The sequence below is a fragment of the Danio aesculapii genome, chromosome 10 (assembly GCF_903798145.1).
Source record: "Danio aesculapii chromosome 10, fDanAes4.1, whole genome shotgun sequence".
In the NCBI taxonomy this organism is placed as follows: domain Eukaryota; kingdom Metazoa; phylum Chordata; class Actinopteri; order Cypriniformes; family Danionidae; genus Danio; species Danio aesculapii.
In genome coordinates, this window is record NC_079444.1 from 933,993 (window position 1) to 1,006,081 (window position 72,089).

Here is a 72,089-nt window from a genome sequence, read left to right on the forward strand (position 1 = left end):
ATGTGGTATAGGGGAATTGGGTAGGCTAAATTGTCTGTGGTGTGTGGATTGTTCCCCAGAGATGGGTTGTGGCTAGAAGGGCATCAGCTGCATAAAACAAAAATTCCGGATAAGTTGGTGGTTCATTCCATTGTGGCGACTCCAGATTAATAAATGAACTAAGCCGACAAGAAAATGAATGAATGAAAAGTTATATATATTCTTTATTTTTAATTTTTTGACTAGAATAATAACAAATAACATGTTTCAATTTAAAGATTTGTTTTGTTGATTTTGATTTATTAAAAAATGATATAAATCTGACCAAAACTTTTGTGAGATTTTACATGTAAAAACATGTGGGTCAAAGTTTCCTCACTTTCCTGACAAAAAGAACAGCAATATCAATACATTTTGACACAAATGCATTGACCGGGTATATTTTATGTAGAATTTTAAAACTAATTTCCTTTCCTTTGTTTGGGATTACATATTTATATTGGAGAATTATACAGTTTTCCGGCAGATGTCAATGTGCGTCACCGCACTACGGGAATCTCGCAGTACTCCAGCGAAGAAGCTCCGTGTCATCGCGAGATTTGCGTCTTTGGCTACTATTTGAAAGATGGCTGCTGAGGCGCGTTCTGTGACTGAGAGAGACACTGCGGACGGGTGAGAGTCAACATAAATAAACATTCAATAAACAACAAGTCTAATTTTAATATTACAGTCATAAGAAGGGCTGCTTTGCACAGCCGTACTGTCAGTATGGCTTTTTTAACGCGTAAACACCACAGCGCTATCATGTCAGACGTTAAAATGAACGGATGCTGCTATCACCATTGTTTATTCTCATTTACACTCTCTTTTTTATTCATCAAAATAATATTTGCTTTATGAATGTGATGTTTATATTATTAACATACTGAAACTGCATTAGCGGTATTTAAGTATTAAGATGGTTTAACGTTACCTTAAAAGTCCTTGCCAAAACTAAGGATTAACGTTAACGTTATTCTGGATATCAGTTTCATTTTGCTTTTAAAATAAGGTGTAATATAATTTTTAATAATAATACAAATATTAATATCTGTGTGTAACTATACTTTTTTCAAGCTTTCTTTTGGGATAGTGTACACTTCCTGACAAAAGTGTTGTGGTCGATCCCAGTTGTAAGAGCAACATATAATAACTTGACATCTAGTTGATCATTTGGAAAAGTGTCAGAAGGTCGATATTTATGATTAATCATCTGTTGAACTGCATCCCAATCATCACAAATACTGCAGAAGACCTACTGGAAGCCGCATGGACCCAAGATTCTATATCAGTCAAGTTTGGTGAAGGAAAAATCATGGTTTGGGGTTACATTCAGTATGGGGGCGTGCGAGAGATCTGCAGAGTGGATGATCAACATCAACAGCCTGAGGTATCAAGACATTTGTGCTGCCCATTACATTACAAACCACAGGAGAGGGGGAATTCTCCAGCAGGATAGCGCTCCTTCTCATACTTCAGCCTCCACATCAAAGCTCCTGAAAGCAAAGAAGATCAAGGTGCTCCAGGATTGGCCAGCCCAGTCACCAGACATGAACATTATTGAGCACGTCTGGGGTAAGATGAAGGGGGAGGCGTTGAAGATGAACACAAAGAGTCTTGATGAACTCTGGAAGTCCTGCAAGAAGGCTTTCTTTGCCATTCCAGATGACTTTATTAATCAGTGATTTGAGTCATTGCAGAGATGTATGGATGCAGTCCTCCAAGCTCATGATGGAGTCAGACACAATATTCATTCTGTTTCCACTGCAGCATGAGCACATATTCTATACTGGACATTATTGAAGGTTCAGTGAGCAGACTTTAGTCTAAGCAGAGTCAGACCTTACTGTCCTAATGAAATCATTAAAAATCAAGGCATGATCATATTTTATTGTGGTAAAGTAAGCGTAATCTAGAGGCCTTTCATATAAGCCACTTCTGATACCAAATGATCAACTAGAAGTCAAGTTATTATTTGCTGATCCTAAAACTTGGATAGGCGATAAGACTTTGGTCAGGTAGTGTAGGTAGGTTGCTGTCACGTTTCGGAAATTGGGTGTAAAGTTGTTTTTGTTTTCGCACATTTAGACTTTTCACCTTTTTAAAATAATTTCAGAAAAGGGTAATTTACAAATAATAAAGAGTGAAGTCATATTAGCACAGCTAATGATTATCAAAAAACAACATTGTTGACAGTCAATATAGATCTAATATAGTCAAATAGCGCTAATGATGTTGTGAAGCCATATATGCTATTTAAGACCGAACATTAATTCAGACATAATATTATAATAAGTAGCGTGGTAAACAATATAAGCACATTCAATAGAGATTAGCATGTTTATCAGCTTTTTTTAAGTAGCAGTTACAAATATAATGTATGTTATGTTCATAACAGTATGTCATGATAATTAACCTGTATTGGCCTTTTAAATTCAGGCAGAGGCAGTATGTGCGAATATTAAACCAACTCTACCTCATTTTGTCTCAGAGCTGTAAAATTATTGATGAAAATTGATGATATAGCTCCGGTTTTCCCCACAGTCCAAAGACACGCTCTATAGGTGAATTAAATAAACTTAGTTGGCCGTAGAGTATGAGTGTGTGTGTGTGAATGAAGCATATGCTGGAATAGTTGGCGGTTCATTTCACTGTTGTTGCGACCCTCTATTTCAGGAGTCGCAACAACAGACTAAGCTAAAGGAATGAATTGATGATATATTTATAATTAACTTAATATTTATTTGGTCAGGGGTGTTGAAATGTAAATGTGAGCACATAATGAGCTGGTGTTTAGGATGGATTTATAATGAATTTTCGGTCAGTTTCTGGGTCTCATTTTTTGTGTGGTTTGCAGAGATGCCTCTTTTGGAGATCTGACCACAAACATGGAGACCGAGTCGTCCAGTGGAAAAGAGACTATGGTACTGTACGATATTTGACACATGAGGAGTTGAACTTTCTACAATTTGCACAATGTTTCCAAAATTCTTCAGCATGCATTGTTATTTTTCTATTAAATTAATTATTTAATACTAACACTTGTGATCTGTATTGCACAGCCCTAATTTCTAGATAGTATTTGTTTTTTATTGTCAATTTTAGTAGTTTTAATACTCAAGTTTAAACTCATTTCAGTTTATTTCCAGTGCAGTATTTTCAATCATTTTGTTTCAAATTACGGTGTTATTTCAATTAGCATAACTGTTTTAATAGTTTATTAGTTCAGATTAATCACATTGCTAATAAATTCTAAATTCCAGCTGCAGAACCGCAGAACCACACACGTTTCAGGCACACACAATCCAGCACACACGATTTAGGCAAACCATATATGGTAACTTAACTCCTTAGCATTATTGCCACCTATTGAATTTCACAAATATGATTTCCCATTTCAGTCATTATTATATCGTAAAGATCATTTTAACATCTCTGGAGTTTCTGAACCCAAATTATGTAAATAAAAATAATTGGTTAAAGACACTTATGACTTTATTCACGTGTCCACATACACAAAGAAAACCGTCAGACCGTCTTAATTGTAGGATTAAGTGTAATAAACTAATTTTAGGATCTTAATATTATCATACTTGGTTAAAATAAGTTTGTTGTAAAATATAAAAAGCAAACAATAATGTGTCACATTAAAATGAATTACTATAGTTAATCATTTAAACAATATATAATATAGTTATAAACTGATTATCTTAACTGATTATCTGATTATAACTACTATCTTTTACTAAACTGTCACAGCTGTTATATATATATTTACTTATTATTATTTTTTGATTGATTATTAATAGTTAATTTGTTTCTATTGCTAAAGTTTGGTTTAAAAACAATATATTGCTTACTATAAATTAGGCCTACTATAGTATTTAATGTGGGAAATCATTAATTAAAAAGTTATTAGAAAATTAAGCCAATACACACTATTACATCGCTTGAGTGAAATATTAATATAGTGTTATACATTTATTACATGTAAAATGTATTATTGCCTATATTAACTTGCTATTTCCTTCACTATGAATGAATCCAATATATAAAATAAAAATGTCCAATTTAGATCTTTCAGCAAGGCCAGCAAACGAGTATCTGCTATATTGACTCTGTCAGATAATAATGACTGATCATCCGTGATGACTGATAGAAATCTGTTCAGTCTATTATATTGAATGGCGATTGGAACAACGTTCCCCATTTGCCCGTCTCGATCGTAATATTTATGAAATAAAGTAAAGTAAACACTATTGTTTATTGTGTACAATATCTATTAACCACATATATCAAAATATATCGATGACGATGTGCAAGAAGACGTTAATAACATTAACATCCGTCGTAACCATGTATGGCTTGCCTAGATTGTGTGTGCCAGATTGTTTGTGCCTAAAACGTGTGTGGTTCTGCGGGCCTGCAGCTGGATATTATTGCATGGATGAGTATTAATTTTGTATGTAGTTAGCTTGTACTGTTCTCTACTTTTGCTGTGTAAATCTTTGCGTACTATCACTTATGCTATTGTCTGAAGAAGAATTGCTTGTTGCGTTCTTTAATTGTATGCTATTATGATGTAATAATCAGTTGTACATTTTAAAAGACACCCTTTTATATCATTAAATTTCCTGCATCACCTTTAACTTCTGTTTAATAACGCTTAGTCTGTTTGGGTCTTCAGGACACGGCTGGGGACAGTTCTGAAGCAGCGGACGCTCAGACGGGCTCTGGAGACGATGAAAACGGCCGTCAGCTGGGTGAAGTGGAGCTGCAGTGTGCGCTGTGCATGAAGTGGTTCACCGCAGACACCTTCAGCATCGACACGGCGTACGATTCTCTCTCTTAACCCCTTATATACGGTGCCTTCACAGATGGCGAGAGCGGCAAAGTAGCCGGAGGTCATTTTCAAAAACAGCCAGCAGGCAGGAGCGGCGCATCTTTGCCAGTGTGGCTGTCGACGAGAGTTGAAATCATGTCAACTCCATGTAATGAGCTATGATGCAATTTAACATCAACCAATCAGAATATAGATGTCCACCGCTTGAGAGGATTCCAGAGAACACAGCCCTGTGCACTTTAGTTTCGACCACAGTTGTTCCCAAGTAGGCTTGGGCGGTATCCAAATTTTGATACTGTCAAACCTCTTCCCAATTTAACCTTGGTATCCGGTATTACCGTGCATAATAAAAAAAATTAAGATGTAAGGCTCGGACAGCGTCACCAAACTGTTGGCTTGTGCCTAAACCATTCAGAAAATGAATACCGGATATGCGACCTTAGGTTCGTGGTGACCTGTTTGTCTTGTTCGTATTAGAGATCTGAGCGCGACGCTCTCTCTCTCATTCATACACACGCACACACACATACACACACACACACACCCATATAGACAGCACTAAGCCAGCGACGCACAGCATCACGCTCTCTCTCTCATTCATACACATGCACACACACACACACATAGAGAGCACCAAGCCAGTGACACACAGCATCACGCTCTTTCTCTCATTCATACACATGCACACACACACACACACACATAGAGAGCACCAAACAAGCGACACAGCATCACGCTCCCTCTCATTCACACACATACATAAACAACATCCACGCGGATGCGCGCGTGCTCGCTCGGGAGAGCTATTGTTAGAACGCCCGCTCCCGTTCAAATTACACCAGAGTTACCGACCGCTTCCGGGCTTTATTCGGAAATTTATTCCCGCACTGCAAGAAATCTGGTCTGTTCCGGCGGTGCAGCAGTGGGAATGCAGGCCTCTAGTTCGTATTTACCACGTCTCCCTTCTCGTTCGGTCGAAACTAGAAATGCTGCCAAACTGCAGAGGTTGTGTGACCAGGCCACTTGGTGACAACTCGCCATCTTACCTCACCTCTCTCTCTCTCTCTCTCTCCTCCACAGTGTCCCTGTCATGACAATCATGCATACGCATTTTTAGGCACTAAATGAATAATATTTAATACTTGTCTCCCATATAAGTGCATTGTATTTTATGACGGGATATGGTTTTGAAATTGACACCGTTGCTATTTTTAGATCCCGCGGTATACCATATTACCGCCCAAACCTAACGCAAAACCACATTCAGCACACATCACAAGGTCTTGGCTATGGAGGAAGAGGATACAGGTACTTGACTGGTCTGCCTGCAGTCCTGACCTGTCTCCAATTGAGAATGTGCAGTGCATTTTGAAGTGCGACAATGAAGACCATGCACTGTTGAACACATGAAGACTTGTTTGCAGGAAAAATGGGCCAAAATGACATCTGAAACACTTCATCACTTGGTGTCTTCAGTCTCTAAATGTCTTAAAGGGCACCTATGGTAAAAAATCTACTTTTCAATCTGTTTGGACAGCCATATGTGCATGTATGGTGTATAGAGCGTCATATTGGGGTGATATAAACACACCCAGTGCTTTTTTTTCAATTTAACAACATAAAAAACGGTGGACCAATTGGAGCGGTTTTCAGACCGACCGCAACTTTACGTAGGAGAGCGGTCCCCCCCGCCCACCAATATTGACTGACAGGCGCGTCATCATATCCTCAGTTTGTTGATTCACGTCCGCCATTTTCAGCGTGAGTGGAAGCGATATCTCTAAAGGAACACGCTAGCTCTATTTTTAGATGCAAGGCTCATTGGGCTCAACACAAGATCAATATTCTCCACATTATCGCTCTAATCGGAATTATTGGTTGTATCTTTAGGTAGGTTTGCAAACAGGTTTACTTCTCATTGAGTCTACCTTATACTTCAGCCGTTTGCATTTCTCGCGATCCCAGAAGCTCCCTGTGATCTTAACTAGCATGCGTTTTACAATGCTAAACATCGGTTTCTATCAGGGTACACTCAAGTCGACGGCTGGGCGCCGCGGACCGCTGCAGAAACCTATGTTTAGAATTCAAAAATGTGTGGCGTGACGATTCAGGACACTTCATGTCTCTGCCGCGCCACAGAGAGTGTCTGGTGTGCCGTGTCGCGGCTTCGAGCGGCGCATCCGGTGCCTCAGTCAAAGTTAATTCAGTGTGCGTGGTTATTAGTTTCTGTGTACAAGCTCGGCACTTGAAACTAGCACACAGTTGGCTGTAAAACTGTACAAAGACACAAATGATTTTGTACTCTCTGCTTGGTCTGTGTCCGAGTCGTACATGTACGACTGAATGCTGAACCTCTCACTCCTTCTTTGTCTGCCTGTCAGACTCTGTTGCAAACGCAGAGCGGGTGAGCTCATGGCCCCGCCCCCTTGTTACGTTGGCGGGAAGCCGAAACTAATCTACATGTGAAGCAACACACCCATAAATCAGCGAACTGTGGACACGCCCCCAACATGACACTTTTTAACACATTATAATAAACAAATCTGAATTGTGTTTTAAACTGAACCTGAACTGACACACTCAGAACAACCATAATATTAATATTAAATCATAAAAAAGAGGTCAACTATGGGCCCTTTAATGTGCCGTGAATAGTAATGGCAACATTACAATGTGGGAAATGCTTTACTAACCCAACTTTTTTTGAAATGTGTTACAAGAGCAAAACTGGAATATCAGATCTTGATATTGACATGGTGAGCATGTGCGGTTCATCCACAAGCAGATAGAATAAAGTGGAATAATACTTTTTTAATTGTATTTTTTAAAACTTGTTCATTCTTACGCGTTGGTTGACATGGCAAAAATCTCGAATCCCTTCTGTAAATACCATTTTTTGGTGTGAAATTGGTGTTAAATGCCCGAAATATGGTTGTGTTGACTGACTTTTCTTTCACTGGACTTTGCTTGGATGTATGGGTGTCCCACGTGCACATACACTTACTCTGCTTTCTCCTTCCTGCAGAACTTGCCTGCCATTCATGACCAATTATGTGTTTCACTGCAACGTGTGTCACCACAGTGGAAACACTTACTTTCTGAGGAAACAAGCCAGTGAGTGCATCTGTTTACTAAAACTATTATTTACTGGTTCAACACTGCTTTCAGAAAGGACACAGACACATGGACAAGACCCTTTTTTGTCATCTTTATTGTGGATTGGCTTTATTTCCCCAGATCTGAAGGAAATGTGTCTCACTGCTTTGGCAAATCTGACATGGAGGTCCAGGACTCAAGAGGAGCATCCTAAAACTATGTTTTCTAAAGATAAGGTACACTTTCAGCGGAGATTGTTTGCAGAGGCATGTGTTATTGTGCTTTTTCAAATAGCAACCCAACGTGTGCTCTACTGTTATCAGACGATTTTTATCTGAAGAGACTTATTAAAAGGATTTCTTTTTAAATGGTAGAATAAGTAAATCTTTTTTAGAAACTTTAGATTTGGATCTTATTTTATGTATTATTTGTTGTTTATTATTATAGAAAAGAGATATTGAGAAAATGTTTGTACTGGGCGATTTGGCCTAAAATCAAAACCTCGATTAATTGAACATTTCATCTTGATTACTATCAATGAACGATTATTTTAGTGATTTATTTATTTTTGCCTTCATAGTTCACTGATGCACAGTAAATACGCTCGCATATTACAAGTGAGAGATTTCTGAGTGAAGCGTGCATTACTTGATTTTAAAATAATTGAAGGAGACACACACTGTCTACTATCTCTGATTATTCATTGAACATCAATGTTGAACAACTCAAATTAAAACACACATTGCCTGAAACCAACAGTCACTTTTGACTTATAACAAAGGGAAAATAAATAACTCACACTTTTGGAAACAAAATAAATTCTTTTCAATGTTTTCATGTTAAAAGTAGAAAATAAGCAGCGTCTCTCCTACACAAAATAACATGTCAAATGCAATTATATAATATAAAATATGTATATTCTGTAACTAATATTTTAAACTGTGCATTTCTTGCATCTTCTGTAAACAAATATTTTAATGTAAATAATTTTAATGTAATGGAAAATATGCCGTCACAACGCATCTCTGGTGCAGCTTCCAATCGTCGTCGGTGTAGTGCAAACGTGCGACGTGTAGATACTTTTTAAGGGGTGCTCGTACCAAGGCTGCGCCAGACCATACCCGAATGTTCAATGCAGAAGTTTAAATCAGCCTGAACAGAGCCGGGTCGCTTAACGTGACTCCACACGCAGGAGGGAAAGTAATTGAAAAAACCTAAACATTTAATCGATTATTGGTTCTAAATGCCGATTTCGATTACTTTTTGGATGAATCTCCCAGCCTTAGTTTGTACAGTTTTATCTGTTTTTACCATGACAAAGCCAGAGAAGCTGACGTGCACCACAACCAGTTTTTCTTACTTGTTTTTTTGTTTTGTTTTTGTCCAAATATATACATATTCTGAAATCGAGAAACATTTTCTAGAGAAACAAGAAGTATTGTCTTTTTTTTTAAGAAATACGAAGTCAAAATTGAGTCAGTTTTTCCTTAAAACAAGCTACATAATTAAAAGGGGGTAAGCAAAATTGTCTTATTTTTGCTTTGAAGCAAGATTAGTTTTCTTCGTTGGCAGATTATTTTTGAAAGCGACAATATTTTTGACTGTCTAGAAAAGGCTTCTTGAGCTTGGTTTTGGCTAGAAACAAGACAAAAACCCTAAGTAAGAAATACATCTTTGCAGTGTGGCAATACACTCCAAACCCTCTCTTATATTATTCTCTCATTTAAAAAAAAAGAAAAAGGAAGTATAAATTAATTCATTAGAAACAGGAGAGAGGACTCTAGGCATTTTCAAGATCCGATTCTGGCAGTCATAATCTGATTTTAAAGTGATTCCTAACTCACGTTTTTCTTATTTCTTCTGCTCTACAGGGATGCATTGGAAAAGAATAAATTGAATGAAATACAACCTGAAATCTCAAACTGAGTTTTAATACGTTTTAAGACTAGATTTGATCAAGTGATTTTTACCAATGTTTGTACTGCACAAATCCCCTTACAGTGAAACACATTCTACTGGACTGTCCTGCTTTTAATGATTCCAGGAGGCTTTTTTATTAATGAACTCTCTTAAAGACAGAAAAGTGCCGCCAGGACATTTTTATCATGTATTAATGCTAAAAATCTGATTTAATTGATGTAGTCATCTGTTTGTTGTTTTTAATTCTATATTTATTATTGAAAAGTTGAAAGTTGCCATGAAAATAGCCTTGTTTGCTGACATGGCATTAAATAAAAAATACATTACATCATATTCTGCTCTACATTTACATCTTTACATTTACATCTTACATTTTAACCAGAATTAAAATGAGCATTTTATGCCTTATTATCCAAATGAAGAGAATTCTGCAGCATGCGTGTGTTCTAGCAGCACTTTTTTTCTGTTATGAGCTCGTGGCTGCACAATCCTAAATCATTACCATTTAATTTGAATACAGAATTGATTATGAACTTTTGAGAATTGATCCAAAACTGTTAAGATACTCCCAATACCTACCAAACAAGTCAAAATGATTCGTCCCCCTGTGAATAGTTTTCTTCAAATATTTCCCAAATTATATTTAACAGACTCAGGAATTTTTCACAGTATTATTTCCTATAATATTTTAGCTTCTGGGGAAAGTCTTAATCGTTTTATTTTTAGCTAGAATAAAAGCAGTTTTTAATTTTATAAACCATTTTAATTCAATATTTTTAGCTCCCTTAAGCTATTTTTTCTTCGATTGTCTACAGAGCAAACCATCATTATACAATTACGTGCCTAATTACCCTAGTTAACCCAGTTAAGCCTTTAAATGTCACTTTAAGCTGAACACTAGTATCTTTAAAAATATCTAGTCTAATATTATTTACTGTCATCATGACAAAGATAAAAGAAACCAGTTATTAGAGATGAGTTATTAAAACTATTATGGTTAGAAACGTGTTATGTAAAAAATCTTCGTTCTGTTAAACAGAAATTGAGGGGGAAATTTACTGGGAGGCTAATAATTCTGACCGCAACTGTACATACAAACTTTGTTGTCTATTATGTCTATTATTGAGGGCATTGTGCATATATAAAGATTAAGGAGTATTGATGTGAATTTGCAGGATCATATGTGCTGTGAGACGCAATACAAATATTCAGAAAATAAAATATAACTGAACTAAATCATATTCTTTGGTTTGTTGTAAAGGACATCATACCTTTCATTGACAAATACTGGGAGTGTATGACGACCCGCCAGAGGCCCGGCAAACTGACTTGGCCAAATAACATCGTCAAGACCATGGTGAGCTATTTGAGTCTTTTATGATGTTATTTTTGGTCAATAATTTGGTTAATAATGTTTATTATGAATGCTGTCTTCTGTTGTTTGACCTCAGAGCAAAGAGCGCGATGTTTTCCTGGTGAAAGAACATCCTGATCCTGGCAGCAAAGACCCTGAAGAGGACTATCCTAAGTTTGGTTTGCTTGATCAGGTTTGACCTTTAACCCTATTCAACCGGATTTAAATGTTTCATATACTTTGGAGACACCGTTGTTTTTATTGAAAAAAGATACTGTATATTTGCGTGATGTTCAGTTCATACTGCGTTTTCTCATGATTGTGTTGATTTTAAAACTATTTAAGTATTTTAATATCTATTAAATACACTGTCTTATGAAATATTAAAAATATACTTTTATATATTTATTGTTTTGTATTCTGCTTTCATATTGAGTTAGGATGAGTTGAATAGCATATAATTAAACAAAAATTAATTTAAAAAAATGTTAGGAAATTTAATTAAAGCTGAAATGAAACTAAATCTCATGTAAAAAAAATTGAAGAATGAAAACAATTGATTGATTAAATGATTACAAAGTTCCTTAGCAAATATTTGGGAGAACTATCTAATGAAAGTAACAAAATAAATACTTAACTTAAAAGCCAACAATATAACAAATAAAAGTAAGCTACTAATAATAAACAGAACAATTTTATTCAGGAGGTATTTCCGTGTGGGCCTAGTCCGGGCATGGGCAAACTCGATCCTCGAGGGCCGGTGTCCCTGCAGAGTTTTGCTCCAACACTAATCAAACACACCTGAACACCCTAATTAGTGTCTTCAAGATCACTAGAAAGCTACAAGCAGGTGTGTTTGATTAGGGTTGGTGCAAAACTATGCAGGGACACCGGCCCTCCAGGATCGAGTTTGCCCACCCCTGGCCTAGTCATAAGTAGGGCCAGACAGAATCTGTGGATATTTTTTACTATTTCTGCGCAGAATTTGTACAAATAAATCTGCAGATTTATGTGGAATGATTTTGGGATGATTGTGACTAAAAACTTAATATATGAAATTAAAAAAATATATCTTTTTAACTTGTTTACAATGCAAATCCAATTAGAACTACTTATTTGGTAATCGAAGCAAGTCGCTCATATAACATATTGATAAACAAGTCATAACATACGACTTTACACACTGTATTGTAACTAAATCAAAATAATATTTTCACATTAGTCAATAATATTACTGAAATTAATTAAAAAACTGAACAAATATAAATTTACACAAGTAAATAAACAGAATCAATGATGGGCTAAAAATGCGTGTGCAGATTCCTTGTGAGCCTAGTCATAAGGCGTTAAATGGCACAAGTGAAAAGCATCTTGTTGTGTACTAGCCTTTATTGTTTACAATATTCTGTGTTTGGTTTTACCTAGGATCTGGGCAACATCGGACCGTCGTATGACAACCAGAAGCAGATGACCACAGTCACAGGTGCTGGAGGATTGAACGGTAAGACTGACGACTCCCCCATTGAAATGCTTCCAGTTGCATATTTGATTGTCATTGTAAAGACAGTTCCTGTAAAGCTCTGCGTTGTATTCCAGGTGGATCAACCTTTTCAGGTGACTATATATAGTGTTTTACATGTGGCTTTTGAAATGGGAGGCTGGTGTTTGGTGCTCCTTTAACTTTCCCTCGCTTTGCATTGATCTTGTGCGCTCTTGGTTGATTTGCTTGCTCCTCTTGGTCACTTTCCCTCAATCTGCAGCCAGATGTTGGCACTAATGTTCGTTTCTGTGTGCTTGCACCCTGTCTTTTCCCTTTTAGACTCTATATAACCGTCATGGCTTTTGGCATTGAATGTACTGAGGTTTTTACGTGCTTTATTGTTGTGTCCTTCGAAAGCCATGGTCATTCGGTTGAACTCAATCCCCAATCAACACTTTAATCTCTGCAAGCGTTTGAGCTTTAAAGGTGCTGTATGTACGTTTTTGACTCTTCTAAAGCATAAAAATACCATGATATGCTTGCAGATATTTAAGAAACATGCCAAGTAGACATGCTTGTTTATCTGAAAAACAATGCTGAAGTCAGATATTCTGCTTTGAAGATGTGTGTTTTGCGTCAGGATGTCTGTCTTTGGTTTGGCCTCTGTAACCCACCCACTGCCATCTTATCCAATTATATTTCAGCACCCTAAGTTGCCTTGGTGGAAAACTGTGCATTTAATTTCAGTCATGTGAACATTACATTTTTAAAAATAATATTAATATGTAATAATATATAATAATTTTATAGTGACTGTAGCTTATTTTACTGTTTATTTATGTGTCTTATAGCAAATCCAATGATGCTGAAAGTAACTATTCACTCAGGCCAATCAGTATCCCATAGGGCATTGTTTCCCAACCCTGTTCCTGGAGGCACACCAACAGTACATATTTTGGATGTCTCCATTATCTGACCCATTCATTTCAGGTGTTGGAGTCTCTTCTGATGTTATGATAAGATGATTCAGGTGTGTTTGATTAGGGAGATGTTGATAATGTGGACTGTTGGTGTGCCTTCAGGAACAGGGTTGGGAAACACTGCCATAGGCTTTCCAGTCACTTTTTTCTTAACAGTGTGTGTGTGTGTCTGCAGCAAAAAAATGCAAACTCCGGGGACAGTAGCAGCCTTCAAAATGAGATACAGATTCAGAGTTATAAAATCTACCTGTCTGGGTTTTTAATTGGCAAATAATATAAATATTACATAAATAAACATTAGCTGAGCAGTTTAACGTGTAAAACTGGGTTCACGCAACTATGTAGTATTTCACCTCAAGCTAATTTTGCGCTCATGTTGAATAATTAGATTAAATTAAATGATTGAGTTTAATTGTACTCGTTTGCGGCAACTGCTTTTGCAGAAATGTATTTATGTAACATAGAAATGTACAGCGGGGAAAATAAGTATTGAACACGCTACCATTTTTCTCAGAAAACATTTCTAAAGGTGCTGTTGACTTGATCACCGGATGTTAACAACCACCAAATAAATCCATGCATGCAAAGAAAACAAATCTAATTAGTTTACACATGAAGTTCTGTGTAATAAAATGAAATTACGCAGGGAAAAAGTATTGAACACATGAAGATAGGGAGGTGTAGAATATCAGTGAAATCTCTCAGTATTCTTCAGCAACCCTCTGCCCTTTGACATTGTTAATGAATATCAGCTGCTTCAGTTCAACATCTACATTAACAGGAGGATGAAGATGAAACCAGGGTGGACATTTCAGCAAGACAATGATCCAAAACACAGCCAAGGAAACTCTCAAATGCTTTCAGAGAAAGAAAATCAAGCTGTAGAATGGCCCAGCCAATCACCTGATCTGAATCCAATAGAGAATACAAAATAAAGCTCAGATTTGATAGATGAGACCCACAAAACCATCAAAATTTTGACACTCTGTTGAAGTCTGTAAGAAACTCACACCTGAGCAATGCATGAGGCTTCATTCTCCATATGAGAGGCGTCTTTAAGCTGCCATCACCAAAAAAGCCCTTTATATTAAGTATTAAATACATTCATTATTGCAGGGTTGCAATTGGCTTGCTTCTGTTGGTGTCGTCAATCTGGCAAACTACGTTTGTGTCAGTCGTCATTTGAAGGTTCAGGTGTAGAAAAATAAAATCTGACATTTGGAATTTGGACTGCAATTCAATCCTACATACTGCACCTTTAAGTGCGCTTTGGATGATCATGCTGAGGTTGATCGTGCATCTACATTTTTGTAGTGAGGCTGTGTTTTATGTCTCAGGTGGGCTTCCTTCAGCTGCTACAGGAAAAGGCAGAGGAGCCAAACGCAAACAGCAGCAGCAACAGGATGGTGCCGCCGCTGGAGCAGCCAAGAGAACACGCAGGTACGACAGCAAACGCTCTAAGATTAAAAGCATTTGTAACATAAATGTTTTAAGTGTCTCTTAATCAGTTTAATGCATCCTAGCTGAAAAAGGTCATTATTTTTTAAACCCTTGTGTGTCAATATATAAACAGTGACTGTTTTATAATGCAATCGCCATGTTTCCAACCAAAGATTTGAATTGGATTTATGTGCACTAACCACTACACCATTGGCGCCGACCAAAAAGTGTTTATAAACTCTTCAGGACAAATGTGGAAAAAGTGCTCAAATGTTACGTATTTAACACTCTGGTAGTCTTCCTTCATTTTGGATTTTTTTTTTAATCACAAAATCATCGAAATGGCCTAATATTCTAGGACTTTTTGGCATTGGGCCATGATTCGAGCATGCTAAGTGGTTGTAAAAAAATAGTCACACCTTTGGTCTTAGTGGTCAAAAATGACCACCATAGGAAATTATTGGGAAATCAATTGCGCGTCACTGTTGCATTTGTCCGTTTCTGAAAGGATGTCAGAAGCACTGCAGTAATCACGTGCACGTTATTATCATCAGCTCAAATTCGTTATTTTAAATACATAGATGTGCGGCGAGCACACGCAAATCTCTAGAGGAAGTGAAACCACTTGCGCTTTAGATGACCGCATAAACAACAACAGGACATGCGCAGGTTTTTTTTCTTGGCTTTGTGGCTGTTCATCAAGACAATGCCAAGGTTTGTTTGAGTTTGGGTTGACCATGGGTTGGTATTATACGTGTATATTATTAGGGTGTAATGTCAAGGCTATGTATTTAAAAATGGTGCTTCCTTTTGTTTTCATTCTCCTGCTTGTTGCATGCACAAGTGCAGTTTCTCTGTGAACCAATAGCACTCAGCTGTGCGTCTAGCTCCAACTTTTGGTATCCTTTTGTTGTGCTAGGTACCCTTTGGAAAGGGTACCCAAAAAGTGGTACAGTACGGTACAGTTCGCTTTTTGGTTGTCGCTGTCGCCACTGGCTTGCATGGTTCAGGATCTGTAGAGCTGTGCATCGTTGGATTTGCTCTTCAATATTTGGACTCTCAGTAGTGATTATTAAACCACACTGAACTGAGCTCAACTGAACTGAACTTAAACACTACAAACTGAACTACACTGTTCCTATTTACTGTGACCTTTTATGTGAAGCTGCTTTGACACAATCTACATTGTATAAGCGCTATACAAATAAAGGGGAATTGAATTGAATTGGTACATTTTGACAGTGGAAACGGACATAAAAGCGTACCGAACCGAACCACTCAGTAGAAAACGAGCCTAAACAGACAAATCTCCGTAAAGATGCACAAATGCCCACCCTCCCAGCACTTTTGAATAGTTGTACATGTTACAAACGTCAGCATCTAGATGTGTTTTCCTCTGTTCCAGTGACCCGCTGTTCTCAGCTCAGCGTCTGCCGCCTCACGGTTATCCTCTTGAACATCCCTTCAACAAAGATGGCTATCGCTACATCCTAGCAGAGCCGGATCCTCATGCTCCCGACCCTGAAAAACTGGAGCTGGACTGCTGGGCCGGGAAGCCCATTCCTGGAGACCTGTACAGGGCATGTCTATATGAGCGAGTCCTGCTGGCCCTGCATGACAGAGGTACACTGGAAATCCACAACATTACAATATTTAGAAAATACAATAAATGAATTACTACCTATGATTACACTGTTACCTTATACTATTACTACTTTTATACTATTTTTGTCTTATACTGTAACTAGTACTGGGGCTGCACCATATTGGAATAAATTAGACTTTGAGTTTTTCAGCAATGTACCTTATGAAATGAAATACACTGCACCACAATAATTCACTATTTCAGAATGGCTGGGGTGGTTTTACAGGACATTAATTATTCAAGTGCACTTTAAACTAGATTTTTAGAGGGGAAAACTAAAAAAGTGCTTAATATTTGTCGGACATTAAGGGCCCTATCATACACCTGGCGCAATTAGGCACAAGACGTGTTTCCACGATGTGTTGCTATTTTTAGACCAACGCAACCCTAATTTTCCCATTTTCCACCATGTCGTTTGAATAGTACATTTATTTGCGCCATTTTGTGGACTCGTGGGTGTTTCGGTCTGGAAAAAAAGAGGTGTGTGAAGGCGCATTGTTGGCGCAGTGCTATTTTGTGGAACTAAAATGACTAAAGTCCAGCACAGAGTGTGTCCGCTGTGCGCCTCGCTCGCACATTGCTTAAAACACGCAGGATGTACAGAAATACACGGATATCTTTGCAGGTGAACAAGAATTAAAGGATTAAAATATTACAAAAATTTATATTTTCTACATCAATATAAAAACCACTGCCTCCATGCCTTCACCTCGGGGGCTTTTTTCAGTTTGTACTCATCATTTTGCTATTGTGTAATGTTATTATTATCATTAGTATTATTATATGCATATTTATATCTGTTTTATTAAAAACAAGCTTAGATTTGTCCACCTGTCGGACCATATGGCGTGTAGGACGTCTTTGGATATAACTCAGTGTTTTGACCACACTTCTTTATTATTGTTCATTTATTCAATTGCTGGTAATTAGAACTGAATTTAGAAATAGTTTTGAAACAATCTTTGCGCTTAACAAACGAAATTAAATATGTAGGCAAATTCATGTCTTCAGTGGAGAGCGTACAACACCGGTTCCTAATCCACGAAAGAAAGTGAAAATAAAGGGCAAATTGAGGAGTCTCATTATCCTCTTACTGCAGATGCTGTTTAACTGTTTTGAAGTGTTCAGTTTTTCCACTTACAAAGTCTGCCATGTAAATAGCAAATGCGCCACGGAGCGACGAAACTGACTCTTAAAGGGAATGGGAGATGAGACTCTGATTAGTTTATTCTCAAAACACACCCATAACTCATTAAGAGAATAAGCTCAACCCTGTTAGACCATGAGCCGCAGGGCGTATTTTCCCAGCACTTAAAATAGCAGTGGATTCGGACATGCTCTTAATGCTTTTTTGCTTTTGACTTTGCGCCTAGACTGTTAAAATAGAGCCCTAATAGTTTAAAATCTAATGTAAAACGGCACTTGGCAACCTTCACTATAAAAATGTAATTTATTTAATCTCGGTAAAGCTACAAATGCTATTGTTTCCTGTACCTGAATGCTTTAAACTCACTGGATATGTTAAATAGAAAATCAACAAACAAATGCAATTGATAAACTTTAAATCGTTACAATTTATTTACCGTTAATCTACAAGCTAGTCAACAATAATCCATGCTTGACATTGCAGTTCCTGCGAAGTGTCTATTGCAGACGCACACATTGTGATGTTGATGCTGAAACTATATGTTGTGCAGCCCTAACTAGCGCTATTTTACACTATCTGTTTATAAAATACAATAAATTACTATCTTATGCTATGATTATACTATTACTTACTACTTTTATTCTATTTCTGTCATCTACTGTAACTAATACTAACTTATTGGTGATTCTGTAGCACCGCAGCTGAAGATTTCTGATGACCGGCTGACGGTGACTGGAGAGAAAGGCTACTCGATGGTGCGAGCGTCTCACGGGGTCAGAAAGGGCTCGTGGTTTTTTGAGGTGACCGTGGATGAGATGCCTCAGGACACTGCGGCTCGACTGGGCTGGTCACAGCCTTTAGGTTTGTCCCGTAACAGCGCAGTTATAGATGAGCATTTTTCCACTGCATGAACTTGTACCAGTTCCGTTCGGGAGGTCTTGCTTTAGGGGATGTTTTTAACTGGGTACAGTAGGGCTGGGTTATTTGTCAAAAATATGCATGGAAAATCGGCTTTAGTAATATCTCACAATATCTTCTCCGCACCCACATCTGTCACACATGCATTTATGTTTGTGTTGAATGTGAAAACGCAAGCAGGCATGATCTCTAAGAAGAAAAAAAAAAACACTGAGATCCTCTGAATGAACCAAAAACACCCAGGTGGGACAGACCAACTGACAGATGCTGAGCTGCTTGACTTTTAGGAGGATGCCCAGCGCAAACTCAGTGCAACTTTACACTCCAACACCATCATTAAGATGTGTTAAATAACTACTAAAATTGTGCACTAGCAAGTGTCCTAAATATTACACACAGGGTTTCTGCGCGGTCTTAAAATGTCTTAAATCTCAAAATCTAAATTTTAGGTCTTAAAAAGTCTTAAATTTACTGAAAAATTAATTAAATCTTTTTAAACGGGTCTTAATTTTCCTATGTTCAAGTATTGCTACCCAATCTGGCCAAAACCCATACAATCACCAACAATCCATCTCAATAAAACTTTAAACTTTTTATTTAAAGGCCAAATTTTTAACTCCATCATAATGATTTAATTATTTTCCTGACATTAACCTTTGTTTAAAAGTTCTCCATATTTACTGCTGAGGACACCGGTCTGGACAGATTATTGTCCAAGGATTTGATTTATTATAGTGTAGCGCCCTTTCCCTTTGGCAATGGAATGGCCCTGAATTCTTATAAATTAATCGCTCTAATTTGTAATTTAATCCCAAAAAGAAACCCATGACCTTATACAAATTAATATAAATAATAAACTACCAATCTGGTATAAAATTACTTTTCTGAATTTACTTATATACAGTTAAACAAACAAAGATATACAAACAAAAGAAATAAAGGTTTCAAAATAAAGCTTTTTGTTCTCCTTTTTTTAAACTCAAATAATCAGCAAAATCTACAGTTCATTTAGAAAAACCCCAAAAATAGTCCACATTGTATAAAATGAATGGAAAAAAACTAAACCCTGTTGCAGGCCTGTTTCGGTGCTGGCGTTCATAGTGGCATTAAAACACTGTTATTTATTTGCCCTTAGGGCAAAGGGGCAACTGTTTACTCTTACCAGAGCCCAGGGAACACGTCAGAACCGGAACTACAGTTCAGTAGGGAATAGAGGGGAGTCAGCAGTGTTATACCGTGTCCAACGCTGCCAGAGGAGTCACTGAGGTATCCTGGATTCTCAGGGCGCTATCTGGAATGTCCGGGTTCGTCGATGTAAAGGACGATAATTATCCGCGGAGATCTCCCCCTTCGCGGCTAACACTGTATTTAGTAAACACACTGTCCCAAACAGTCTGATGATATCCAAAAGAAGAAATTGCTATCCTCACAATCATAGACATATAAATCTCCCTTCAGTTCTCTTTCCGACAACTATTGGAGCAAATTGTCTCTCTTATACAAACTTTTACCCCCAAAATCCCCCTTTACCCCCTTTATATACCTTCCGGGATATTAATTTCCGGTCACCTTACAGCCACTTCCATCACGGCACAACAGGTAAAACTTCTTAATTAAAAATAAATACATAAATTCAGAAACACAACAGCCATTATACAATAAACAAATTATGAAAGAAATAAAAATATAATAAATAAATGAATTGACAGCTGTGCTTTAATTGTTTTTAAACTTTTAAAACATTTGGTCATTTGTTATATCAAAGAAAGTTTATCTTGGGGGAAAAATGTATGGATACAAGTAGAGCTTGCTTGTTTTTACACAATATTTAAGATATTTAGCCAAGAAATAAATCTAAAATATTATAATTTATTATTAATGTATTATTGTATTATTAAATGTATTAAATTATAATTTTATATTATATAATTATATAATTTTTTTGATTGGTCAATTAAAAATCTTTTTCATCTGGGCCATTTGAAAAATTCCTTAGCCTTTAATGCTTTATGAGTCTAAAGTTTCATAATGGTCTTAAAGTCTTATATTTAACTCTGTGAAACCTGCAGAAACCCTGTATATAGCCCATATACAGGGGTTGGACAATGAAACTAAAACTCCTGGTTTTAGAGCACACTAATTCATTAGAATGGTATAGGGCGTCTTCCTTTAGCAGCTAATACAGCATCAATTCATCTTGGAAATGACCTATACAAGTCCTGCACAGTGGCCAGAGGGATTTTAAAGCCATTTTTCTTACACAATAGGGGCCAGGTCACTACGTAATGCTGGTTAAGGAAAACATTTCCTGATCCCTCTACCAAAACACCCCAAAGTGGCTCAATAATATTTAGATCAGGTGACTGTGCAGGCCATAGGAGATGTGGAACTTCACTTTCATGTTAATCACACCACTCTGTCACCAGTTTTGCTGTGTGTATTGGTGCATTATCATCCTGCCTTTAGGATACAATGTTTGAACCATTGGCTGCACAGGGTCTTCCAGAATGGTTCGGTAGTTCAATCTAGCGTCCATCTAGCACAAGTATTGGGACTAGGGAGTACAATGATATTGCAGCCCGAACCATCACTCATCCACCCCTCATGCTTCACTCTGGGCATCAACAGTTAGGGTGGTACGCTGCTTTGGGGCTTCTCCACACTGTAACTCTCCCCGATGTGGGAAAGACTGTGAAGGTGGACTCATCAGAGAACAATACATGCTTCACATTCACGAACTGTAACACACACCGCCATACAAAGTCGAGTCGTGTGATGCAGTGGAAATGCGCCAGAAATTCCAGAATGTACCACAAAAAAAGAACAATATTGTGCTATGCTGCTTTGTATGTTTTTACAATGTGGATAGTGTGTCTTCTCTCAGGAAATCTGCAAGCTCCTCTGGGTTATGATAAGTTCAGCTACTCATGGCGCAGTAAGAAAGGCACACGCTTCCATCAGTCCATGGGCAAGCATTACTCTGATGGCTACGGTCAGGGAGACATCTTGGGCTTCTTCATTGAGCTTCCAGACGAGACCGAAATCGCCAAGGCCCTGCCAGATACATACAAGGACAAAGTATTGCTTTTGATTAAAACTGTTTGCATTTATGTCTTAAAAATGATGTAATGTTCAGGCTTCCTACTCCTTATGGACTTTCTGCAATATAACTTTAAAAGGTCTATTCCAGACGTTGAAAGTCAGGGAATTTTATTTATCTTTTGACCAAGTCGTGGAATATCAGGGATTTTTGTTTGTTGCTTAATTTTAGTTTCCATTTATCAATATATGTACACTATTTTTGTAACCTTTTTTTCGTGTTTCACACTTATTGTTATGATTATAGCTATTTTCAGCTTTATTTTAGTCCTTCGATGCTCATCATAGTAGCTTAAGTTGGGGATAAAGCACATTCAGGTGGTTGTTATCACAGAATAAAGCCAGACAGGATTATCGGCAGCCTAAGTGACTGAAGAAATGTATTGTTAGAAAACAACCATCCTGGATTTACTTTATCCTGCTTATTATACTGCTACTCACCACAAAATATAAAAATTAGACACAAGACATTGATGTAATAGTTTAATATTTCTTTAATTAATTGCAAAGCTGTTTGAAATGAAAGCAGCTGATAGAGTGTGCACTAACCTGCGAATTATTCAGACACAAGATGGCACCAAACGGTCAAAAATGCAAAGCTGGCAGAACCTAAACTAGCAGAATAAAGCATAGACTAGCCTACGGTATGTGTTATTGATTCACAAGACTGTGCTAAACATTCAAAACATATGAATGTTGATGTAAACATATGGATGTGAACGTATTTACTGACTGTCAAGATGATTCTCAGTTTCCGGATGAGCCTGTGTTATTTGCCGGTGGTTATCTGGGAATAACATACCATGGAATATTGCGACTAACCAATCAGAATAGAATGTTTCAGACAGCCGTGCAATAATTAAGCCTAACATGCCTGGACAATATAAATTATAGATGATATAAATGACTGCTTCAAAAACTGGATATTAAAAATAGTATTGCAGAAACAATTTAATATTTGTAAAACTACAATGGAGTTTTCAAATGTGGAAGAGAGAGCAAGTTGCAGCCACACAAACAGCAAGTCTGAGGTAAATTATCCATTGTTGTTCTCCTAGAGGTTATTAAAGTCAAGCAAAATTGTATTCAAGCTGAAACCATTTGAATATTATTTGTTTTATCATTATTTTAATGTTATATTATTAATACAGAAGCACAACAGTGGCCTGTTTTTTACATTCAGTAGATGTCATGGAAGCTTTTTAGTCAGTGAAGTTGATATTTGGTAAAAGTGGGAACCCTGCATTTTTCTATTTATTTAATGTCTGTGGTTTTGTTCATTCTGTCGTTTAATTTATGTGGTGGTGTTGTTTATTTTTCTCCAAGGCACTGATCAAATTCAAAAGCTACTTGTACTTTGAAGAGAAAGATTACGTGGACAAAGCTGAGAAGAACTTAAAGCCCACCAGTGTCAGCAGAGTGAGTCACTCCAGTCATCTTTTATATTTCTGTGTATGTGAGTACATGTGTGTGTGTGTGTGTGTATATATGTGTGTGTGTATATATATATATATATATATATATATATATATATATATATATATATATATATATATATATATATATATATATATATATATATATATATATATATATATATATATTAGAGGTGTGAACCTACACTGGTCTCGCGGTTCGGTTACGGTTATCATGCCATCGATTCGGTTCAATTTGATATCTCGGTGCATTGACGATGCTTTCCATACACAGTTTTATATTTTCTTCACAGCAGCAATTCTTGTATTAAATGTATACATATATTTAAATACTATTTGTAATACAGTTTTGTCATCTAATACAAACAGATATGTGAACTGTATCTTTAAACAACGCGAGCATTTATAGCTAATAATATAAACAAATAAAATTATCCCGCACGCTTTCTGATCCTTCTCTACCAAGTTCTCTAACACCCCTTTGATTGATCACGCGCTCAACTAAAAGGGCTGTGATAGGCTCTTGCGTGCTGCGCACAGATGAGTGACACTGATAAACGGCAGCGGCGATCACAGCTGGTCCATGATAGACACGGTGGAGAAAACTCTGCAGGCACGCGCTTGTGTCTGTATCCAGAAGTATCACTGTAAAACAGCCGAGAGGAGAGGAAAAGACACGCCAGCAGGTCAAATGGGCCACAGTGAGAGAGAGTGAGAGAATGAAAGTAAACTCAAATCACATGTGTGAAAGTGTTTAGGCTTTCCTGTATAATATAATGTTGACGGAAGAAGTTGTGGTAGGTTATTAAGAATGTGGTGGGTTTCTAAGGTTATTAAAGGTGTTTTCTGTCACTTGTTTAGCCTGCATTAATGCATTCATTGTAAGCTGCACGATTAATCATTTAAAGATCGAGATCTCAACACCCACGCAACATAAATTATAAATTATGGTGATTTGCATACGTTTATTAATCCGTCAAATCGCTGCATTTAAATCTGAAAACGCAAAAATCATGAAAGGGATTCAGTAATTAGTCATTTGAGTTAGTTATGAAGTTACAGTCAAATAACACAGAAGTACTGGAGTTAGTAATAAAACCACAGCAAAAGAAGTAGTAACAGTGATTATTTTTTCACTGCACTGAATATTGTACTATTTATTTTTATTTAGCTGATTATTTATTAATTTTATTTGTAATTAAATGACAGCTACTAAGTTATGTTTGTTAAAACCAAAAGTGTCTTGCAGTGTTTTTTCGGAAAGCTGATCCGAAAAATGCTCTGATCTGTGACTATAAAACACCATTATGTGATCCGAACCATGAGAATTATGATCCATTGCACCACTGATTATAACCCAGGGCCTTTCACTGCATGATATTCATACTATAACGATGTCAATGTTTTTGATTTTAGATGATATTTTTCAAAAACGGCGTGAATCAAGGTGTGGCCTATGAGGATCTGTTTGAGGGCATGTACTACCCCGCCATATCCCTCTACAAGAGCTGCACGGTACGTCTACATTGTACCCTAAATAAAATGTTCATGTTTTCTTTTTCCTCTGCGTTTTAATTGTAATTATCTGTAATTTAAAAATTTCCCCCCCAAATGTAATTGTATTCCTGTAATGCAATGCTGACTTTTTAGCAATAATACTACAGCCTTCAGTCTCATTCTGATTTGTCTATTATATAATCAATGAAAATATATTATGTTGCTTTAGAAAGTTCACAAGAACAGCATTAATTTTAATGCATTCTTGCTGAATAGAAGTATACATTTCTTTAATAAAAATTGAAGATGAACACAAAGACTCTTGATGAACTCTGGGAGTCCTGCAAGAAGGCTTTCTTCGCCATTCCAGATGACTTTATTAATCAGTGATTTGAGTCATTGCAGAGATGTATGGATGCAGTCCTCCAAGCTCATGATGGAGTCAGACACAATATTCATTCTGTTTCCACTGCAGCATGAGCACATATTCTATACTGGACATTATTGAAGGTTCAGTGACAAGACTTTAGTCTAAGCAAAGTCAGACCTTACTGTCCTAATGAAATCATTAATAATCAAGCCATGATCATATTTTATTGTGGTAAAGTAAGTGTAATCTAGAGGCCTTTACCTTTCATATAAGCCACTTCTGATACCAAATGATCAGCTAGAAGTCAAGTTATTATTCGTTGTTCCTAAAGTTTGGATAGCTGACGATGTTTGTCAGGTAGTGTATAGTTAGCAGTGTATTTTCAAGCTTCTGTAACTGCGTCTGTGGGCGATTTTTATTTATATTCATTTCATGTGTAAAATAATTATAATTATGGAAACACTTTAGTTTAAGTAACAATTCACAGCATTTACTACTGTCTTATTACCTGCATACTATTAAGATATTAACTGTTTATTAACACTTATTAAAGTGTGGTCTTATTTTACATCCCTAGCCAATACCTAATCCCAACTACTGCATTAATAACTATTAATAAGCAGCTAATTAGCAGTTTAATAAGCTAAAATCTTAGTTAATGGTGTGTTAATTGTACATTTAAAATAAAGGGACCATCATTAGTTACCGCTCATGTACACTAGATGGTGATGTAGTTGAAGGAGTCTGAAACCAGAGGATTTATTTTCTGCTTTTTTATTTATCCAGGTCTCTGTCAATTTTGGTCCCCACTTCAAATACCCACCTAAAGACATCAAGTTTCAGCCAGTAAGTATGAAATCCAAGATGTTTTTGACTCTTAGATGCTTTTCCTCTTTTATGGAGCTTAAAATATGCCAAAACCGTCTAAATTTAAATTAATGTATGTTATTGACTACTGTAAGTTAATAAAACTGAGTATTATATGCCATTAAAAATTGTTTTGTGGGGCGGAATGGTGGCTCAGTGGCTAGCACTGTTGCCTCACTGCAAGAAGGTCACTGGTTCAAGTCACGGCTGGGTCAGTTGGCATTTCTGTGTGGAGTTTGCATGTTCTCCCTGTGTTGGCGTGGGTTTCCTTGGGTGCTCCGGTTTCCCCCACAGTCCCCCAAAAGCCGTGGTGTATGAGTGTGAATGCGAGAGTATGCATGTTTTCCAGTTTTGGATCTGGCTGGAAGGGCATCCGCTGCATAAAAAATAAGCTGCATTAGTTGGCGGTTCATTCCGCTGTGGTAATCCCTGATAAATAAGGGACTAAGCTGAAGGAAAATGAATTAATTCAAATAAACACATAAGTGAAATGAGTTTTGGCATATTTTAAGCTCTGTACTCCTTATACTTAGTATATTCCTCTTGGTATTTGACATTTTTATTGTTTTCGCTAGCGTTCTGAGATATTTATATGGTTTATATTAGTGTATTAGGTTTTTTTTTTGTCAAAAGCTCATCGAAATACCACATCAGTGGTTAATTTTTATACTGAAACATGACATGTTTTCCTCTGACAGACTCTACACCACACCTTATTATTAATGGCTTTGTCTTGGCATTTTAATTCTGGAGAAAAGACACTGAAACTGTGTGTGAGGTGTATTACACCATACAGTAGGTTTCTAGGGAAGTGTGTGATTTAGACTTGGATCAGTGTGGGAAGGGCAGCTCTTTTGTTGTAATGTTTTTTTGAATGTGTGTAATTGAATAAATGTTGCATTAATTCCTTCTAATGAAGTCAAATCTGAGTTTACAAGAAAATGAATGTGTAAATATTACATGTAAAGCTTTGGTAGCAGCGAACAGACTTAATTCCACATTTATTCAATCTTCTTGTTTATTTTAAAAAATAATGGACCAGCAAAAATGCATCAAAATGAATAAACAAATTTTTATTAAATGAAATTAATTCTAAAAGCCAGAATCTTCTGACACATAAATGTATAAAGTGGTCAAAAATTGACTGGAATTCCTCTTTTTTTTATTTTGGCATACTTCTGTCTCTTTTACCACACCTTTTATGAAGTTTACAACCAACAAATTAAAAAGTAATATTTCAACTAAATAAAAGTACACTTTTACAAATGAGCGAAACTGGAATATTGCATTAAAAACTGGCAAATAAAGCAGCATTTTCATCCAATGAATCAAATTGAACAAAATCCAGAGGCAGAATGAGTAAAGCTGTCCAGAGGCAGAATGAATAAAGCAGTCCAGAGCCAGAATGAGTAAAGCAGTCCAGAGGCAGAATGAGTAAAGCAGTAAGAGCCAGAATGAGTAAAGCAGTCCAGAGGCAGAATAAGTAAAGCAGTCCAGAGGCACAATGAGTAAAGCAGTCCAGAGGCAGAATGAGTAAAGCAGTCCAGAGGCAGAATGAGTAAAGCAGTCCAGAGGCAGAATGAGTAAAGCAGTCCAGGGTCAGAATGAGTAAAGCAGTCCAGAGGCAGAATGAGTAAAGCAGTCCAGAGGGCACAATGAGTAAAGCAGTCCAGAGGCAGAATGAGTAAAGCAGTCCAGAGGCAGAATGAGTAAAGCAGTCCAGAGGCACAATGAGTAAAGCAGTCCAGAGGCAGAATGAGTAAAGCAGTCCAGGGTCAGAATGAGTAAAGCAGTCCAGAGGCAGAATGAGTAAAGCAGTCCAGAGGCAGAATGAGTAAAGCAGTCTAGAGGCAGAATGAGTAAAGCAGTCCAGAGGCAGAATGAGTAAAGCAGTCCAGAGGCAGAATGAGTAAAGCAGTCCAGAGGCAGAATGAATAAAGCAGTCCAGAGGCAGAATGAGTAAAGCAGTCCAGAGGCAGAATGAGTAAAGCAGTCTAGAGGCAGAATGAGTAAAGCAGTCCAGGGTCAGAATGAGTAAAGCAGTCCAGAGGCAGAATGAGTAAAGCAGTGCTCTACTAATGCTCTACATTAAATCTAAATCCCAAATATCAGAAATGACAACTGATTATTAAGATTTAATCAATGTCAGTTTTAATGTTATTGATTAATGCCCTTACTTGACAGATTTCATTAATTAATTTTCCTTCTGCTTTGTCCCTGGTTTATCAGGGGTTACCACAGAGGAATGAACCGCCACTTACTTGACAGATTTATATATTTTTAATTTTAGGGGTTTTATGATTAGTAAAATAATTTCTAATTGCTTCTTTAGTGATTTCAGCTAATTACAGTCTTGTCCCAATAGCTGGATTTAGAGGTTTTTGCAAAAAAAGCACAAGTGGATTTAGCTGGTTTTGACTCAAAAGAAAATCTACCTTGTTAAAAACCAAAGAATTGTCTAAAGTGACATTTTTGAAAAAAACATATTTTATTTACGAGCTAATAACCTTCTCATTAACTATAAAAGGAAACTTCTGAACCCAATCAGAGGAGCCTGATAGAAAATGCTCCTTTACAAAAAAAGAGGTCTGATGGATTTAGAGGGTTTTGCATCTGAACTCTTCAAATAATGTCTATTCTATTCAGATCACTTGAATATATTTCAGGCTACCAAAATCTGAAGTGTGCTTGCCCAAAAGGCTATCTGGGATTAACCAGGGATTTGTGCGAGCCCTGAGTACACCAGACCATTGATTATTGGTTGAATAACATCGTCATGTTGCTATATTGATGCTATATTGAGCATCATAATTGCCATGTTGCTGATTCATATTTACTTTGTGTTTGTGTGTCTTCAGATGAGTGATATGGGCTGGGGTGCAGTCATCGAACACACACTGGCTGATATGCTCTACCATGTGGAGACTGAAGTGGACGGCCGACGGAGCCCACAATATGAAGGTTAAACACAAGCATCCGAGAACACTGACTGTCTGATAAACACTCGTCAAATACAGACGCTTCCCTGCACCATTCTCAAACACACACACACACACACACCAGTTCGGCTATTATTTTTATTAACAGTGCTCCTCTCTCCATGTACTGCTCTGTTTTTCTATCAAAAAAGCCTCGTATTTCACTTTTCTTTTAATAAAACCTCAAACTGCACCCGACGGTGACGTTTGATCGTTCAATCCAGTAAAAAAGTAAATAAATGTACAATTACTTGAGCTGTAGAGTATGTTTCCATTCGGTTAATAGTTTCCTCATACTGCAGATTTACCTTTGTATCCGTCATACTATTTTATTTCCTTCATGCATTATCCTGACCGGCAGATTTCCTCTTAGCTGGTGTAAAGTGTGCGTGTGATGTGGGAGTTTTCAGCTCTCAGACGTCACGCTTATTATCTGTTGTCTACTTGATTATGGGTTTGTAGTTATTCGGATAGATGTAAAATATGATCTTTTGTTTTTGTAAACCATGTTTTCTACACAAACTTGTTTTAATAAAGTGAATCTAAATGATTTATTAGTTTATGTACGTGTTGTACAGACTGTATGCATGTGGGTTTAAGACCTGAATGTGGTTTAGTATCAAAATAAGAAGTGTCGTCTTTCATTTTATTCTTTCAAACCAAACGATCGAGTGATTATATTTTTACCGTGATTTACAGAAGATGCACTGTAAAAAATGCAGTTATATGTTGTCCCATCAGAAATCGGTTAACTTCTAATGTATTTACAAATTCAAGTGGGTTGAACATAAAACAATTAAGTAATAATAAAAACACAAAACAGTTGTGTCGTTTGAACTCATTTTAAATAAGTAGCCGCAAGAGTGTACACTTTAAAAAGTGATTAGTTCATTAAAACGAGTAAGCCAATTGCCTTAAAAGAAACAAGTTGACTTTACAAAAATAATGTGAGTAAACCCATTTTAACTTGGAACTGTTAAGCTGCCTTAATTTGTATTAATATGCAAATTGGATTCACTTTTTAAAAAAAATAAACGTAAACGAATCATTCTTTCCAATACACATTTATTATATTTGTTTCTTCCAGCTTTTCTGTATCTTGCAAAATGACAGTACTAAAATTTGCTCTTCCAAACTCCAGTGTGTTTTCTTAATTCAATACAGGCTATAATTGTAGATTTTATGGACTTAATGAAGCACCAAATATGTAATCTTGTAATAATTACAGTAATTTCTTGAAAACAGACGTGCTAAAATAGTCTGACACTGTAAAAAAGAATAAGTTGACTTTAAAAAATGAGTATAATAATCATAATTTAAAAAATTAAATCTGTTTAAGAGTTTCAAGTTACAATGGGTTTACTCACATTATTTTTGTAAAGTCAGCTTGTTGCTTTTAAGGCAATTGGTTTACTCGCTTTAAATAACTAATCACGTTTTGCTGTGTGGACACCAAAAAACAATAGTTTGTATTGCAATAAAGCAATAAATCTCATCAGGCAGACAAAAATAATGTGAGGATGTTACAAGGTAACACTTTACAAAAAGGTTGTGTTAGCCTATAACCTTAAGCATGTTTAAATAACTGGGTTTCAAGACGAGACTTAAAATGAAGAAAACAATGCTCAAAATACAAAAATATACACTCACAAATCTTTGGTTACTTGTTTATTTATTTAAAATAAGCTGAAACAACACTTCATTAGATTTATTTTTTATTTTTGCGAAATGTGTTGTTTTGTTCAATCCATTTAAATTCTTTAGGTTAATTAATGGATTTGTGTTGGAACAACATGAAGGAAGTGTGTGGAACCTGCATTTTTTTTGTTTCTACAGTGTACAAAATGTTCTTGTTGCCTTCAAATTTTTAGTTGAATCAAATTAACATTTCTAGTCATTTCAGTTAAGCTAACTTAAACATTAAGTTACTTTGTATAACTTAAATTAAGTTGAAACTCAATTTTCTTATTAAAACAAGTTAAAGTAACAAAACAAATGTATCATGACTTTTTTATTTATTATCATTTTACAGTTCACTGCTCAAATTAATGTTGTTGATTAGATTATGCTCTCTACCAACGGCAGTTTATGTAAGCGTTTTAGGGGAAGTACAAAATAAAGAATTACAATAATCTAGATGTGACATAAACGAGCAATGTAATGTACAAGAATAGCAGCGCAAGGCTATTTTAGTAAAGCAAAACTAAAAGTAGGGCTAAAACTAGTGTTGGAAATATGTTTCAAAATGATAAAATTCACAATAAATGAAAAACTAAAACCAAATCAAACTAGCAACTGATATAATCTGAAATATAATAATTAGTAAAATGAAGAATCACTATCAGAATGAATAAGCACTCATTCTGTGGGGGAATATCTGTCCTGCGGCGGTTTCAAGGAATGCCTGTAGCATTTTTATAGACAAACACATCAGTGTTGATATGGAAAAATGCCTACATTTCTTTAATGTAGTGTTTTTAAGGTTTGAAAGTGCATAGGTTTTGGATAAAGTGTTTGAAACTGCTTGAAAATGTCATTTGTTTTGCTTTTATAATAATTGATCATGCTAAAGAGCTAATAATTAACTACAGAGTATCTAGAAAGTGTTCGCAGCACTTAACTTTTTCCACATTGTTTTATGTTACAGCCTTATTCTAAAATGGATTAAATTCATTTATTTCCTCAACATTCTACACACAATCCCCCATAATGACAATGGGAAAAAGAGTTTTTGAAATTTTTGAAAATTTATTAACAATAAAACCCTGTAAAATCACATGTACATCAGTATTGACAGCCTTTGGCGTGAAGCTCTAAATTGAGCTCAGGTTCATTCTGTTTCCACTGATCATTCTTGAGATGTTTCAGCAGTTGGAGTTCACCTGTGGTCAATTCAGTTGATTGGACATGATTTGAAAAGGCGTACTGTCTATATAAGGTCCCAGGGTTGACAGTGCATGTCAAAGCACAAACCAAGCGTGAAGACAAAGGAATTGTCTGTAGACCTCCGAGACAGGGTTGTCTTGAGGGACAAGGCTGGGGAAGGTTACAGAAACATTTCTGCTGCTCTGAAAGTTCCAATGAGCACAGCGGCCTCCATCATCCGTAAGTGGAAGATGTTTAACCACCAGGACTCTTCCTAAAGCTGGCTGGCCATCTAAGCTGAGTAATTGGGGGAGAAGGGTCTTAGTCAGGGAGGTCACTCTGTCTGATCTCCATCATTCTTCTGTGGAGAGAGGAGAACCTTAGGACAACTATCTGTGCAGCAATCCACCAATCAGGTCTGTATGGTTAAGTGGCCAGACGGAAGTCACTCCTTGCCTGGAATTTGCCAAAAGGCATCTGAAGGACTCTCAGACCATAAGAAACAACATTGTCTGATGAGACTAAACTTGAATTCTTTGGAGTGACCAGGCACCGCTCATCACCAGGCTAATACCATCCCTACAGTGAAGCATGGTGGTGGCAGCATCATGCTGTGGGGATGTTTTTCAGCAGCAGGAACTGGAAGACTAGTCAGGATAGAGGGAAAGATGAACGCAGCGATGCACAGAGACATCCTGAATGAAAATCTGGTTCAGAGTGCTCCTGACCTAGGTTCATCTTCCAGCAGGACAATGACCCAAAGCACACCACAAAAATATCAACAGAGTGGCTTCACAACAACTCGGTGAATGTCCTTGAGTGGCCCAGCCAGAGCCCAGACCTAAATCCTATAGAACATCTCTGGAGAGATCTGAAAATGGCTGTGTATGGCGCTTCCCATCCAACCTGATAGAGCTTAAGAGGAATGGGCAAAAACTCCCAAAGACAGGTGTGCCAAGCTTGTGCCATGATTTCAGAGCTTTTAGCCTTCATATTACCGTAGTAATGTGTTAAATAGCTTATCCATCAACATGATTTCTGCAGAGTCATCAAAATATGCCATTGCTTGTTGTGAATACACTCCCACAGCTTTCAAAAATTACACACTGAAAAATCAAACCATTTAACAGAGTATATAGGGCAAAGACAGAATTATGGTAAAGAAGGTGTGAAAGGTTGAGTGTCGTCTGCATAACGCTGAAAATGTTTGCTGAATTTTCTAGATATCATAAACTAGAAAGGGGCCAAAACAGAGCCTTGGGGAACACCTGCGGTAACATTTGATGTCCCTCAAGATTCTGTCTTGGCCCCTCTTCTGTTCATCATTCATTTATTGCCTTTGAGACAAAACTTTTTCGTTCTTATGCAGACAAAACGTACCTAAGTTAATACACTTGCTAAGTCGTGAAGTGCTGAAATGTTTCCGGGTCCAAGACGCTACTCATTTGAATTGGGAAAAGATTTGTTAATGACCGTTCTTAGTCACATCACATATTAAAGTGAATTAAAATCAGGGTGTACACAACAGTCTCTGGGCTTGCTGCATCACAGACACCAATATTTCAACAGTTTATACAAAATCCATCACTTTCTGGCCAGCTGTTATTAGACATGTAATAATGTCACTAATAATTTAGGAGTGTGAGTTAAAAGTCAATATAGTCGATGGTTTACTAAATTTAGTTACACGCTGACTGCATTCACCATCATTCTGAGGGAAACCAGCCTGTCAGCTTCCCAAAGTCAATCGCTGGTCATTTTGACTGATGTAAATCTATCTGTTGTGCTGAATCACTGTATTTTCACAAAGTCTTTAAATATTAATATCATCACTCATGTGGATCTGTTACCCATTGTTAGAATTGAATATTTATTAATGCAGCTACTGTACAAGACACACTGGGTTTTCTTTTATTTACAAATTGAGCATACAAAACATCTTACATCAGCTTTGGTCATATGTCATAATAATAATAATAAAAGACAGTAGGGTTTGTGAGTAAGGTATTGAAGGGCTCCAATAGCATTTAAACAGTAACATAAGCCGTCATGTCTAACAACAAAGGTGAGAAATGGATAGAATATGAGTTAAAAAACGGACAGGATTTGTGTAGTGCAGTCCTCTCTCACAGCTTTTCATAACACGGGCTGGATTTGCGAAAAATGGGTTCTGCTGGCTCGTCCTTGGGCTGTAACAATAAAGAAAAGAGAGATTTCAGTTATTATTCATATAGTGCATTCCGGAGCATGAGAACATGCAAACTCCACACAGAAACGCCAACTGACCCAGCCGAGGCTCGAACCAGTGACCTTCTTGCTGTGAGGTGACAGCACTACCTACTGCGCCACTGCGTCGCTATATATATATATATATATATATATATATATATATATATATATATATATTTATTTTATTTAATCTTGTTTTTATTAAAACAAATGTAAATATGCATTTAATAATGAACACTGCTAATAATAATAACATTATACAAATGCAGATTATCATGAATAAACTGTAAAAGCCCCCAAAGATGAGGCATGGAGGCAGTGGTGTTTATATTTATGTAGAAAATAATAATGTTTGTAATATTTTAATCCTTTAATTGTATATTTGTAAAGATATTTGTGTATTGCTGTACATCCTGTGTGTATTAAGCAATGTGTAAGCATTTGGACCTGCGTAGGCGCATGACTAACGTGCTTTGCGCTGGACTTTAGGTCTATTTCAGTTCGTCAAAATAGCAACGCATCAACATGCGCCTTAACACACCTCCTTTATAGATCAGAACACGCATGAGTCCTCAAAGTGATACAAATGGATTTACTATTTAAGCAACGTGGTGCAAAACATGAAAATTACAGTTGCGCTGGTCTGAAAATAGCATCAAATCACGCCAAACACGCCTTGCATCTTATTGCGCTGGGTGTATGAGAGGGCTCTAAATGTCACTTTATCCTGAAAAATAAATCAGTTATTAGAAAAATGGTTCTGTTGAACAGAAATTGAAGGGAAAATATAGAAGAGGGCTAATAATTCTGACATCAACTGTATATGACATTAATATAGACTAACTGTCTTTGAAGTGATTAAATATCCAAATATTAGACTTTCATAAGGTGTCCTGGGTTTTACAGATCCAGTGAGTAGTATAAGGAAGGAAAGTAGCTTGTTTCCTTGTAAGTTAATTAAAGAAGAATATAAACTATGGGATGTCTAGGAATGCGTTTCTGCCTCGTGACACTGAAAGCACTTAATCAAGGGTTAGTAATGAAGTTCCTCGTTGAATTCAGTGCATAGCAATGTAAACCGTCACAGTACAGCACTCAGATGTGCTGAAAACCCTGAGGCTGAACGGAAAAGATGATCCTGTATGCTGAATAACCAGCTTTGGGTTTATAAGATTAATAAAACTAGTTCATTGAGTAGTCTATCATGTGAATCCTCAAACTCTTTAGCATGACTTTTTATTTTGAAAAGAACTATTCGCCCTCCTGTGAATTTCTTTTTTAAATATTTCCCAAATGATGTTTCACAGATTCAGGAAATTTTCACAGTATTTCCTATAATATTTTTTCTTCTAGAGAAAGTCTTATTTGTTTTATTTCGGCTAGAATAAAAGCAGTTTTAAATTTTTTAAACACCATTTTAAGGTCAAAATTATTAGCCCCCTTAATTAATATTTTATAAGATAGTCTACAGAACAAACCATCGTTATACAATAACTTGCCTAATTCCCCTAACCTGCCTAGTAACCTAATTAACCTAGTTAAGCCTTTAAATGTCACTTTAAGCTGTATAGAAGTGTCTTGAAGAATATCTAGTCTAATATTATTTACTGTCATCATGACAAAGAGAAAATAAATCAGTTATTAGAGATGAGTTATTAAAACTATTATGATTAGAAACGTGTTGAAGTCTTCTCTGCGAAAACAGAAATTTGGGGGGGGGGGGATATACAGTAGGACTAATAATGCTGTCTTCAACTGTATATCACAAAAACATCAAGTTTTGCAACAGCTAAGATTCATTTGAATGAGATAATTAAATAATCAAAGTACTAATTAAAGCGTTGTTCATCTGACTGAATCCAGAATGTTCTGTTTACTGTACATTTGAAGTCTAAATTGTGAAATTATTCTTTATTTATTTCTTTATTTCCCCCAGTTTATTCTCCATTTTCCCAGATCTTCTACTGCAGCTTTTAAGCTTTCGAATGATCCCAGAACCACACTGTAAAAAACATGACTAAACACGTCCAGACAACAAATATTATTACTTTAACTTGTTTTAACAAGATAATCAGGTTTCAACTCAATTTTTTTAAGTTCTACAAAGATTAACTTAACAATTTTAGTCAGTTTGACTGATGTAAGTCATTATTTTCCTTCGGTTTAGTCTCTATTTCAGAGGTCACCACATTGGAATGAACCGCCAACTATTCTGACATGTTTTACACAGTGGATGCCCTTCCAGCTGCAACCCAGTACTGGGAAAAATCCATACACACTCATTCACACACTCATACACTAGGTGGATTGGATGAACTAAATTGGCCTTAAAGCGTATGTCTTTGGGGGAAACCGGAGCACCCGGAGGAAACCAACACCTACACGGGGAGAACATGCAAACTCCACACAGAAATGCCAACTGACCCAGCCAGGACTCGAACCAGCGACCTTCTTGCTGTGAGGCGACAGTGCTAACCACTGAGCCGCATGTAAAGTTCATTTTTAACATAAAAAATGAAGGTGGCAAGAATTTCTTTTTACAGTGGATATTCACTCTGTCGATACCATGTGTTTTTGTTTACTTCACTACACAGCACAGTTTGTGTAGGCAAATATAACAGGAAGTACTGTGAAAAATGTGCTCATGGGGAATATTTGAAATATATTTTTTCTTTAACTGTAGCTGAGCAATTCCAGCGTTCAAAGTCACTTAAATCCCCTTTCTTCACCATTCTGATGCTTGGTTTGACCTGCAGCAGATCCTCTTGACTGAATGCATTGAGCTGCTGCCATGTGATTGGCTGATTAGAAATTTGCGCTAACAAGCAGTTGGACAGGTGTACCTAATAAAGTGGCCGGTGAGTGTGTGTTAACGTTATATTGAAACAACTGTTTCTATTTTCCAAAACAGCTAAGCGCAGAGTTATGAGATCAGAAAAATATCAATCTGTTTACTTATTTTATGTTTTAAATAATGGAATTAAACATGCGTTATGGACGTGACCAAAAACGTCTGCAAGTTTACAGTCTACAAGATACTTTGTAGAAATTCAGTGAATTAAACTGCACACCCCAAAAGAACCGATGCTAATCAAACAGATGAGAGTTGGCTCACTATAGAACACAAATGATTTATTTTAGTGTGTGATGATGTCATCTAAAATGTCTGCTTACGCGTCTGAAGATTTTGCCCAGTAGCCGGCTTCGACTGAGGGGCTGCGACTGAATTTTCAGGCTGCTGGACTGTGTCTCGGAGTAAGTGGGCTGGATCGGTGCACTGCGGTCCAGATCCGGTGACCTACTCCCGCCCTGCCCGAACACATTCAGGTCCTTGAAACACTCGGTCTCGATCATCTGGATGAATTGTGTGTACATGAAGATCATTACAGATGTGAAGAAACTTACTGCACTGATAAAACTCGTAGTCTTGTTTCTAGTCCAGATGTCAAAAAATTATTAAATCAAGAAGCACTTTCTAGACAAGCGAAACATACAGTGTTGTTTTCAGAAATATGTCAAAATTACACGTTTTTCCTTAAAACTACCAAAATAATTTGACAAAACAGGACAACTCCAAAGCATATGCAGCAAATCTCCTTGAACCTTTGCCGTTTTGAAGACATATTATTATTAAACAGATTTTTTTTGCGAGTATAATATGTCTGATGCAATATATTCAACTGGATTTGTCTATGTTTAGTGTGAAACTCACTTAATTTTGACATAATATTTCTGAAAACAAGACAGTATGTTCTGGTTGTCTACATCAATGTTTCCCAACCTTGTTCCTGAAAGCACACCAACAGTACACATTTTCAACCTAATCAAACACACCTGAGTCAACTCATCAGAGCATTAGAAGAGACTCCAACACCTGACGTTAATGGATCAGATTAGGGAGACATCAAAAATATGTACACTACTGACAAAAGTCTTGTCATGGATTCCAGTTTAAAGAGCAGCAAGTAATAACTCGACTTCTAGTTGATCATTTGGAAAAGTGGCAGAAAGTCGATTTTTCCCATGAATCATCTGTTGATCTGCATCCCAATTATCACAAATACTGCAGAAGACCTACTGGAACCTGCATGGACTCAAGATTCTCACAGAAATCAGTCAAGTTTGGTGAAGGAGAAATCATGGTTTGGGGTTACATTCAGTACGGGGGCGTGCGAGAGATCTGCAGAGTGGATGATCAACATCAACAGCCTGAGGTATCAAGACATTTGTGCTGCCCATTACATTACAAACCACAGGAGAGGGACAATTCTCCAGCAGGATAGCGCTCCTTCTCATACTTCAGCCTCCACATCAAAGCTCCTGAAAGCAAAGAAGGTCAAGGTGCTACAGGATTGGCCAGCCCAGTCACCAGACATGAACATTATTGAGCATGTCTGGGGTAAAATGGAGGAGGAGGCGTTGAAGATGACTCCAAAGCATCTTGATGAACTCTGGGAGTCCTGCAAGAAGGCTTTCTTCACCATTCCAGATGACTTTATTAATCAGTGATTTGAGTCATGTCAGAGATGTATGGATGCAGTCCTCCAAGCTCATGATGGAGTCAGACACAATATTCATTCTGTTTCCACTGCAGCATGAGCACATATTCTATACTGGACATTATTGAAGGTTCAGTGAGCAGACTTTAGTCTAAGCAGAGTCAGACCTTACTGTCCTAATCAAATCATTAAAAATCAAGACATGATCATATTTTATTGTGGTAAAATAAGTGTAATCTAGAGGCCTTTGCCTTTCATATAAGCCACTTCTGACACCAAATGATCAACTAGAAGTCAAGTTATTATATGTTGTTCCTAAAACTTGGATAGGCGACAAGACTTTAGTCAGGTAGTGTACTGTTGGTGTGCCTCCAGGAACAATGTTGGGAAACACTAGTCTAGATAATGCTTCTTGATTTAAGACTTTATTAGATTGTTAGTGTATCCTTCCTCTGTACCTCAGTCTGCCAGGGCACAGTAACGCAGCCCGTGTTGAACTCTGCGTAGAAATCCTCATCGGTCTGACCAAGAGTGACTCCTTTAACCGCAGCGAACTGATCGATGTCGCTCACATCATCACAGTAAATGGCTCTCGGCTGGTGGAGAGAAGAAAGTCTGATGTGGAAGAGCTCTGATGAACTTTACAGAATGTAATATATATAAAAAAGGTGTTTTTAATTGAGTGGAGGTCTGTTTTAAAGCAAAAGGGGGATCAATTCTGACTCTTTCCTCAACACAAGTTGCTATTTTACATATTTAAAGGGCCAGTGAACCTAAAGTTTTTTAGATGTTAGTATCAGTAGTCTTCGAGGATATCTATAAGCTAGCCTGCTCCAAAACAGCATCACAATTCATGTTTAGAAGATTTAAAACTGATATAAACATGTAAACCTTGTAGTTTTGTCACTTTTGCTTAAACGGATCAGCGGTTTCATTGACATCGCCTCATACATCAAATCTTCTGACCAATTAAACGCTCTTTAGTATCACATGCCATGTATCTGAAACGAACAGTGGGAGTGAATGAGTTCTAATGTTCCAATGGCTGCAGAATGACACTCATTCTGGCGTAATATATAAGGAACTTTGCTATGAACTTGGCAATTAAATTACAGCAGCAAAGTGTCTTATTACGCCAGAATGAGATTATAGTTCCTAGCCATATCAGCCTAGAAAATAATAGCATTTCATTTTCGCTGTCGGCCTTCGTACTAGAGAAGAGTCGAGCTTTAAATAGGAAAATGATCCAAACTCTGCTCATTTTTGAAATAGGTGCTAATGGTCTAATCTGATTCAATGATTTATGCTAAGCTAAGCTAAAAGTGCTCCCGTTTGACCCGGACATCAGCTGAATGGGTTTTAAAATGGTAGGGGAGTAGTAAAATGAGTAGTATTTTTAAAAAAAGTGAGTAGATGATAAATGTTTTTCACAGCAACGTCACTCACATCAGGAATGAAGGGAGGCCTCGTCATTCCTGCCTCCAGTAATGTGAAGTTGATGTTTTTAAAGAACTGGTGACTCTTGATGACTTCTGCTCCCTGGCCAGATCTGCAGCCCAGCCTTTCCTTTGGGTTTTTACCCAGGAGCTAAAATGCAAAACTCAGCTTTGAATCACAGAAATAAAGGACATTTGAAACTAAACCGTTTCACATTGGTTAAACTTACAAACTCAAGTTTAGCTGCCTTGAAAATGTGAGTCAACTCAACTTAAGCCCTGGTCAGATCACACCATTTTTATTGTGGGTTACTATAATCACAGTCAGATTATGTGATTCTGTCTTGATGAAATCTTGATTTGTGGGTTACAAATGTGCCAGACTACACGTTCCTTCACGGTCAGTCATCCCGTGACGTCTACAATGAGCGATATTTCCCAAAGCAGTCACAAGAGTTGCTCTGACGATATTTATTATCTCCATTTCATTTTCTTTTGAATCTAATTTCAATCTCAATGAACACTGATGCTTGCAGACTACTATTCACTACATTATTTAAGGGCATTCCTAAGACATGGATAGGCTCAAACTTAGGATTCCTTTTGAAAATCCAGATATATTTTTTAAAATCTGAACGTATATTTTCCTGCCATGGGTTTCTTTTAAACACTCCCTCACCTGAACTTGCGAGGAGTGAGACGGAGAAATGAACTCACATCAGCTGCAGCAAGAAAAAATCAGATGCTCAAGACAAAATCTTTAAAATAATGACAAATGAAAAACAATAGCAAATATATGACTGAGGTTTGTGATACAACAATCACAGTGGAGCATTCATTAAATTCTTATTTTCCTCAGAGCGAAACAAATCATCCACCTGTATAGTTGAGTAGTGAAGGGGCACAGACTAAAATATAATTCACACTGTATATTTTTCTTGGTAAAAATATCTGTTTTGAAACGAATTTCTTTTGGTATAATTTGTCTCTTAATTTTAATGTATCTCTTGTTAGTCGGTAATCGATAAACAATAATAACGAATAACATTTTAGGTGATGTGCTTCAAAACAATGTGCGCCAAAATGCAGTCAGATTGTGTTGGTTTGTTAAATAAAATAATAATGTAGTCTGAATAAAATTTCAGAGAAGCCTATTAAACTGTTCTCACTATTAATGATAAATTTGTATAAGCAGGAAATGCTTTTATAATGTATTCGCAGCTCTGAACATGCTCCCAGATTACCTCAGAAGGCTGAGAGAACTTAGAAACTCGTTGTGAGAATGGTGATGTGTGCATATTAGTGCCAGTCTGTCAGATGAAATTATTAATATTCTTTAAAATCTTTAATATTCACCAGCATCTTCACAATCCTTTCTGAGCATTATATTTGAAATTTCACAATCCGAAAATGTATTCTCCTCTTTTCTGCTCCCTACAACTTCAGAAATCTCAAATCTTATTTCCAAATCTAAGTCATCTTCCTCTGATTTAGATCTTCTCCTCGCTGTTCTGGTTAAAGCCTCTTCTCTTCTGATTTCAGCCATTATTCACTCTTCTCTTTCCACTGGAACTGTTCCTGCTTCCTTCAAAACTGCAGCAATTACTCCAATACTCAAAAAACCTGCTTCAGACCCATCTAATTTTAATAAAGTCATGACCTATTTCTCTATTTCTAATTTACCAGATATTTTCTAAATCCTCAAAAAAATTGTAGCAACACAAATCCAAACCTTAGAACAACCTGTATGAACAGTTCCAGTCTGGTTTCTGCCCATTCCACAGCACAGAACCTGCGCTTATTAAAATCACCAACAACCTTCTGCTGGCAGCTGATTCTGGACTAATATCTATTCTCATTCTCCTCCACCTGAGTGTCCGTCACAGCACCCTCATCAATAGACTATCCTCTCTTGGCATCACCAGTATCCCACTTGCCTGGTTCAAATCTTATCTCTCACTCAGTTCACTCAACTCAAATCATTCACTTCTCAACATTTTACAGTTTCTTCGGGTGTACCCCAGGGCTCAGTCCTAGGGCCCCTGCTTTTTATCATCTATCTCCTTCCCTTTGGTAATATTCTCCGTAAATATAACATACAGCTCCACTGCTATGCGGATGACACCCAGCTCTATCTCTCTGGCAAACCCTCTACTTGTTTTCCACCTACATCCCTTACAGTCTGCTTAGCAGAAATCAAATCTTGCCTCTCTCTTAACTTTCTTAAATTAAATAGTGCAAAACCTGAGCTTTTGCTTGTTGGTACAAAACAGTCTCCAAAACTAACAGCTTTTCTCTTTCTATTGACGACTGATCCATTTATCCCTCTTTACAGGTTAAAAGTCTGGGTATCATCCTTGACAGCACCCTATCTTTTGATTCTCACATCAATAACATCGCCCGGTCTGTTTACTTTGACCTACGCAACATTAACTGACTCCGCCCTTCTCTTACCCCCCGTGCTACTGCTGTTCTTCTCCAGAGCCATAGGCATGGTATCAGTTGTTGTGAATTGTCACACGAGAAGTACACAAGTATTTTATTATATTATTTTTATATATATACACACAATTTAACAGTTTCTACTGTGTTTTTGATCAAATAAATGCAGCCTTGGTGAGCAGAATTTCCAACTTTTAAACATTACGAATCTTACTGCATCAGAGCAATCAACAGAGAGTTAAAGGTGGTCTCACGTTTTTGCAGATGTCTTGTGTTTCCTCATCGAACATCTTGCCATACAGCTCCGCCTTCTCCAGGATTCTTTGGTTCAGGTCCTTTTTCGATACCTGTTCCTTGTGGTTACGAAACGGAGGTTTTTTAGCCGTCATCTCGTAGATCAGACACCCGAGTCCCCACCAGTCCACACTTACACCGTAGCTCGTGCCGGCGACCACTTCTGGAGCTGAAGACCAGAAAAATAGCACAACTATATATTATCATACACTCAGTGTTGGGTAAGTAACTTCGAAAAAGCAATCAGCTACTAATTACGTAATTAAAATAATCTTTTTTAAATTCCCTTGTCAGAAAAGTAATCCAATTACTCCATTAGTAATCTGATACCTGACTGAATGCTACTGTACTGAAATCCATATAAGTCTCAAAGCAGTTACAAATTACTAATTATGTCATCATTAAAATTTAATCTAAGTTACTTTTCGAATTCCTTCATTAGAAAAGTAATCAGATTACTTGATAGGTAATCTGATACTTGACTCAATCCTACTGTGCTTAAATCTATATAAATCTCAAAGCAGTTGGAAATGACTAATTGCATCATTGAAATTTAATCAGATAAGCTGATTAGCATATGTGATAGAGTTTATTAAAAGGTGATTTTCATACCCATGTATCCTGCTGTTCCAACTCTGCCATTCACAAGTTTGTTTTCTGGCAAGATCTCGGCTAATCCTAAGTCAGATATGCGAATGTGACCTGTCGGATAACAGTAACAGGAAGAGAGGAACACATTTAGTCTAATCCAGTTTCAAACTTAATCATTCATTTGTTCATTCATTCATTTAGTTATTTATTTATGGACAAAAATTTGTCAAAATTAATAAAACATTCAGACTACTACACTGTCAAAACATTCTTGCTGCCTTAAATTTTTTAGTTGAGTCAAATGAACTTTTCTAGTCATCTCAACTTACGTTAATCAAACTATTAAGTGAAACTTTGTATAACTTTAAAAGTGTTGTTGAAACCACGACTCGCTTATTAAAATAAGTCAAAGCAACATTTAAATATTATTTTTTTCGACTTTTTCTCATTACATTTTTACATGTACGCATTCAGCACGTCATGTAGTACATCACGTCATGTTGCCGGGGTTATAAAAAGGAAGCGAACCTCTGTATTCCTATCTTTTAAATAATAAGAGTTCCATACACGGAAATGACATACTGTGAGCCTCAAACACTATGGTTTCCTCATTCTCATGTAAATCCTGTGAGTGTAAATGAGCACAGAAAAATAGCCAAATCAGAACATAACACCGACTGTTATGCTCAAAAACATGCATCATTTAACTGGCTACAACATTTCCCAGTGAGATTAAATCAATGAGAATTCTCTTAAGAGCTTTATTACAGCTTATTTCATCAGTTTTAATACTTTTTTGATTCTTTTAATCATTTTTATTTTATTGTCTCCTTTATTCTTGTTTATGTAAAGCACTTTGAATTATTATTGTGTATGAAATGTGCTATAGAAATAAACTTGCCTTGCCTTTTTATATTTCCGATGTATGTGGGACTCTTGTTTAAAAGTGTGACTCTTATTTGCTCGTCAGAATGCTAAATTCTGGAAAAAGGGCTGTATATGTTTATTCAGTTTATTATTAATCTTCCTGAAGAGGCATACAGTACGTCTCTTTAACTATATCTTTTGCTAGTTTAACGTGTATAATTGTGAAATTTTCCGTGTATGTGTGTAAGGAGACAAACTTATGTATTGAAGTGTTTCCCAACCCTGTTCCTGAAGGCACACCAACAGTACATATTGTGGATGGCTCCCTTATCTGACCCATTAACTTCAGGTTTTGGAGTCTCTTATGTTCTGATGAGTTGATTCAGGTGTGTTTGATTAGGTTGAAAATGTGTACTGTTGGTGTGCTTTCAGGAACAGGGTTGGGAAACATTGATGTAGACTGCTAAGTATAAGTGTTTAATGCATGTTTATGCATTGTGTCATATCTCTAAGCTCTTACTGAGATTTAACTGGAGAGTAACAACAGCAATTCACTTTATTAAACTCATCTATTTATGAAGAGCTTGATATTAATTTGTGCCTGTGTTTTTAAGCTTCGAAGTAAAACTAAATATTTTTGTCAAATATAATGATTATTTAGGCAATATTTCATCTAAAACACAATTCAGAGGTAGTTATTAACAGATTGTACACCTGCTCCACTTCACTTTAAAAGGTTGTCATTTGACAAAGCATCTTACTCAGTTTGTTTAAATATTTTTTCGACAACAGTATGATTTTGCTCATTTGTATTTCAGAGTTGGTCATGCTGTGTGATTATTAGAGACATGAGCTGTGAGACCCAGAGTCTTAAGTACACTACTTGATGAAAGTCTTGTTGCCTGTCCAAGTTTTAGGATCAACAAATAATATCTTGACTTCTAGTTGATCATTTGGTATCAGAAGTGTCTTATATGAAAGTTAAAGACCTCTAGATGAGGCTTATTTACCACAATAATATCTGATCATGTCTTGATTTTGACTGATTTCATTAGGACAGTAAGGTCTGACTCTGCTTAGACTAAAGTCTGCTCACTGAACCTTCAATAATGTCCAGTATAGAATATGTGCTCATGCTGCAGTGGAAACAGAATGAATATTGTGTCTGACTCCATCATGAGCTTGGAGGACTGCATCCATACATCTCTGCAATGACTCAAATCACTGATTAATAAAGTCATCTGGAATGGTGAAGAAAGCCTTCTTGCAGGACTCCCAGAGTTCATCAAGAGTCTCTGTGTTCATCTTCAACGCCTCCTCCTCCATCTTACCCCAGACATGCTCAATAATGTTCATGTCTGGTGACTGGGCTGGCCAATCCTGCAGCACCTTCTTTGCTTTCAGGAACTTTGATGTGGAGGCTGAAGTATGAGAAGGAGCGCTATCCTGCTGGAGAATTTGCCCTCTCCTGTGGTTTGTAATGTAATGGGCAGCACAAATGTCTTGATACCTCAGACTGTTGATGTTGATCATCCACTCTGCAGATCTCTCGCACGCCCCCATATTGAATGTAACCCCAAACCATGATTTCTCCTTCACCAAACTTGACTGATTACTGTGAGAATCTTGGCTCCATGCTGGTTCCAGTAGGTCTTCTGCAGTATTGGTGATGATTGGGATGCAGTTCACCAGATGATTCATGGGAAAATCGACCTTCTGCCACTTTTCCAAATGATCAACTAGAAGAATGTTCACGACCCTTCCAAATAAGGTACAAACAGATCTTTTCATTCTAGAGGTAAATCATAGAGTTCTAAATTGGCTTATGAACTTGTCTCTGGAGATTTTTGCATTTACAAAATACTAATTAATTAAAAACTGCTTTTATTCTAGCCGAAATAAAACAAATAAGACTTTCTCCAGAAGAAAATATATTACAGGAAATACTGCAGTATGTCTGATAATATTTGTTCTTCTAGAGAAAGTCTTATTTGTTTTATTTCGGCTAGAATAAAAGCAGTTTTTAACTTTTTTAAATCTATTTTAAGGTCAATATTATTAGCCCCTTTAAGCTATATATTTTTTTTCGATAGTCTACAGAACAAACCATCGTAATACAATAACTTGCCTAATTACCCTAACCTGCCTAGTTAACCTAATTAAGCCTTTAAATGTCACTTTAAGCTGTATAGAAGTGTCTTGAAGAATATCTAGTCTAATATTATTTACTGTCATCATGACAAAGATAAAATAAATCAGTTATTAGAGATGAGTTATTAACACTATCATGATTAGAAATGTGTTGAAGAAATCTGCTCTCCGTTAAACAGAAATTAATAAATAACTCAGGGGGGCTAATAATTCTGACTTCAACTGTATATTCTAAATAACTGAAATAAATGATGAAACTTTTCTCAGCTCATTTTACATTAAAAAGGGGAAACCAAACAAAACAGAAGTGCAAGTTTTCAGCGCCAGCTACATTGTCATGCCCTGAGGTGCTTTGATTTCCTTGTTGACGATAGCGAAAGCACTTTTGAAGAAATGTTTCCTTGTGAATAAAGAGATCTAAGTTCGATTATGCTAAAAATAGTAAGTCAAGGGAAATGTGAGAGGCTGAAGGGAATGTGACAGATCTCGAATGAGCAGTTAACGTCTCTTGCCGAATAGGGAAGTGCACATACCTTCATAGTCCAGCAGAATGTTCTCTGGCTTCAAATCCCTAGCCGAGATAATAATAATAATATACAAAAACAGATTAGAGAACAGGCTGGATCTGTTTGACTCTTCATCACAGGTAGATGTCTGCAAAGTGTGTCAGGTCAAACTGCGGCCTACCTGTAAACGACGGAGTGTTTATGAAGATGGTCCAGACCGCACAGGACCTCAGCGGCGTAAAACTGGATTCTGTTTTTGTCCAGTTTTTCGTTGCCCATTTTATAGATGTGAAAGCCCAGGTCTCCTCCGTCCATCACAGTCAGCACCAGACAGAGAGAATCTTTGGTCTCATAAGTGTAGGCTAAACTCACCTGACACATACAAGACAAAACACACACAGATAAATCACACATAATCAAATATATAGACACGGTTTTCATCTCCATAGGCACCAGACGTTTTCTTGCTGTATTCGAAATTGCCACCTCATTCCAAATTGGAATGCCCTTCCAGCTGCAACCCAGTACTGGGAAACACTCAAACACACTGACATTCACACACACTCATACATTACGGCCAATTTAGCCTATTCAGTTCCCATATAGCGCATGTCTTAGGACTTAAGGGGAACACAGGAGCACCCGGAGGAAACCCACGACAATAGGGGGAGAACATGCAAACTCCACAGAGAAATGCCTACTAACCCAGCCGAGGACTCGAACCAGAGTCCTTCTTGTACGTATTATGCATGATATATATCTTTTTTCCTACTTTGATGTCAGAGATGATCATTTTGTCATGTTTTTGATTGGTTTTGAGAGATTCAGCCAGGCATAAAGAGTTATTTAACCATGATCATTTACATCAAACACTTGCTGATAATATTCATAATTCTCACCACGAATCTGCTGTTGACCCGTTCCAGAATCTGTTTCTCTTTGAGGACCATTTTTTCCCCTCCTTGCTTTTTAACCCGTTTCTTCACCAGTTTCTTGCATGCGTACATCTTCCCCGATGCTCGGGACTGACATGCACATACCTGTAAAAAAAAAGAAGGAAAATCCATAAAATATCATATATATTTATAATATATTATATATAAATAATTTTTTATTGATATAAAATAAGCTGTGGTTGCCAGCATTTGACACTTAAAAGTACAGCAGAAACCATAATATAATATAATATAATATAATATAATATAATATAATATAATATAATATAATAAAATATAATATAATATAATATAATATAATATAATATAATATAATATAATATACTATAATATAATATAACATAATATAATATAACATAATATAATATAGTATAATATAACATAATATAATATAGTATAATATAACATAATATAATATATTTATACAACAGTTCTGTCTGGTTCTTGAATCTGATTGGCTGATAGCCGTACGATATTCTGCAAATAACAGCACTCGTCCAGCCTCTTCATCCTTCACCCTTGTGTATTACTCCACCCACATACAGCAACAAGCAGAGGACACTCTACAGTTTGGCATATATTGCTGCTGTTGGACAATATAATGCACTTTTCAGGCTTTATTAGTCGAGAATGTAGTTGTTTAGATTGCAGATTATTTATATGCAGATTATTTATAAGGATAGTGCCTATTTTAAATATTTATAATTTCTGAGGAACAGTGCGTCAGCGGCCATTAGCCTGTCATTGAGCAGAGCAAAGATAGATGATGATGTCCATCCACAAAATGGCGACAGAGACAGCATAACAAGCCCTTAGAAGAAAAAAACTCAGCGTAATTTCAAACTAGAGCTGATCAAATCATTATTAAACTGGCAAGTGACACTCTAAGTTGATCTGTCTCTTTTGTATGTTGTACTGCTGTATTTATACCATAGTAATAGTAATTGTAGTGTATTGAGTGTGAGATGGGACTCACGTATCTGGAATGTGTGTATTTTGTACTGGAAAGCACTTGAAAACAGAGATCCTTGAAAGTGCTTGAATTAAATTGTAAATGAAATTTGTTTCTGGTGTTGTACTCAATTATCAAAACCAGAACAAAGAACATTTTAATATTGTAGAATAACACTGACAAATAATGCACATTTATTAATATTTCAGAGCCATATTGAGTTCAACAAATTTGATTAAAGTTCTTTGAACATGACTTTTTTAACGTCAATGTTAAGTGAAATGTTAAGTACAGTAAACACTTTCATCAAGCACTGTTGTAATTCACAAGCCAGCATATGTCGTGCAAATGCTGGGGTGTGAATTACAAAAGTGCTTGACTTAACATTAATGGTGTTTTTAAAAAGTCCTTGAATCTGCTGTTCATGAAAGAGTGGGACCCCTGTATATTTATTTTGTACTAACATTGAGAATATTATTAAAGACCATACCAGATTAATGGCCTCACCTCTCCAAAACCACCTTTTCCCAAAATCCTGTATTCTCGAAAAGTGTCTTGAGTGACTGGACGTCTGCAGAGGTGAAGGAGACTCACATTCTCATCCAAACATTTCTGAAGGAAACTGCATTATTTTTTTGAAACCATCCAGAAATCGAACACTTACCTCTCCACCATCTTCCACTGCAGGAATCGGTCAAAGTACATGCTTTTCTGATACTCTGAGAATGGAGCTTCACTCAGATACTCATGAAGCGCACTGCAAAAAAGAAAAGCAGTACATGAATTATTCGCCCTCCTGAATATTATTTCCCAATTTCTGTTTAATGGAGAGCAGATTTCTCCAACACATTTCTAATCATAATAGTGTTAATAACTCATCTCTAATAACTGATTTAATTTATCTTTGTCATGATGACAGTAAATAATATTAGACTAGATATTCTTCTAGACACTAGTATTCAGCTTAAAGTGACATTTAAAGGCTTAACTAGGGTAATTAGGTTAATTAGGCAAGTCATTGTATAACAGTGGTTTGTTCTGTAGACAATCGAATACAAATTTAGCTTAAAGGGGCTAATAATATTGACCTTAAAAATTAAAAGCTTCTTTTATTCTAGCCTAAATAAAACAAATAAGACTTTCTCCAGAAGAAAAAAACATTACAGCAAATACGCTGAAAAATTCCTTGCGCTTAATATCATTTGGGAAATATTTGAAAAAGCAAATGAAATTCCCAGGGGGGCGAATAATGTATTTATACCATAGTAATTGTAGTGTATTGAGTGTGAGATGGGACTCACGTATCTGGAATGTGTGTATTTTGTGTTGGCCATGCTTTATATAACAGCTTGCGGCCTCAAGCCAACGCGTGCCTCCCAACAGTGCTGATATACAGCCACATCGCACTGCTACCTGTGTAATATTGCTCATATATATATATATAAATATTACAAAACATACTGTTGACCATGTAACACGTTGAAAAGTTTTTTTTACCATTAAAATCAGTCTATCAATGGTTTTATCTAGGTATTCTTTTATTACCTAACAAAAAAAGAAAAAGCAAATGAAATTCCCAGGGGGAACTTCAACTGTATGTGACACTTCACATTTGCTGAGCACAATCCAACACTTGAACATTCTGTCATCATTTATTCACCCTTCACGTCTTCAGAACTATGTTTGCGAGTTATTTCATTTTCAAGATCTGAGGTGAACTATCTGCTTCTGCTCTCAGTTAGGCAATGAATGTCATGTGCAATAGTGGAAAGGTTTAGGGGGAAATCCCTTTTTCACACAGGGCTATGTAGTTTTGTACTTTGTTTTCCCTTAATAATAATAACAACCTTCATTTTAAAGTGTTGATGTGTCATCTTTGACTAGTAATTACATTTGTTTGATGATCTGAAACATTAAAGTGTGACAAACATGCAAAACAAAACAAAGATCAGTAAGGGGGCACACACTTTTTCACGTCACTGAGTGTGGCTGTTTCAGTTCATCCACACGGACAGATTTAAAGGTTAAATGCCTCCAATTTTAACTTTAGTTAATTAAACTAAATTCATAATAAAAACTACAGAAGATTCATTAATCCTAGCTGATGTAATCCTTTTAGTTAAAAGCGTGAGCTGATTAGAAGTCATAATTTTGTTCTTGAATGGAGTTAATAACTAATAAACTTCAGTTGTATATCTTTAACTAATATTAACATTCATTCATCTTCCTTTCAGCTTAGTCCCTTTATTAATCTGGGGTCGCCACAGCTGAATGAACCGCCAACTTATCTAGCATATGTTTTACGCAGCGGATGCCCTTCCAGCTGCAACCCATCACTGGGAAACATCCATACATACTCATTCACACTTATACACTATGGACAATTTAGCTTACCCAATTCACCTATACCTCATATCTTTGGACTTATGGGGCAAACCCAAGCACTCGGAGGAAACCCATGACAACACAGGAAGAGCATGCAAACTCCACACAGAAATGGCAACTGACCCAGCAGGGGCTCGAACCTGTGACCTTCTTGCTGTGAGGCGATTGTGCTACCCACATCGCCACCGTGCTGCCTTAATATTAACATAATAACTGTAATTTAATGCATTAAATAACATTTACCAGTGAGACTTTATTGTACTTTATAATCTTTCTGCAGTTTAATTTGGTTGAAACATTTGCTTCCTCTAAACATGTCAATGCAATCTAGCAAAAGTATTATTAAGGTTTTATACCTGTTAAAGTAACTTTCTTTGTATGCCGGTATCATGATGGTATTAGTAGATCGTGATGAAAGCTTCAGCAATCGATCATAACAAGAACATTTGATAAGCCAAGCGTGACCAAACATCTGGAACTGACCTTTGGCAGTTGCTGATGAAGTTTTCCATGTTCCAGTTGCACTTCTGCATTTCTTCGTGAACCATCTCTCGCACCTTAGGGGACTGAACACATACATAACATGTTAACATTAACATAGAACATTGTTCTAAATCGAAGGAAAATTAAAGAAAGAAAGAAGTCTACAGACCTGTGAGGTTTTAAATTTATTGATGAGTTTCTCACGAGACGTTTTTTTCAGGTCATCAGTCGTGACCTCATATTTCGCCTGTAGAGCATGAAAAGAGTTTTCACTGACATAAACACACTGCGGTAACACTTTATTTTAAGATGTCCTTGTTACACATGTTCCATGTACTTACTAGAGTGATTACAATTAATTAAGCATAACTATGTGCAACTAGCTCTAAACCCACTTTCTAACCCTATGCATATATATATTTAATTAATGTTAAATAAATAGTTACACTATAACAAGGAAGGACACATAAAGGAACACTAAACGTTTTTGGAAATAGACTCATTTTATACTGTGTCTCCCCTAGAGTTAAACAGTTGAGTTTTACCATTGTTGAATCCATTCAATCGATCTCTGATCATTCAGTCTAGCAGAGTAACTTTTAGCTTAGCTTAGCATAAATCATTGAATCGGATTAGACCATTAGCATCTCACTCAAAAATGTTTAAAAAAAAGAGTATTAATCATTTTCCTGTAGTTGAATTGTGTATTAAGACCAACGGACAATGAAAAGTTAATATTTTAAAGGTCGATAGGAACTATACCCTCATTCTTGCGTAATAGTCAAGAATATTTGCTGCTGTACCAATTATATTATGCAGTACTGTTTTCTAGCTAGGGACTATTTTCAGGCAGTAATATCATTGTAAAAACAAAAAAAAGTTCACAAACATGATAGTAAAGTACACTACACTCTTAGAAATAAAGGTACGCAAGCTGTTACTGGGGTGGTACCTTTTCAAAAGGTACAAATGTGTACCTAAAAGGTTCATTTTAATACCTCAAGGGTACATATTAGAACCTAAAAAGTACAAGCGTGTTCATCTTAAAATTTATAGGTACTAATATATACTTTTGAAGTATCAATATGGACCCTTCAAGTACAAATGTGTACCTTTTGAAAAGATCCCACCCAATCGACAGCTCGTGTACCTTTATATTTCTAGGAGTGTACCTGACAAAAGTCTTGTCACCTATCAAGGTTTTAGGAACAACATATAATACCTTGACTTCTAGTTGATCATTTGGTATCAGAAGTGGCTTATATGAAAGGCAAAGGCCTCTAGATTACGCTTATTTTACCACAATAAGATATGATCATGGCTTGATTTTTAATGATTTGATTAGGACAGTAAGGTCTGACTCTGCTTAGACTAAAGTCTGCTCACTGAACCTTCAATAATGTCCAGTATAGAATATGTGCTCATGCTGCAGTGGAAACAGAATGAATATTGTGTCTGACTCCATCATGAGCTTGGAGGACTGCATCCATACATCTCTGACATGACTCAAATCACTGATTAATAAAGTCATCTGGAATGGCAAAGAAAGCCTTCTTGCAGGACTCAAGAGTTCATCAAGAGTCTCTGTGTTCATCTTCAACGCCTCCTCCTTCATCTTACCTTCATCTTACCAGTCTGGTGACTGGACTGGCCAATCCCGGAGCACCTTCTTTGCTTTCAGGAACTTTGACGTGGACACTGAAGTACAAGAAGGAGCGCTATCCTGCTGGAGAATTCCCCCTCTCCTGTGGTTTGTAATGTAATGGGCAGCACAAATGTCTTGATACCTCAGGCTGTTGATGTTGCCATCCACTATGCAGATCTCCCATACTGAATGTAACACCAAACCATGATTTTTCCTTTACCAAACTTGACTGATTTCTGTGAGAATCTTGGCTCCATGTGTGTTCCAGTAGGTCTTCTGCAGTATGTGTGATGATAGAGATGCAGTTCAACAGATGATTCATGGGAAAATCGACCTTCTGCCTCTTTTCCAAATGATCAACTAGAAGTCGAGTTATTATATGGTGCTCTTACAACTGGGATCAACAACAAGACTTTTGTGAGGTAGTGTAAATCTATACAGCACCAAATATACAACACCAACCGAGACAATAAATCACTTTAAACTAATAAAATGTCAAAAAAAGTCAGTTTTTTAAACTTTTCAACATCAAATGTTTTTGAAGGAAAGATCAAGATCCCATAATGCAATTCAACAGCCGAAATTTCATTTTTACAGTGTATCAGTTAAATTATAGCAGCAATACAAACACCTTTAACCATGTGTTAGACAAAAGATCATACCATTTCATCCAAGAGGTCAATTAAATGCTGCAGCTCAAATTTAGTAGCACAGAAAAGCATGAAGAGTTGTTTTCCAATGGGCTGATTCACACACAGGCTGTAATAATCTCGCTCTGAAGGACAGAAAATAACACAGTTCATTCCTGATTAGCCCGAAAACAAAACATTATGCAATTCATTGTTTGCCCTCATGTTGTTCCAATGCCTTTGTTTATATTCAGGACACAAAATAAGATGTGCTAGATGAGATCCTAGAGTGCCCTCATCCTCCATAGACAGAAATAGCCCCATTCAAAAACATTGGAGACCAAAAACATTGTCAAAACAGTCCAGATGTACCAGTACCGGGGGGGGGGGGGGGGGGGGTGGTTAACAGTTTTTTAAATGCAAAGATGACATTGCTTGAGATGTTTTTTAAAGATGATAACTTGATATCATCCAGACAACATAACTTGTCATAAATCCGTCATAAACATGACTGTCATGAGGCATTATAATTGTGTCACTAAACTAACAACCACTTTCTCAGTGCTGGGTTGCAGCCGGAAGGGCATATGCTGTGTAAAACATAATGCGGTAGTTGGCGGTTCATTCCACTGCAACAACCCCTGATAAATCATGGACTAAGCTAAAGAAAATGAATGAATGAATGAAACTAAATGCACTACAGAATATTACGTTTTCACACACACACACAAACTGCCTGTATTCTCTCAGAGCTCCAGGAGCTCGGTTTGTAGCGCCACCTGCTGGACACTCATCATAGCTTGTCAGTTGGAGGTCAAAGGTCATAACCTGAATGTTCACATATTGGCACAGCTACATTTTTGCCCTTTAGGTTATACATTTCACTCCATATGTAAACGCATCCACCTGCTTTCTGACGGTTTATTATAGGTGCATATATAAACTTTTTTTTTCACATTAAATTAATCTCACATTTCAGATATATATTCATGAATGGCAAATATGTGACAGATTACTGAATCCATTCAGTCGATCTCTGATCTTTCAGTCTGGCAGAAGAACTTTTAGCTTAGCTTAGCATAAATCATTGAATCGGATTAGACCACTAGCATCTCACTCAAAAATGTAAAATGTAAAAAAAAAAAATTGTTTAGATCGTTTTGCTATTTAAAGCTTGACTTTTCTGTAGTTAAATTGTGTACTTAGACCAACGGAAAATGAAGCATTGCTATTTTCTAGGCTCATATGGCTCTCATTCTGGCATAATAATCAAGAAACTTTACTGCACCAGAATGTGACACACTGATGGTACATTCACACCAGACATGGATAGAGTGTTAAGCACGAGTTATTTACATGTAGGTCAAAGCAAAGACGCGGTTAGAAATTCTGCTATGCTATTCGCATGAATGAGGGGGTGTGAATTATGCAAATCGAGCAAATGACATGCCACCAATCAAGCATTTTGGGCATTTGACATGCTTAACAAGAGATTCACGCCAATAGGTTGAGTTGAAAAATCTGAATTTTGATGGACATTCATGCCACGTTAACCAATCAGGGGACATGCTCTAGTAGGGATGTGATTATGAAGTAGTTGTTGGTGTCCTAAGGGGGAAATCCCCCTGCCCACATAGAAAAACAGCTCATAAAACTGGGACCGACCATCAACCTGAAGCGAATTTCAATTTAGAAGTGAGTTTGATGCGCAGATAAAGTGAGTACGCTCTAAATATTCATGCGACTAATTACACGCAAATATCGCAATCTATTCGAGCAAGCCACATCTGGTGTGAACGCCTCATTAGAAACACCCTTAAAAAAGAAAATGGCACTGTTATAAGGAACATAGGCATTTCGTCTTTACATGAACGCTACGGAGTGGTATGACAAGGTATAACGCCGTTCCTTTTCGTGCTACCAGCTGACTGCTTACCTTTGAGTGTGGCAAAGAACGGTTCCAGAAAGCAAGTAAAACAAAAACTATAAAGAATAACTTGGTCAGTCAGTCAGTAAGACAGTCAGTTAACAGTGGCCTCTAGTGGATTTACGTGAGAACAGCAGGTGTGATTGGCACTCGTGAAAGAAATTTGAGATCTGAAAAAGCGTACACAGCGGCCTCTGGTGGATTCGCCAAGGATTTGCCTGGATTTGGCACTCTCCAGAAATGTATACAGAGGTACATAATCAGAATAAGCCTGGGTTGGATATAAGCCACATTTTTTTCTGCAGGGTATAATTTTCACAGCGCAATATTTACTACTTTTTAGAAGGGCTACTTTTTATTTCTACTTTTAAGTAGTGTTCAGAATACTTTTACTCTAATTGCACTACATTTCAAGTAACAGTACTTTACTTGACTGTGATTTTTCAGTACTCTTCCCACCACTATACGCGTTGAATGCTCTTATCACACCGCAGTGATCATTTAGAATAGAACTCATCAAGGCTTAAAGAGCAGCCACAAAGAAGAAATAATAATTTCAACCACCGTTCACACTGTGGTCATATTTTAAACCATCAGATCTGCATTTAATACCACATTCAAAAGTGATTTAGGTGGTTCATTCCGCTGTGGCGACTCCTGATTAATAAAGGGACTAAGCCAAAATGAAAATGAATGAATGATTGTGATTTAACGGATCAGATTCCATCTGGTTTGTGCTGTTCGGTTTGTCTTTACAAAAAAACAAACAAATTTGAGCCACAAATAAGGGGGAAAATATCTGATTTGGTTCACATTGGTCTGCAGTGTGGGTTGTAATGCCTGTAGTAAACACACACCACATTTTAGTGCAGTGTTCTTGGAGCTTGCATGATTACAGTTGAATTACTGAAGACACGTGGACTGTTTTGACTGATTTTGGTTCATTTTCTGGACTATAGCCGTCTATGGAGGATGAGAGAGCTTCAGGATTTCATCTAAAATATCTTCATTTGTTTTCTGAATATAAATTAAAGATTGGAGGTGAGTAATTAATAACAGAATACTCGTTTTTTGGATGAACTAACCCTTTAAACACACACAAAGGAAATTATCTTTCTGTGTAAAATGTAGAAAAAATGTTCAATGTTTTCTTACCAATGCTGTTCTCCAGCTCTTTGCACTCGTTTATGTGAGGGAAACGCAGAATCTCCTTCCACTTCCGACTCCTTCCTTTGCGGTATGCATTACCTGCTGCACAGTGGAAGAGACAGAGTCGACAATATGAGGAGAAAATAGTAAGTCTGAATGATTAGCCCTCCGGAATTATTAGCCCTCATGTTTATTTTTTCCCCAATTTCTGTTTAACAGAGAGCAGATTTCTCCAACACGTTTCTAATTATAATAGTTTTAATAACTCATCTCTAATAACTGATTTATTTTCTCTTTGTCATGATGACAGTAAATAATATTAGACTAGATATTCTTCAAGACACTTCTATACAGCTTAAAGTGACATTTAAAGGCTGAACTGGGTTAGGGAAGTTAGGGTAATTAGGCAAATCATTGTATATCGATGGTTTGTTTTGTAGATAATCAATAAATATATATATTGCTTAAGGGGGCTGAAAATATTGAACTTAAAAGGGTTTTAAAAATTTAGAAAACGCTTTTATTCTAGCTGAAATAAAACAAATAAGGCTTTCTCCAGAAGAAAAAAATATTATAGGAATTACTGTGAGAAATTCCTGAGTCTGTTAAACATCATTTGGGAAATATTAAAAATTCCCAATTAAAGCAGGTCTTATCAATAAAACGTTGAGTTGTCAATAAATTAAATTAAATTAAATTAAACTCAGGTTTAACTGTATAGAGCTTTTCTCAACCGTTATGGTGGTGTCATTTTAAACCAGTGATAGATCGTACAATATTACATTTGTTTCAGTAAAATTGGAGGATGTTTAGCAGAACAAGTGCATTCAATATGAGCATAAAGCCGTTTTCTTGATAATGTTAACTGATTGTGTAACATAACTGTCTGTATCTTAGAAAGAAGTCAATGTTTTAACTGAGAGAATGAAGCAATGTGAGAAGACGAAACTATAAATGATCATGAGACTAAAAAATACATTTGCTTTTTGTTTAAAATGAGCTGAATCCTCATAATTCTTGAGGGTTTTTGGGACCCAGCGTTTATTCAGTGTAGTTAAATAACAGTAATTTTCCTTCAGCTCGGTCCCTTCATCAGGGGTAACCACAGCGGAATGAACCGCCAACTATTCCAGCATGTTTTATGCAGCGGATGCCCTTCCAGCTGCAACCCAGTACTTGGAAACATCCATACACTCTCATTCACACACACACTCATACACTACAGCCAATTTAGTTCAGTTCCCCTATAGCGCATGTGTTTGGACTGTGGGGGAAACCGGAGCACCCGGAGGAAACCCACACGAACACGGGGAGAACATGCAAACTCCATACAGAAACGCCAACTGGTCCAACCAGCGACCTTCTTGCTGTGAGGCAACAGTGCTAACCACTGAGCCTGATATTACAGTTTTTTCCAACTGCTTACACACTTACACTACAACATGTAACTGATGCACAAACCCCCCCTGAACCAATTCTTCTAAACTACAAGCACAATTCCTGCTTTACACTCACATTGCAGGTATAAAACACACTTCTTTCAAAACACTACACACAATTCTCTGCATTTGGCACAATTTTCATGCAGAAAATCTCTTGTTTTCACAAGGAACACGCTGTCATTCACAATTATAAAGCCAGTTTCCCTAATTTGCATACTAACTCATCACATAGGTAAACACCGGTCACACATAGTTGCAACTTAGAAATCAGAGCTCATCTGCTTAACAGGTTCACTGCACACCCACGTTTTTAAGTTGTTCATCTCTCTCCATATTCTCCATTCCTCAAACCTATTGAGGAATTTATTTCTGCCTGGAGATGGAAAGTGTATGACTGAAACCCACACACACGTACACCCCTTCTCCAAGCTATAGCAACTGATGCCTTTCATGGTGACATTTCCCCCACTGCCTGACCAGACCAAAACAGAAAAGAGGACGCAGTATCGCTGTTTATTTACTGTAACTGTATTCAGTAAATACTTCTATTGATGGCATATGTAGACCACGTTATGTGCACTGTGTGTGTGTGGGGATGAACACTGTACACTGTTTGTGTGGGGAAAATACAGTCAAATATATCTGGTATTTCTGTGTTTTATATAAAAAATATATTCTGAAATCATTTACATTCACTTCTGTAGGCCTGTGTACTGTCTGTAAGTGTAACACCGAACTAAAGAAGGCTTACAGTAAGTCATTATGATGAATGGAGATGAAGTGCTCATAGTGTTTTACATTAGGCACATCAGTGATCAGCTGTTCTTATAAATGTCTACTGATATGATGGCCTGTGTTTGTCATTTGAAAACAAGACACCATTTTGAGAAGAAATCACATTGTTTTGAAGGTAGATTTCATTTTGCCGGAGAATTTAAGGGTTTTGCTCAATGTGTGTGTGTGTGTGTTGTGTGTAGAGTTCTGACAATATGAGACATGCTTTCAGAAAAATGTGTGTAAACAATTGGGAAAAACTGTAACTAAGTTTATTTTATTTATTTATTTATTTATTTATTTATTTATTTATTTATTTATTTATTTATTTATTAACAGTATTTCAGTTTTCAGCTGCAGTTTGTAAAAATATCATGGATTCAGTAAAATATTAATCAAAGCATTTCTTATTCTGGATCCAATTCTTTGCAAACAGGAAATTTTGGCACAGCCTACATTGAAACACAACAAACGGCGCTGGCAATACGTCACGCAATGGTGCGCTAACTCACACTGACTTCTGTATGTTGTTGTCAGTTGTGTAATGCTTGATTGAAAGAGCTCATATACTTGTTTGCAATTTGTGTTGTTTGAAGGCAAAATTAGCTTTTGGTGCATGTTTTAAAAGCTTTGGCACAGCTAGAGCCTTTTGCAAGCCAAATATGTCATTTTGACTATGAGTGCCGCTGTTTAGGCCTGTGTGTTCACTGTCTTGAAAATGTGGAGTTTCAGTTGACGGCTGCATCAAAGCAATCGAGAAAAACTGTATTCAAATTTGTACACAAGGTGAAACTAAACAGCTGAAATAACATAGTTCAAATAACATTCCTTAACATCCTGGGGCTTGAGTGTCCACATATGTTATATTTTGTTACAGACGGTGTCATCCTCAACTGTTTTGCAGCATATGAAATGTCCCAAACACTATTTTTAACTGTCCAAAATGGAGGGGGGGGGGGTTGATTTTACTCTCTGATAGTCAAAACATGTTAAAAAAAAATTCTATGATAAATATGCATTAAAAAATTCAGGAAAAAGTGTTTTATGTAAATTCGGACCACGAGTCCACATGCACTGAAAAAAGTGTTGCATGCAAGACTGTTGCAAACAATTTATTTGTGTTGAATTTAAACAAACAAATTAAATTTAATAATGTTCAACTTAATTTGTTTATTTAAATTCAACCCAAATAAATTGTTTACAACCACTAAACGTATAAAAAATTGAGTAAATCCAAGGAATCATCTTTGAATAATTGTTTTCAGTGTATATGGACATCATTTTTCTCTAAAAGTACATCGTATCAAAAGATGATACTAAGATTTTTATTCTAATTAGGTTCTAATAAGCCCAAATAGCAAAGAGAAATAAAAAATGCATGTAAAAAAAACACCTTGGGCCTTCAGAGGATAAAGCAAAGTGTCCAAATGATGCTGAAAAATATTTATTATTATCTTATCTGCACTTCAATCACAGCTGTAGATTAAATCACCTGAAATAAAACACAGTGAATCTACGGTCACACTGGGGTTTGTGTGTGCGAAATTCTGTCGTACGGCGCTGCGAAAAGGAGCGGGATTAAACAAGATGATTAGACATTTAAAGCGAGCGATTGCTCCATGTTTTACATTTCTGTCCAGAGAGGTCCTGTTTTGATCCTCGATTGGTCTCACGCAGTCAAGTGATGCGATTTCGCAGATCAGAGTTCACCAAGCTTAAACTTTGCACCGCAGCAACATGCGAAACTCGACGCATGACGCAGCTTCAATCTCTCAAAATCTCAGCAGAGGATCATTAAACTACTCTCAGCAAAAACATCATCAGCAACTTCCAACCCAGGCTCATTCTGAGAACGTAGTCCCGTGGACGTTTCTGGAGACCGCGAAATACGTAGCCGGGGGTACGTACGGCTGCATTTCATTTTTTTAAGTGAACGCTGCGGGGCGGTGTGACGCCGTTCCCTTCGGCGCTCGCCGGCCGGCCAGCCGGCCGCTCGCCTCCGTGTGGAGGGCTTTCCCGCTGCAACCAGTTTGTCCGGTTAGCTCTTCGTGTACTCTGGCGGACTCGAGGCGCAGAGAGGGGCTGACCACGACGACGACCGGGTTCGAGTCCGGGAAAGAGCGGTTCCAGAAATCAGGAAAGAAAACAAAAACAAAATCCAAAAAATGAAGCGAACACGTTCGTCACAGGGTGAGAATGTGGTCAAAATCCGAAAACGTGGTAAAAATTAGACGAGGGCTTTTCTTTTTCTGGACGGCTTTTGTGAATCGTCGTTGGTTGGGTTTAGGGACGGAAGAGGGTGGGTCAGCCGATTGGCCGGTCGCACGGTCAATCATTCTGTCATCCAGGCAGACAGGCGGAAGGTTGATCGACAGCGGCCTCTAGTGGGTTTACGCGAGAACGGCGCGGGAAAAAGCGCGCACAGCGGCCTCTCGTGGACTCGCGAAAACAAAAACTGCACAAATACGTACCTCGCGGTCTCCAGAAACGTCCACGGGACTACGTTCTCAGAATGAGCCTGGGTTGGCAACTTCACTTATTACTTGTTTGACTTTATTTGGCCTGAATATTTGTCTGATTAATTGAATGCAATTATTTTTAAGAAAGTCAGTGAAGTTGCAAGATAAATGACAAGAAAATCATTAAATGATGTCGTTATGTATTAATTTGATACACACGGAAGTCAGTTGTAGTTTTGTTCCTTCAGTGATTCTGCTTGACGACAGCAGGTGTTAAATTAATTACTTAATGATGTTGTTAACTTAATCACTGCGTCTGTGTTCATGAATACCCATTATTTGAGGACGCAAACCTAATGAAAACTCAACGTTGAATTTTCAACACTCCAACTGTTAATTCAATGATAATTCAATGATAATTCAATGACATTCTGCTATCTGGGATCATAACAAGACTGGAAAGACGTCTTGCTAAAAATAGATTTATGAATTATTAGTCGGTCACATCTGATGCTTAGAAAATGTTAGACATGCCAAACACGTACCTGAAACTAAAGTCAATATTGTGTGTGTGTGTGTGTGTTTGTATGTGTGTGTGTCAGTGTTTGTGTGCATGTGTGTGAAGAATTGAGAAAGTGTGTGCGTGTGCGCTGGTACGCGCATGTGTGCACGTGTGTGAATGTGTGTGTGTGTGTGAAAAACAGAGAAAGTGTGCTTTTGTGCATGTATATGTATGCGTGTGTGTGCGCACATGTGTACTAGTATGTTTGTGTGTGTGCTTGTGTGTGTTTGCATACAGTATGTGTGTGTGTGCGTATGCCTATGTGTGTGTGTGCCTGCAGATAAATGTGTGGGTTGTGTTTGAATGACGGTTTGTTGACAGTAGAAGCGTAAAGAATCCTCGGCATCCTCTACTATACGAGCTGGAGCTAAAAATAGCAGTGGGAATGAAGCTGTAAGATGACAGATATCAGATATGAGGCACACCTCACCGACACAGAGATGCCACAGAAAACAAAAAGTGTGTGTGTGTGTGTGTGTGTGTGTGTGTGTGTGTGTGTGTGTGTGTGTGTGTGTGTGTGTGTGTGTGTGTGTGAATCCCAAATGAAAAAAATAAATAACCGTTTATAGTAAATACTGTAGTGTTTCTGAACCACTTGACATACTTGAATTAATCTATTGTGGTGATCCTATTGTTGCTACAGCAACACAACAACTATAGAAATATAAACAAAAGAGCCAGACGGAACCAAAGTCCCTTCAAGGCGAGTCATTCACTCGGCGGCCATCTTTGAAACACCTCTTCGGACAGTGTGCTCAGGCATTCTGTCTGATTGGGGACACATCAAATTCTCTAAAATGGCTTGCCAAGCTTATGATTACATTACAAATTAGGAATCACCAATAAAATTAAACAACAACTGTCTCTTAAGTTTCATTTCTAAACAATCCAGTCACACAAAATCTGCAGGAACTCACGTCTGGTCTGAGCTCCTCCCCCGAAGATTCATCAGTATATGCCAATTGGTGATTGGCTGCTGAACTAGAAGGCGGAGCTTCATTCGCCATATTGACGTTACGCTTTTCCCCATTCAAAACTATACGTCTTGTGTATTCTAGAGTCTTCAGATGGAACTTACTTTTTTTTTCTATGTCTATTCTTTTGTCAAAAACAGGTATACAGATTTAATTCGTAAAGATTTTGAGAGTGTAGGAGCTGAAAACCTATCATACACTCAGCGCAATTAGGCGCAAGACGTGTTTGCCCCAATGTGTTGCTATTTTCAGACCAGCGCAACCTAAATTTTCCCGTTTTGCGCCATGTTGTTTAAATAGTAAATACACTTGTGCCAGTTTGTGGACTCATGGGTGTTCTGGTCTATAAAGGAGGTGTGTGAAGGCTCATTGTTGGCGCGTTGCTATGTTGAGGAACTACAATAGACTGTGCAATAGACCAACTGAAAGCAGGTCTAAAGTCCAGCGCAGATAGTTATGCGCCTCGCTTACACATTGCTTAATACACACAGGATGTACAGCAATACGCAAATATCTTTGGATATCACTCAGTGTTTTGACCACACTTCGTTATTATTGCTTATTTATTTGTTTGCTGGGAAATAGAACTGAATTTAGAAATAGTTTTGAAACAAATCTTTGCGCTTAACAAATGAAATTAATTATGTAGACTAATGGATGTCTGTGCGCAGCATTTCCTTTTCCACGAAAGAGAGAAAGAGAAAGTAAAGGCCGATTGGAGGAGGCTCGTTCTTTATCCTCGCGCTGCAGATGCTCTTCGAAGCGTTCAGTTTTTCTACATACAAAGTCCGCCATGTGAATTGTAAATGCACCATGGCACGATGCAACTGACTGCGCTTTCGACTTGGCACCTAGATCGTTAAAATCGAGCCAATAAAGTCCGAAAATAACAATAATAATAAAATAATAATAAATTTAGACACACTTGTTTGGTAAACAAAATTACAGCCGGTCTCTATATATTCATTTATTTTCCTTCAGCTTAGTCCCTTTATTCATCAGGGGTCACCACAGCAGAATGAACACCCAATTTATCCAGCATATTTTTTACACAGCGGATGCCCTGTAATAATAACTCGACTTCTAGTTAATCACTTGGAAAAGTGGCAGAAGGTAGATTTTTCAGATGAATCATCTGGTGAATTGCATCTCAATCATCACCAATACTGCAGAAGACCCACTGGAACACACATGGACTCAAGATTCTCACAGAATTCAGTCATGTATGGTGAAGGAGAAATCATGGTTTGGGGTTACATTCAGTACGGGGGCTTGTGAGAGATCTGCAGAGTGGATGGCAACATCAACAGACTGAGGTATCAAGACATTTGTGCTGCCCATTACATTACAAACCACAGGAGAGGGTGAATTCTCCAGCATGATAGCGCTCCTTCTCATACTTCAGCCTCCATATCAAAGCTCCTGAAAGCAAAGAAGGTCAAGGTGCTTCCAGGATTGGCCAACCCAGTCACCAGACATGAACATTATTGAGTATGTCTGGGGTAAGATGAAGGAGGAGGCATTGAATATGAATCCAAAGAGTCTTGATGAACTCTGGGAGTCCTGCATGAAGGCTTTCTTTGCCATTCCAGATGACTTTATTAATCAGTGATTTGAGTCATTGCAGAGATGTATGGATGCAGTCCTCCAAGCTCATGATGGAGTCAGACACAATATTCATTCTGTTTCCACTGCAGCATGACTTTATATTCTATACTGCACATTATTTCTGTTCAGTGACAGAGTCAGACCTTACTGTCCTAATCAAATCATTCAAAATCAAGCCATGATCATATCTTATTGTGGTAAAGTAAGTGTAATCTAGAGGCCTTTGCCTTATATAAACCACTTCTGATACCAAATGATCAACTAGAAGTCAAGATATTATTTGTTGTTCCTAAAACTTGGATAAGCAACAAGACTTTAGTCAGGTAGTGTATATAACAGTTATTCTGTGAATCACACCTGTTTGCTTGTGTAATTAGTGCTGAAAACTCATCAACATGACAAGAGTTTCTGCTCATTCTGAAACAGCCACTGGATCTATTTTTAGCCCTCAGATTAGATGGATCACTTGTAGTGCTGACAGGCTGTTAAAAGCGGCAAAAGGAGTCAGACCTGTTTGTGATGCAAGGCCGCGTGACGTCAATGGCTTTGTGTGTGCGCTTTTTGTACGAGGTCAGTGTATTTCAGGTTTGAGGTGCAGGACAAATGAAAAATATGTTGAATGTGCTGTTTCTGTCGCTCTCAGCCACTCAGGAACCGGGAACTGAACCCAACAATATAATGTGTTTTGCCCAGTCTTTTGCAGAGGTATTATGCTGTGTTTAAGCTTAAAATATAAATACTTGTCACATCTTACAGACTCTTTTTTAGTAAGATTATATCTTTAAATATATAAAAATGTTATATATTTATACTGTATAATATATACAGTTCATATTTATGTTAGGGATGTCATCACGATTAATCGCATCCAAGATTATAGTTTGTAATTACATAATAGATACAAGTGTACTGTGTATATTAATGTATATATGCATAATTAGACACATATACTGTACATAAAATACTAAAATATTTACATATACATATATATTTATGTATATATATAATTTGTGTATCTATCTATCTATCTATCTATCTATCTATCTATCTATCTATCTATCTATCTATCTATCTATCTATCTATCTATCTATATATATATATATATATATATATATATATATATATATATATATATATATATATATATATATATATATATATATATAGATATATATATATATACATATATATATATACACACAGTGGGTAGAACAATCGTCCCTCAGCAAGAAGTTTGCTGGTTCAAGCCTCGGCTGGGTCAGTTGGCATTTCTGTGTGGAGTTTGCATGTTCTCCCCGTGTTGGCGTGGGTTTCCTCTGGGTGCACCGGTTTCCCCTACAGTCCAAACACATGCACTATAGGGGAATTTGGGTAGGCTAAATTGTCCATAGTGTATGAGTGTGAATGAATGTGTATGGATGTTTCCCAGTGATTGCAGCTGGAAGGACATCCGCTGTGTAAAACATATGCTGGATAAGTTGGCAGTTCATTCCGCTGTGGCAACCCCAGATTAAAAAAGGGACTTAACCGAATATTATATATTAATATAAAAAATATTTTTTTTAAAGAGCTCATACTATGTGACGAGTACATTTTTAGCATTTTAAACACATATAATACCTTCATAATATTATTATATAATAATGAACACATAAAATATTTTTTAAACACATGGATAATATCTCATTTGGACTCTATAAATCACTGGATATATTTATATATTACAATAAGGTTTCATTAGTTAATGTTAATTCATATTTTACTCAAATTAATTATATTGAACAATACCTGTACAGCACTTATTAATCATAGTTCAACATTTACTAATGCATTATTGAAATGCAAATTCATTATTCATAATTCATTTATTTTCATTAACACTAACAAAGATGATTCAATACAGTAATAAATGATTTGGTCATTGTTTTGTTAATGGTAGTAAATACATTAACATTAACTAATACATTCTAATCATTCATTCATTTTCTTTTCGGCTTAGTCACTTTATTAATCTGGGGTCGCCACAGCGGAATGAACCGCCAACTTATCCAGCATTTGTTTTAATGAAGCGGATGCCCTTCCAGCTGCAACCCATCACTGGGAAACACATATTCATACACACACATAACGGACAATTTAGCCTACCCAATTCACCTGTATCGCATGTCTTTGGACAGTGGGGGAAACCGGAGCACCCGGAGAAAACCCAAGCGGACTCAGGGAGAACATGCAAACTACACACAGAAACGCCAACTGACCCAGCCAAAGCTCGAACCAGCGACCTTCTTGCTGTGAGGCGACAGCACTACCTACTGCGCCACTGTGTCTCTCTCTAAATATAGAGAGAAGCTCTATAGAAGATCATTCGCAATAGTATGCAATATATGCAATATTGAGATTGTACCATTTGTAATTTTAATAACGATTAATTTTATTAAATTATTTTTACAACGAAGACTATTCAGAATTATTTCGCATTTGATAATTCAATTACTGTTACCGAATACTATTAAACTCCTCTGAAAACAATTAAATATTGTGTATTTAATTTGTTTTGGTTTTTTTATTGTGTTTGTAGATTGTTTATTATAAATTACACAATCTAATAATAATAATAATAATAATAATAATGATAAATTGTTTCGATATTCAGTTATTTCGGTATCCATATCGCAATATATATCGCAGGACAGCAAAATATCACAACGCAAGATTTTTCCAAAATTGTGTAGCACTAATATATGCATATATATATATATATATATATATATATATATATATATATATATATATATATATATATATATATATATATATATATATATATATATATATATATATATATATATATATATACATATACACACACAAACACACACACACACACACACACACACACATTATGATAGTGAAAATACTACAAAAAAACATACTTTCCACATTAAATAATTTTGTTTAGTCAAGAATGTTACAAAACTTACTCAGGGTTAACTCTTAGTTAAACAAATTTGCCTTAATTTCATATTTGAATATGCTCTACATAAACCTGAGTGCTAAATCTGGCAGGGGAACATATTAAATTCAAAGGAACTACGATTTACTTACTATTTTTTATGTACTGTTTGACCTTTACTGGTTCTTATTAAATAAACTGCAATTGCTCATGAAGGCAGAATAATTATAAAACAAACTAATTTTATAAATGTTATACTGCCAACAAACCTAAAGTATCAAAACACTTTACAGGCTCATTTGGGGATTTACAATGTCTAATAACATGAAATATTTAATCAATAAACAATGTATTTTTACAGAACTTTGTGAATGTTAACTAATACATTTGTTTGTGTCAGCTCACAGTGCATGAACTAATGATAAACTTCCCACAATCTGTTCAAAATCATTCACCACAGCAATAGTGTATACAATTTTGAATGTAAAAATAAATAACCAATTTCTTTAATATAAGAAATGAAATATATAAGATTAATAAATAGTATAAATTATGAATATATAACATTTCTTACCATCTCTTGCTTTTAAGAGCGCACAATTCGCTGCCATTGTTTCGATCTCCATTTCTGCAGTGTCAGCAAATAAAAGTCAGCCGAGATAGAAAATCTGCATTAAATACTGTTTCCTTTATTACTGATTTTCCTCCTTAGTTCCTAATGTACATTGAATTGTTATTACGCATTTAGTGAGGCACTTATTATTTGCACTCTGTTCTAAAGGAAATGTACATCCCTGAGTGTTTTAAATATAATCTAGATGCTGTCAGAGTGAAGTTTTAGTTACAAATGAGGACTCGACTTTCTTGTTCTGCCTTCAGCTGTTGCGTCGGCCAATCTTGTTTCACCTGTACAGGTGACATGACTCCGGTGTAACTACAGGAAGAGAAATAAGTCATGTTACTGGGATTTTACGTGCAGACCGGTATCTCATTAAGAAGTGACCTGATTAAAAGCTTCTGTTCATTATATGAACAACATAAACTGTAAAAAATGCAGGGTTACACACAATTCCTTCATGTTGTCCCAACACAAATCGATTAAGATGGCTTCATAGTTTCTACAAATTTAAGTGGATTGAACATAAAACAATTAAGTTGTCCCCAAAAAAACTGAGGAGTTGTGTTAATTCAGCTCATTTTAAATATATAAGTTGAAACAAGCTGCAAAAGTCTTTTTGTTTAATGTAAATTGCAATGTAAGATATAAAATAAGCTAGAATTAGAATCAGAATGAGCTTTATTCGCCAAGATTGCATCATTTTTGTGGTTTATCAGGAGCTCGGGGTACATCCATCTATCCATACATATCTAAATATAAACATATCTACATACAAGAACACAGAAGGACATTTAAATAAGTGGAAAATAAAGTAAGATAAAATTCAGAAGTCATATATAAATGATTTATGTGCAATATTTTTGGCTTTTTAAACTGTACAGTAAGAAATAAAACAATTTATATAAAAGTATTTACGATTAAGTGGCTTTATTGGTTACAAACCCATAAAGAATTAGGTTCCGGTATGTTTATGACCATAATAAAACAAGTAGCGACTGATGTGATGTTAAATTCTACATTGAAATAGCATAATTTATATTACATTTACATAATTTTATTAAAGGTATTGTATCATTAGGAACAGTGAAAGTAGTTCACTATTTGTCTTCAGTTATGTGTCTCTATAATGCAAAAAGGTGGAAAATGTGATTAGCATGTGAATGGCGCCACCATCTGCTTTGTTAATATTGAACATGTACAGAGGAACATTACATATATACTCACCGGCCACTTTGTTAGGTACACCTTACTTGTACCAGGTTGGACCTCCTTTTGCCCTAAGATCTCATGACTGTGGAGGCCATTTGAGTACAGTGAACTCGTTGTCAAGTTCAAGAAACTAGTCTGAGATGATTCACGCTTTATGACATGGTGTGTTATCCTGCTGGAAGTAGCCATCAGAAGATGGAGACACTGTGGTCATAAAGGGATGGACATGGTCAGCAACAATCACCAGCCTGAACCATTGATACTAGGCAGGATGGATCCATGCTTTCCAAATTCTGACCCTACCATCTGAATGTAGCACCAGAAATCGAGACTCATCAGACCAGGCAACGTTTCTCCAATCTTCTATTGTCCAGTTTTTGTTGAGCCTGTGTGAATTGTAGCCTCAGTTTCCTGTTTTTAGCTGACAGGAGCGGCACCCGGTGTGGTCTTCTGCTGCTGTAGCCCATCTGCCTCAAGGTTGGATGCGTTGTGTGTACAGAGATGCTCTTCTGCAGACCTCAGTTGTAACGAGTGGTTATCTGAGTTACTGTTGGCTTTCTATCAGCTAGAACCAGTCTGGCAATTCTCCTCTGATGATGGTTGTGCGTGAAAATCCCAGTAGATCAGCAGTTTCTGAAATACTCAGACCAGCCCGTCTGGCATCAACAACCATGCCATGTTTAAAGTCACTTAAATCACCTTTGTTCCCCATTCTGATGCTCGTTTTAAACTGCAGCAGATCGTCTTGACCATGTCTACATGCCGAAATGGATTGAGTTGCTGCCATGTGATTGGCTGATGGTAATTTTACGTTAACGAGCAGTTGAACAGGTGTACCTAATAAAGTGACCGGTGAGTGTATATTTACACACACATACAATTTGATATATAATAGATATATGTCTAGATGTTGTTGGTCTGATAAGGAGTAATATATCTGCCCCGTTAATACTGAATATGGCAATGAAAACAGTGACGTATTAAAATAATAAAAAAATTCTAAAAAGTTTTACTGAAGCACAATCTTAGCAGTTTATGTTTACATGACGTCAGTGTAAGATATGTATTACGTACCAGATAAAACAGTCCTTTCCCTCAGTATGTTTTTCAGTGGTAAAGTACACCTTAACTTCCATTAGAACGACTTGATATTCATATTTTAATAAATTATATTACACACTCAGGTAATTAAACCTATGATTGAAATATACAGTATGTCGACGTCAGCCAGCTCTCTCTTCGCAGCCAATCCCGTGCCGAGTTCGCTGTGCGGTTAAAACGCGCCAGCAAATCAGAGCGAACGTGCTGGAATTCTCTAACATCATTGGTCCTCGCTCTCAATCCGGGCTCCGTCGTAAAGCCAGTTTAGTAGCCGAAAGGTACCAAGATGGCGGAGGTAAGTTGGAAAATAGGGGGAAGGCGTCATATTTTGATCGTTAATTTTATTTCCCACAGGATCTTAGATTGGGATTTCTCGATTTGATAACATGTAATAAGGTCTTATCTTTGGATAGAGGCCGCGTTGGTCGATATACGAGCGGTTTTGGCCGTCAAAATGAGTATTTGAAACGTCGATTGGGCCTCTTTTAGTGTCGAGTGTTCGGGTCGGGCGTCCGTATTTGGCGTCAGATCTGACTGAACGAAGCCGTCGTGCTCAGTTAGAAGCGGAGAGGATATTTTATTTAATTTTGCTCTAATTGCGTGTTGTCACTTCTCATTTATTTTCGAGTTTTCGGGTTAATACTTCTGTTTTGGTTTCAGAGAGACTAATTGCGGGATTTTTTCCTATTGCTGATGTGCCGGATTGATGCTATAAAGTGACGATTTCATATTATTTATTTGTCTTCTGTTTTAAAATAAAATCTGTCCTTTTTTACAACACCACATGGCTGTGTTTTGATTGAGTCAATCAGATCTACTAAATAAATGATGATCAATGCTTTGGCTTGTTCGTGACCTTTACAAACTCATATTCTGTGTACGGTTATCGTATTTATTTAAATCAGTTAGTGTTATTGTTTATGTATGAATTTCTGTTGTTTTCTTTCATATTTACGCTGTGAGTATGATTTGGTACTTTTCTAGCGAGCATTATTAAAGTTATATTAAAATGATGGTGTTATTTTTATTAGCTGACGCAGTAATTAGATCTTAACAAAATGACAGATAACTTCATGCATAATTTTTTTGCAGTAATTGTTTTTTATCTGTGATGTTTTGGTTGGAATCGTGGTTGATGTTTACTATAGAAACATTTAATTAAAGGGATAGTTCACCCCAAATTTTCAATTTACACTATTTATTCTCAAGTGGTTATAAACCTTTTATATTCTTTCTGTTGTTGAACATTAGAATATATTTATTGAAGAAAGCTGAAAACCTGTAACCATTGAC

The 72,089-nt window shown here is 36.8% G+C and overlaps 3 protein-coding genes across 4 annotated transcripts in view; 2 read left to right on the forward strand and 1 right to left on the reverse strand.

The window, feature by feature from the left end:
* Nucleotides 1-577: 577 nt before the first annotated feature.
* Nucleotides 578-29,638, forward strand: ash2l (ash2 like, histone lysine methyltransferase complex subunit). Of its 2 annotated transcripts, XM_056467101.1 has the most exons (17): nt 578-651; nt 2,876-2,942; nt 4,706-4,851; nt 7,887-7,975; nt 8,099-8,193; nt 11,139-11,234; nt 11,329-11,424; nt 12,657-12,732; nt 12,828-12,845; nt 15,029-15,131; nt 16,537-16,754; nt 18,617-18,784; nt 21,726-21,919; nt 23,267-23,359; nt 24,793-24,891; nt 26,030-26,089; nt 28,969-29,638. In XM_056467101.1, the coding sequence occupies exons 1-17, from the start codon at nt 605-607 to the stop codon at nt 29,074-29,076; spliced, it is 1,773 nt and encodes a 590-aa protein (XP_056323076.1). In that variant the 5' UTR covers nt 578-604; the 3' UTR covers nt 29,077-29,638. The 2 variants fall into 2 exon arrangements, with proteins under 2 accessions (XP_056323076.1, XP_056323077.1); XM_056467102.1 differs by lacking the exon at nt 12,828-12,845.
* A 4,203-nt stretch (nt 29,639-33,841) lies between these two features.
* Nucleotides 33,842-68,696, reverse strand: grk5 (G protein-coupled receptor kinase 5). The gene is made up of 16 exons (XM_056467360.1): nt 68,442-68,696; nt 57,101-57,196; nt 54,052-54,164; nt 51,914-51,991; nt 51,745-51,827; nt 49,541-49,633; nt 49,384-49,447; nt 47,868-48,008; nt 47,150-47,340; nt 46,996-47,033; nt 43,466-43,555; nt 42,814-43,022; nt 40,128-40,268; nt 39,140-39,277; nt 37,357-37,536; nt 33,842-34,142 (listed from the first exon to the last, which is right to left on the reverse strand). Exons 1-16 carry the CDS (start codon nt 68,491-68,493, stop codon nt 34,080-34,082), a joined length of 1,770 nt encoding a protein of 589 aa, XP_056323335.1. The 5' UTR covers nt 68,494-68,696; the 3' UTR covers nt 33,842-34,079.
* A 2,377-nt stretch (nt 68,697-71,073) lies between these two features.
* mier3a (mesoderm induction early response 1, family member 3 a) overlaps nt 71,074-72,089 on the forward strand; it is a 17,879-nt gene continuing 16,863 nt past the window's right edge. Inside the window, exon 1 of the mRNA XM_056466829.1 lies at nt 71,074-71,091. Coding sequence (XP_056322804.1) covers nt 71,083-71,091 — 9 coding nt within the window. The 5' untranslated portion in view covers nt 71,074-71,082. The remainder of the gene's footprint in view (nt 71,092-72,089) is intronic.

Excerpts from the sequence above, each read along its gene's own strand:
- ash2l (XM_056467101.1), top strand. The coding sequence starts at position 605 with ATGGCTGCTGAGGCGCGTTCTGTGACTGAGAGAGACACTGCGGACGG. Across the intron at positions 8,194-11,138 it reads CTATGTTTTCTAAAGATAAG|GACATCATACCTTTCATTGA; the intron begins GTACACTTTCAG and ends TTTGTTGTAAAG. Across the intron at positions 24,892-26,029 it reads CCCTCTACAAGAGCTGCACG|GTCTCTGTCAATTTTGGTCC; the intron begins GTACGTCTACAT and ends TTATTTATCCAG.
- grk5 (XM_056467360.1), bottom strand. The coding sequence starts at position 68,493 with ATGGAGATCGAAACAATGGCAGCGAATTGTGCGCTCTTAAAAGCAAGA. Across the intron at positions 57,197-68,441 it reads GCTCTTAAAAGCAAGAGATG|CAGGTAATGCATACCGCAAA; the intron begins GTAAGAAATGTT and ends TCCACTGTGCAG. Across the intron at positions 48,009-49,383 it reads GAAAAGGTGGTTTTGGAGAG|GTATGTGCATGTCAGTCCCG; the intron begins GTGAGGCCATTA and ends TTTTTTTTACAG.